General features: G+C 33.3%; 2 protein-coding genes across 4 annotated transcripts; both read left to right on the forward strand.

Moving 5' to 3' along the window:
* The first annotated feature begins 4,353 nt into the window (after window positions 1-4,353).
* On the forward strand, window positions 4,354-7,450 carry LOC114759746 (pentatricopeptide repeat-containing protein At3g29290). Of its 3 annotated transcripts, XM_028948985.1 has the most exons (3): window positions 4,354-4,640; window positions 5,037-6,758; window positions 6,962-7,450. In XM_028948985.1, exons 2-3 carry the CDS (start codon window positions 5,484-5,486, stop codon window positions 7,139-7,141), a joined length of 1,455 nt encoding a protein of 484 aa, XP_028804818.1. In that variant the 5' UTR covers window positions 4,354-4,640; window positions 5,037-5,483; the 3' UTR covers window positions 7,142-7,450. The 3 variants fall into 3 exon arrangements, with proteins under 3 accessions (XP_028804818.1, XP_028804817.1, XP_028804819.1); XM_028948984.1 differs by having other exon boundaries at window positions 4,354-6,758; XM_028948986.1 differs by having other exon boundaries at window positions 4,354-6,762; window positions 6,962-7,044.
* A 4,055-nt stretch (window positions 7,451-11,505) lies between these two features.
* LOC114759733 (early nodulin-55-2-like) lies at window positions 11,506-21,877 on the forward strand. Its single transcript, XM_028948966.1, has 4 exons — window positions 11,506-11,698; window positions 12,678-12,851; window positions 20,469-20,729; window positions 21,645-21,877. Exons 1-4 carry the CDS (start codon window positions 11,506-11,508, stop codon window positions 21,875-21,877), a joined length of 861 nt encoding a protein of 286 aa, XP_028804799.1.
* The last annotated feature ends 50,212 nt before the right edge of the window (window positions 21,878-72,089 follow it).

Here is a 72,089-nt window from a genome sequence, read left to right on the forward strand (position 1 = left end):
ATAAACACTTTATAACAAGTTTAGTTAGGCAAATAACAATTTTAGTAAGGCAAATGACAACTTCTGATAAGCATTTCATCCAAATTTAATTTTCTCTGTTCAAATGACAGAATTTTCAGATTTCTTTAGTGGATGACAAGTTCAGTAAGGCAAATGATAGAAATTTTGTGTTTATGTCACTGCATTTCTGTCACCACGTTTTTAATTAAGTAGACAACATTAAATAGCTCTACATTATTACAATATAGAACTGATTAACAAAAAATGTTAACATTTCTCTACACAATATAAAAAGACCATCATTATTAGATTGTCATGTGTTTCTATCACTGCATTATTGTCATAATAGTTAAAAGTTTGCATTAACAACACTAGCAAGCAAAATTACAACAATAGTGATCATTATACTCCGTCCAATATATTTAACTCCCCCTTCATCACTTGTTTTAGAATGTCCACCAAGGTGGACTTAATGTAACAAATTCTGTGTTTTTGTCACTGCAATTCTATCATCACAAGATGATTGTTTTTGACTTTAGAAAATCACAATTTAAGTATAATATATGACAAGTTAAGTATATCAAATTATAACTTCATTTATTTCTAGATTTCTTTGGCGAATGACAAGTTGAGTAAGACGAATGACAAGTTTAGTAAGGCGAATAACAACTTCTGATAAACAATTCATAAAAATTTAATTTTCTCTTTTCAAATGACAAAATTTTTAAATTTTTTTAGCAGATGACAAGTTCTAATATGTAATCTATGACAAGTTGAGTAAGACGAATGACAAGTTATGAAAATCAATTGACAAGAGTGGAAAGTCAAATAACAACTGTGGTAAATGAAATTATAAGTCAATGAGGAGTTCAGTCATGAATTTCAAAATATTAAATGGATCTACATTGATACTGTTTACAACTACAAATACTAATGTTAACATTGCTCTGCCCATAAACAAAATACCAACATTTTCAAATTGTCATGCCATGTTGCTGTGATCAAACTAACCAATCTGTAGTTACAATACTACTAAGTAAAATTACAACAATAGTAAATTAAATAACAAAAAACCAGAGGTGTTTTGACAGCAACCAGCAACTCTAAATCAAATGAGGAGATTATCGATTCCCAGATATAAGTAAACAAAAAGAAGATAGTATTCAACCAGACCATCTTCAAAATATTCAAACCAGCGAACCCTGTAGCTTCTATCAACAGCTTAAAGAACTCAACCTTCTTCTTCTTTGCTAACAGAGAAAACAATCCATAAGGCTGACCACCATTGTTCAACAAAAAGGTCGTAATCACTCCCCGTTTCAGAATTGCAGAAAACCGTCCCCAGTCTTCCATTCCTCCATCACTGACCACCTTCCTGTCTCCACCAGCCGATATCCTATGCAAGGAGTTGCGAAAGCCCTCTTCGCCCCTCACAAGACGATTCGCCATGGAGGAGACCCAACGAAGACGTTGCTTCGACCCAAGGAAGAAAGAGAAAGAAGAAGAGAGGGAGAGGAAGTCCGCAGAGAAGAAGGAAAGAAGAGGTCTCCTGCTAGTGTCAGCCTTCGTTATTGAATCTGAGTAACTGAAGGGTGTTTTAGTCTTTTAGGTGTGATTTGCTAATTGCAATTTGAGACCACGTCCCTCTTAGTAATTTGACTTATTCAGGTGACTTCCTTGTAATTTTGGTAATTCAAGGGTCTTTATTTGTCATTTTTCCTATTATTTATCTATAGAAAAAATTATAAAATAATGTAATAAAAAAGGGAAAATGACAGCAAAATACCATGTGAATTTCAAAAAGACAAATAAGGCACCTGAATAAGCAAAATGACAAATAGGGCACTGGGTACCAATTTGGAATTTAGATTTTTGGCCTAATTACCAAATTGACCTGTCTGAAAGTGAGAGAAAGCAAAGAGGAAGACGCTGATGAAACACGGGAAAAAGAAAAAAAGAGTGTTGGAAATGCTATTATCTTACTCCTCCGCATCACCATTCTGTAGACATTGTTGATTTGGTGGGTTTTGGTTGTGGGAAAGAGGATTTGTAGTAAGAGATGGAGTGAACCTGTGGGAAAGAAGTTGATGGCGGGATTTGGATTATTCATTTTTGTGGCTGCTTCATGGTGAAATAGGAACAAGATTATCGCATTTGAGGGTTTATATTCAGTATTTGGTAAATAATGAAGCAGAAATCAGAAAATAGTGGCAAGCAATTACGTTATGTAACTGCTGTCATATACCTGTTGGTTTTTGGTAAATCCCATTACGTGAATGGTAGATTTTATTATACATGTAGTTAATTATGAAAGTTAATATATCGCCCTGTCTGAAAGAACTCGTACTCCCTGATATTGTCGCCGTCGAAGAGGTCACTGAAGTAACATCAATTGTGATAAACAAGTAGGAAGCTTAAATATTATTCTTCATAGAGCATTTTTGATGGGTTCCCACAGCTTAAAATGTTATTGCCCAGCATTCCTCTTTTTGGTTCTGTCTCTGTTCTTCGCATAAAACCATTTTCAGAGAATGTGAAGATGTCTGGTTTTCTAGTATTATTAAACCATTTGTCCTGAATTTTACAAAACACATATTGTGATTTACAACTTTCGTAGTGAAAGTAACCACTTTGTTAATGGGTTTTGCAACTTGTTTTCAGGAGATAAATAACTTGTTTGTAAAAACTAATAAAATTCCACGCTAAATTTGACAAAACATATAGTGTGATCTACAACTTCCATAGTGAAAATGACCACTTATTCAATGGGTTTTGCAACTTGTTTTCAGGGGATGGGCAGCTTGTTTCTAAAAACTAATAAAATTTTATGCTAAATTTGACAAAACACATAGTGAAATTTACAACTTTCGTAGTAAAAATGATCACTTCTTCAATGAGTTTTGCGACGTGTTTTCAAGGGATTAGCAACTTGTTTCTAAAAACCAATAAAATTCCATGCTGAATTTTACAAAACATATAGTGATATTTACAACTTTTGTAGTGAAAATCACCACTTCTTAAATGGGTTTTGCAACATCTTTTCAGGAGATGAGCAACTTGTTTCTAAAAATCAATAAAATTTCACGCTGAATTTTACAAAACACATAATGAGATTTACAACTTTTATAGTGAAAATGACCACTTCTTAAATGGCTTTTGCAACCAGTTTTCAGGGGATAGGCAACTTGTTTCTAAAAACCAATAAAATTTCATGTTGAATTTTACAAAACATATACTGGAATTTATAACTTTTGTAGTAAAAGTAACCGCTTTCTTAATAGGTTTTGCAACATATTTTTGGGAGATGAGTAACTTACTTTTCACTATCAATAAAATTTCACGCTGAATTTTACAAAACACATAATGTGATTTACAACTTTTATAGTGAAAGTGACCACTTCTTCAATGTGTTTTGTAAACCTGTTTTCACTGGAAAGGCAACTTGTAAGCATAAATAAATCATTCAGTGAACATGCACCTGAAGTACGTCACAATAAATATTGAATTATTAACTTTCATAATTAATCACATGTATAATAAAATCTACCATTCACGTAATGAAATTTACTAAAAACCAGCAGGCATATGACAACAGTTACATTATGTAATTGCTTGCCATTGTTTTCTAATTTTTGCTTCATCATTCACCGAATACTGAATATAAACCCTCAAATGCAATAATTCTGTTACTATTTCATCATGAAGCAGTCACAAAAATGAATAATCCAAATCCCACCATCAACTTCTTTCCCACAGGTTCACTCCCTTTCTTACTACAAATCTTTTTTCCCACAACCAAAACCCACCAAATCAACAATGTCTACAGAATAGTGATGCAAAGGAGTAAGATAATAGCATTTCCAACACTCTTTTTTCCTTCTTCCCGTATTTCATCAGCGTCTTCCTCTTTGCTTTCTCTCACTTTCAGACAGAGCAATTTGGTCATTAGGCCAAAAATCTAAATTCCAAATTGGTACCTAGTGCCCTATTTGTCCTTTTGCTTATTCAGGTGCCTTATTTATCTTTTTGAAATTCACATGGTATTTTGCTATCATTTTCCCTAAAAAAATCTCATATAAAGACACATAAAATTTTAAAAAAATCTTAACTAAGGCTGTCGAATTCAACAAACATTTAATTTTTTTGGCCAATTTTTTTTCTCTACGAAGAGACTCTTGATATATATATATATATATTGGCTTAAAGCAAAAAACCGTTAATTTGCAATTTTTTTTTTCTACGAAGAGTTTCTTAAAAAAAAAAAAAAAAAAGAAAAAGAAAAAGCAGGGCTTATCTCGTATGATGCAAAAAAAGAAGAAAAAAAGAACAAGGTTTGACGGTTAGGCCTGGCGATGAAATTGGGTGCAGTAAGTGTAGCCGGCGAGTGGGAGGTTGATGGAGAAAAGGTAGTCTTGGCCGGCGGTGTCAGTGGTGCTGGAGGTGAACGAAAATAGTGCGTACGGTCATTTAGGCGAGAACGACTAGGCAAGCCAGGGGTGGGGGAGCTCGGTGCATCAACCTTGCTGGTGGCTGAGAATTACGGAGAAGAGGGAATCGGCGGCGGAAGTGACCGCGGTAGCAGAGTCGATAAATAGCTGGTGGTTTAGGCTGCGTTGGAGGGCGAAATTTTTTCCTTCAAGGTTCAGATTCCACTCTCCCATATCTCCCTTCTCAACCATTCTTTCAATAATGCGATTATAGTTATTCCCTTTGGCTATTACATTCATGTGTAGCAAAGATTTTCGTTTGAGTTAGACTGGACAAGTTTGCCACTGTTTGGCTGTGCAAATGTGTTATGCTTCTTCTTTGCAAATAATTTTAATCTTTGAAAATGCCGAGAATATTAAGTTCTCTTTGTCAATCTATGGAAATATTTTATGTTCAATGTGCAAATAAATTTTCAACCTATTCCCCCTCTTTTGGGCAAATCCGGTAACAATGCCTCTTTATCAGTCTCTTAATGCTTCTTAATGGGTAGTTCCGTAAATTTGTATTCTTTTCCACACCCGTGGAGGCAAACATCTCTCCGTTTGCAGGAAGCGTTCTTCCCTAGCTGCTGATGTGTTCTTTCCCTTTGAGCAACCAAACGGAACGAGAAGGTGGAAAGGAGGTTGATTTCAATTTCTCGTGCTAAATTTTCGCCCGGCCAAATGTTTCTGATATGTTGAGTTCTCAACTTCAGTTACACAAGCCTATTTGTTGTCCGCACGGGGTCAGTAGGCCCTTTTGCCCTGGCCCTAACGTTGGGTTAGTAGCTCAAACGAACAGACACTATGCAATGGCATATCACAGTGGCACTGTTTCGGTAGCAGAGTCAAAATTGCAGCAACTTAATCCACTCTTAATTGGATCAACAAGTCAAGAACCAAGATTTGATAAATCCCCAAAACTGGGTGAAGGTTGTTCCTAGTGCTGATACTCTTTATTGTGTGAAACAAGAAGAAGATGGATATATTCAAGGAAGAGAATTTGATGCATCTTTTATGCATCAAAAGGAATTTCCGCCCTGTGAAGAAGAAAATAAAGAGCACCAAAAGGATTGTAGACCCACGGAGACTCCTTTGACAGCTTCAATTGATATGGGTCTTATTAATGAGCCTGAAGTGCATCTTTTGGAGGAAGTGGATCAGACTGTGCTATCTAATCGGATTTTGGTTCTTAGCAGACGTAATAAGATCAGAAGTGCTCTAGAATATTTCAGGTCAATGGAATTGTCGGGTCTTTGTCCCACCATTCATGCCTGTAATTCTCTTATATCTTCACTTTTGAGAAATGGACGGTTTGATGATTGCTTAAAAGTTTTTGATTTCACTAGAAGAAGAAAGATAACTACTGGGCATACTTATAGCTTGATGCTTACTGGACTTGCAAATGCTCAAGGCTTCCATTCAGCTCTTAAATCCTTCAAAGAATCAGGAAGTGAACATGACATTGAGAAAATTTTTGATGCTGTTGTCTACAACACCATGATTTCAATCTGTGGAAAATTTCATGAATGGATTGAAATTGAGAGAATTTGGAGGAGTATGAAGGTAAAAGGGTGCGCTCCTAGTCAAGTCACTTACCACTTGTTGGTTAGCAGTTTTGTGCGGTGTGGTCAGGTTGAGCTAGCTCTTGATGCTTATTTTGAGATGGTTCAGAATGGCTTTGAACCCAGAACTGGTACAATGGATGCTATCATTAGCGCATGTGCTAAGGAGGGAAAATGGGATGCTGCCCTTGGTGTGTTTCAGAAAATGGTGATTGAAGGACTTCATCCAAACTTAGTTGCATGCAATGCATTAATTAACTCACTGGGGAAAGCAGGGAAGCTCAAACTAGCATTTCAGGCTCATGATGTCATGAAATCGTTTGGCCATAAACCGGATGCATATACATTCAATGCTTTATTAAGTGCTCTTAACAAGGCTAACAGGCATTTTGACTCTCTTCAACTTTTTGAAAAGATTGAAGAGAACGAATTATGTCAGTTGAATGTACATGTGTACAACACTGTTTTAGCATCATGCTCTAAGCTTGGGTTGTGGGATAGAGCTTTACAGATTATATATCAGATGGAAGCTCGGCTCTCTGCTGTGACAGTGTCATATAATCTTGTTATCAGAGCCTGTGAACGTGCAAGGAAGCCAAAAATTGCATTGCAGGTATACACGCGTATGGTTCATCAGAAGTGCAAGCCAGATGTATTTACATATCTGTCTCTGATTAGATGTTGCATCTGGGGAGATCTCTGGCAAGAAGTGGAGGAAATCCTGAAGGTGGGTGATAATATTTTCAAATAGCTGAGAAATAACTTGTTTGGGTCTACTAAGCTAAACAAACTAATAATGATATTTATTGCTCTGCTAAAAAGAGTTTGCTGGATAAATATCAGTCACGTTCTTTTAACACCACAATCATCTCCTTTTGTTCTATATCTGACTCAAATATCTGACCTTTCTGTTATTTGTTCCTTTTGCAGGTGGCCACACCAAATGTCTCTCTCTATAATACTGCCGTTCAAGGGATGTGCTTGCGGGGCAAGATTAATTTGGCTAATAAGATCTACGATAAAATGCGTGAGAATGGTCTTCAACCTGATGGCAAAACTAGAGCGTTGATGCTTCAAAACTTACCCAAGGGTGCTGTAGTAAATAGATAGTCTCTTTTGATGATGAACAACTTGTATATATTGGAGGATTTTTTTTTTTGGTATGTTTTTTTTTTTTTTTTTGGTTGCTGTGAGTATTATGGGAGTATCATAGGCAACTGAACCTGGTCTACTCAAATGCATAATTCTTTTCGTCCTGCATATAAGTTATTGACAACTATTACTTTACAGGAACTTGTGGGAAGCTTCTATAGTCTTTTCTGAGTTCAATCCTCACAGTTGATAATGCTAATAGTTGTTATTATAAAATTGTTTTGTAAATGTTGTAAAGGATGGAGTCTCATAGTATTATTTTTGGCAGACACATCTGTTGATTTCTCTCTCATGACTAGTATCATTAATATCAATATCAATCAATCATCAATATATATCTAATAACTAATCCTGCAAGCCACATCCTTAGATGGCTTATCGTAGGCTCTGGGGATATTTTACTGTTCATAAGCTGTAGTTAATAAAAAAACTTATGCCTTGGGTTTCTTTCAAGCTGTCTGAGTCATTGTTATGCATTCGGCTTTATGTTGGCTGATGGTTACATTAATTTTCCTTCCATGGTTCACCATTCAAAAAAGTCAGCTTCTTATCTTTTTGAGACAACTTTTTCTTCACAATTTTAAAAAATAAACTTGTTGGCTCCCTAATTCATTAATTGTGCAGCAGCTTTCCTTCTTCCTTTCCCTTCCCTTGCCGTCTCCTCTCTCAAATTTCTTTATCTCACCTCAAGATCAAAATTAAAAAAATCCCCTTATCTCGTCTCTCTCAATCTCCGTCCGTCAATTTCTTCACCCTCCTCTCCTTTTCATGTTTTCCTTTTCCCTTCCTCGTACGTCTCAATCCCCTATAGTCTTCATCTTCACCTCTCACCCAGATTTAAAAGTTGAAATTCAAAGTCTTTCTTCCCCAAGCACTAGAGGGTGGTATAAATTGTTACTCTGAAAGTGTGAAAAGGTGTGGAAGATGGCGACCATGGCAGTGGCGAAGAAGCAGCGACGAGGATAATAGAGGTGAACTAATCCCATCGTCATGCCTGGCTCATGCGATTTTGGTTTTTAGGTTCTTCCATTTTTTGTTTTTTAAAAACTATTCAGAAATACCCAACTGCGGAGTTTCTTGATTTTTAGAGAAGGTAATTTGGTCATCTTCTCCATCACAAGTTACGGAGTTCACTGGGAAGAACAAGAGGCAAGGTCATATTTTTGGCTTACATTTTCTTGACTTTCATGGGTTTTCATCGTTCTCTTTCTGTTGATGATGTTAATTGCATATTTTGCTTCTGAGATGGATATCTGAGAGGGAACCAGCCTTTATATCGCTTCATTCTTCTTCTCCTTTCTATTATGCTTTTCGATGAGATTAATTTTTTGGTTGCCCAAGTTTCAAAACATCAATAAGATTCATTTGATGGTTGCTCAGATTTTTACCACACCAATGAGATTCAACTTTTATTTTTATGGCTGAAATTATGATCATGCAGTACTTACATTTCACATCTGCATATGAACCGTACTGCAATCATATATTACATTATATCTACAGCTTGGCTGGAGTTTCAATTTTGTGGCCGAAATTATTTGACAAGGTATTAGCTGGGTTTTGGAGATCTTAGTTGAAGAACATGTTAAGAACAAATAATGGAGGCGGGGGAATGGCTGAGTAGTAGATCATTGAAATTAATTACTGCCTTGTCAATCCATCTACCTGAACCATTCTTCTTTTTTTTTTAATTTTCTTATTTAGTTTATATTTGCTTCTCTCCTTTCTTTCCATTCATTGTTTCTTTTGGTTTAGATTGAATATTGAGAAGAAAATATAGCTATTAGATCAACAAATACACCAATACTCATATCAGTAACTACACATACACAATAATAGATAATTTTTATTTGAGTTTTTTCGAGAGATTCCTCTCTTTTCTTTTTCCAAAAATTATTGTTGTATAACAGTTAGCATTTCATATTTTTAAAATGTAAAGCCACCTAGAGGCTTTAATTATGTTGGGGTCTATCTTTCTTTTGAGTGGTTTGCATATCTTCCACGGAATATGGCTGTCTTGGTACGTCTCCCAATTTAGGCACTAACATGTCCAAGAGCATCTTACATTTGATGATTGAGAAAATCTTATATTGCAATAGTGATTACGCTAAACTCTGCTGAGCTTGGGAAAAAAAAAAAAAAAAAAGGAGTACCAATTCTCTAGTGCATAGATTCAAAAAGAGAGCCCTCATTGGAAGCATCTGTAATAGTTCGCGTTTATACTTTTATTTCAAAGATGCTTTTTATGTATTATACATACATACATATACAGCAGCCTCTTTGAAATCAATCAGATTTTGTATTCTATATGTTTCTAAACTTCAAACAATACATTTGATATATTTTAAATCTCAAGTTATATATACATACGTACGTACACACACATGAGGGAAGATCCCTTAAAAAGATGGTTAAATATACCAAATTTTTATTTGGGTTATTAAATTTTTCAAATCCGTAATTAGGTCATATGGCCCAAATAAGGATTTTAATTTTTTTTTAAATGACTCTAATGCCACTTTCATTAGAAACATAGAGAGATGAGTATTTTCTATAATTTTCACATTGCCTAAGAGCTCTGAACGAGGGAAAATTGGCACCTATCATTCCAAAGTTAGAAAATCCAACAAAGATGCAACAGTGAGTTAGTTTTTTATATTAAATCTTCCTCTCTTAATCCAAATAGTTTGATCATGTAATATTGGTTCTTTATTTTCTTTGCATGGATTGTGGATTTGTGTGTGATGGGGGCTTTTTTTGGGAGGGAGGGAAAGTTGCCGCATGATGAAAAGTGTGTATCATGAAAATAGGTAAATGATAGTGCAGAGTATTGCTTTTAGGGTGAGCAGAAAGGTTGATCTATATGTGTGATCTAGGGTTTATAATGAATAGTTATGTGCAATAATTGATTGTGTTTACTTGATCATGAGCGTTCAATATGAAAAATGCTATCAGGATTGCGTTTGTAGTTAATAGCTAAGTATAAAATGTTAAAACATGATTTGAAATTGTTAAAATTTGAAGGTAGATTTTGTTATGCTTATTATAAGAACTGATTATGATCATGGCTATGAGGGTCACATTTTTTGTTATAGTAGCTAAATGAAACGCATTAAAACCTAATTTGAGATTGTTAATGTTTGAAGTTTGCCTCCCTCTTGCCTTCTCTCTTGCTTTCAAGTGAAAGGGGCACTAAAATTATTTTAAGAAATTTTAAAATTTATATTTGGGTTATGTGACCTAATTAGAGAATTGAAAAATTTAATGACCCAACTAAGAATTTAGGTTATTTAACCCTTTTTTAAGAAATTTTTCCTATATATAATATAGCAACCTCTTTGAAATCAATCAGATTTTGGATTCTATATGTTTCTAAACTTTTTTCCCCCCCGAACTTCAAACAATACATTTGATATAGTTTAAATCTCAAGTTCATAATAAATATAATCCTAATGTTACTTTTAAGAATAAAATTTGAGACGTTACAAATAAGCGAATGATGATTAGGTTTTCTTAATATGACATTTTCACTCAACATGGCATTATTTTTTATAGGTTAAAATATACATTTATTTTTTTATCCTTATACTAAATTTCAGTTTAGTCTTTTAACTTTAAAAAGTATTTTTTTAGTTACTTAAATATAATCGTTAGTCTTACATAATAAATTTTTTAAAATAATCATTGTTGTTTTGAAAATTAAACTTAATATGTTAGTATTTGAGAATATTTAAACAACAACATTTAAAATTTTAATATTATTGTTTTTTAATTTGTTAACAGTTTAAGGGTGAAAGGATTAAAGATATATTTTTTAAAGTTAAGGGACCAAATTAAAACATTATATAAAGTTAAAGGAATAAAAGCATGCTTTAACCTTTTTGATAATCTCCTACTAAAATTTTTTATTTAATTAAATAAAAAGTAAAATAGAGGATAAGATCAAGAAACTCCTCAGTAAAGATATGATATGAGAGTAGGAAACTCTCATACGATATAATTTAAGTTTCCTGCAACCTCGTTTTCAATTTTTTTAGTAAAAAAAACAAGAAACTAGAAAAATAAAGCATGCCTATTAAATATAAACTTTATATCCTTGTTTGTGAAACAAATAGTTAATATTTATATAAATGAGAATAGGATACTAAAAACACTCCCATCCCTTGGATTTAATTTGAGGTAAAAAAAAAAAAAACAGAGAGAAGTGCCTTGAATGAATTGACCAGGTCAAGAAAAATTGGGAATTTTCTAAGAAAAGTAAGAATGGACTTGTATTGAAGGATTGCTTGAAGGAGACAATAACGGAGGTTGAGGAACAAACAATGGGGGAGAAAATGAACATTCCTAATGTCGTCGTGCTGGGCATGATTGCCTCTCTTGTGTTGGTATCTGTAACCTCAGCCTCACCCACCGCTCACATTGTGGGAGGCGATTTTGGTTGGAATTTGCCCTCCCACCCAACATTCTATGATGATTGGGTAAAAAGTAGAACCTTCGCTGTTGGGGACACTCTTGGTACGATTCTTTCCTTCTTAATTATGTTCATTTTTTCCTAAAAGTCATTTGATTATTTGATATTGAATTGGGCTCCCAAAGGAAAATATAATGCTCTTAACAATGTTTTTCCCCTCCTTTTTCGTAGACTTATTTTCTAACTCGTCATATGCCTATCCATAACCTATAAATTTTAAATAATTCAAACTCTATAACGTGCTGAACATGTTGAATAAGTTTTATGGATTTTCTGAAATAACAAGGTAATGAATCCCCACCGTATATGCTGGTATAAGCTTATTGAACATCCCAATCAAAAAAATTCATAATAATCCACTTTATGCTGATCATATTATACACACATTATCTCCCATTTATAATATAAGAGCTAGTTGAAAATTCAATTTCTTTGGTAATATAAAACTGTAATCTATTTTGTTTTTAATATTTATTCATTTTGCCTCTAAGTAATCCCTATGATGATTGCACAAGTTAAAAAGTTTCAATCGAGAAGTATTTTCAATATACATAATTAATAAGGATATTTTAAGGGAGATAATATCCATTTATTATAAATAACTAACTTAATTAATTTTCTTAATATTGGTAAATTGGTTATTTAGCTTTTCTGTGAAGGAATGGAGGTATTATTGGTCTCATTATTGTGATGAGTACTAAAATTGATTTTCCTATTACATTTTGAAGGCCCAAGGTATTGGTCTTAATAAATCCCCATTTCTTATTTTCTTCCACTAGAAAATGCCTCTACACTCAATTCCTTATTATTATTATTTTTTTGCCAGCAAACTCAACTCCTTATTAAAACAATAGGATTTGGCATAACTTCCAAACTTATTGATTAAAAATTTTCAATTCTTTCTTGACTTGATCATTATTAGTTTTTGTTTAGGTCTTTTTCATTCATTTTTTTGCTTGAGTCTTTTGCATTCACAACTTAGTGAGACAATTTCACGTAATCTACTATGTTTGTTAACTACAGCTTTTCATTATAAGCCCGAGTTGAGCACAGTAGTGGAGGTTAACAAAGAGGACTATGAAAAGTGCACCTCTCTGAATACCTTGTTCACATATTTTCAAGGGGACGCCGTTATTAAGTTGGACAAACCAGGAGACTATTACTTCTTTTGTAATGTCGGCAAGCATTGTGAGGCAGGTCAAAAGCTTCATGTCACTGTCCATTAAACTACCTTCACTTCCCTTTTAATCACTTCTCTTGATCATGTTATGCAATTCAGTTCTTAATATAAGACCCCTTTTTGGAGTGTAATAAATTGCATTACAAAGCAGGTTTTATATTAAGTATCGAAGGAGTACATGTTTTATTTTTATCACACCAAAACCACTGTTATATTGTAATATTGTAATATACTCTTCTTTAGAGTTGGAGTAGTTTGATTAGGTGATTAGTCTCCATCCCTAATCACAACCAAAATGTTGCCTTCAATGCAATTTTTGTGTTCATTGCCACGTCCCCTTTCCACACAAGCAATTAAATGAAAATCAAATCAAATCGAACCTTTATGTCAAAGTTCGCATGATGATAGCCACTAGTGTCCTCTCTCCCTCTCTCTCTCTCTACACACACACACACACATATTGTCCTCCTTGTCGTTGTCCTTATGATCGATACTGTAAGAAACAGAACAAGATTCTGAATAATTTACGATGCATTTTAAACTAGTTCCTTAAATGTTTTAACATAGCTTAGCATAACTTTAATTAGATGTAATTTCAGCTTGGGTTCTTTAAGTTGCATTACCAATATATGTTTGTTAATCAAACATTTTTGTAAATTTAATCGGGTAGGTTACAAAAGTGACTTAAAACCTATAATAAAAGAGGAGTTTATTCCACCAAAAAATAGTTCTCGATGTTCTTCAACCTTCGTCATTTTCTTTGAAAATGTTCAATGTTTTTGCTGTAGGCGAATAGTGATATGAAGGTAAAGAGATTAAGAAATATTCTTTTAACATCAAGTTGTGTTTAAGATTGGCAGTTTCTTTTTCAAGTTTTATATCTATGATTAATCATTTTAGTGTTCATTAATCATGAGATGAAATTTATCATAAATGGGTTCATTATTTTAATTAGAATAAAACTCACCAATGCATAACCAAACAAAGAACAATATCAAAAACTCATTTTCCTAAATCTGTGCACGTTCATTCTGGTGAACGTGTCCACGCGCTGCGATGAAAGGCATAGTGAACGAAGAAAATGAAAAATTTGCAAGAATTCACGAAGTTATGCAATATAATATTGAACTAGTCTTAAAAACACATAAAACAAACACCAAAGTCAAGGGCTTTTTTATGAATTTAAAATCAAGAAAACCAAGGCAAAAATTACAATAATTTTAACCCGAATGGATCAATGCAAAATGTTTTTTAAGCTTTCCAAAATTTTGAACATGTTATTGTAACATCCCAAACTTGGGTCTAGAAGTACCAGAATTAACTTAAAATAGACAGTCTATAAACATTTTTTGGCAGGAGTTTCAAAAGTTTCCTGAAAGGACAAGAAGATTCCTAAGGACTAAATGGTTTTGTAAGAATTTTCTGGAATCACAGGATAGGCAAGCTAGAGACTCTGATGAAGTCTTGAGAGCTTGAGTATGGAAATTGAAGATGATTAAGGATTAAAGGTTGTGTTGGGAACTTCAGTGAGATGTCTCAAGGCTAAATCCCAATAGGGACCTAATCGCAAATTCAAAATGTTTGATGCTGAAAAAGGGCAATGATGGAAACTAAGCTGGTAAATTCTAGAAAAATTCTAGAAAAATGGTAAATAAGGTTTTGATGGGGTTAAAAATAATGAAAATATCCTTGAAGCAAATTGATGAAATTCTCAGGGTTTCGGCTAATTATGAATAGCTGAAATTGAATCATTTAAAATATCAGGAGGCCTTAGATAATTAGAGATAAATGGGAATTAAATGCTTAGAAAATTATCATAGGTTTTAAAAATGATTACTTCCCAAAAAACAGAGAGGTTGGCTTTAACAGAATTTAAAGCCTATTTATACACTATTCGGAAAGGCAAAATAAACCGTTTATGGGTTGACTTTTAACTTGAGAAAAATTAGAGAAATTTTTCATAATAAAAATACAGCATTGGTACCCAGAGATAGTCTTAGGGTGTGTTTGGGTGACACCCCAAACCATTCAATCACCTAAACACCCCCTCTAAAAACCAAAACCATGGTTTTGGGTCAAAACCATGGTTTTGACTCCAAAACCATGGTTTTGGAAAAAGCAAAATTTTTTTGCTTTTGGAGAAAAAAGGGAGAGTGTGAGAGCCTATATGATATGTATCTTGTTATTTTTTTTATAAACATATTTTTTGATAAACATATTTAATCTTATATTTTATAAATATATATACACATTAATTATTTATTAATTATATTATCTTATGTATTATTAATTATGTTGGTAAAAAATATATTATTAACAATTTTATTCCTTCAAATTAAAATATATCATAAAATCTATTTTTCTGTAATTATCATATTAACTTATGTCTTTTTTTTAGTAATTTGTATATATAAAAAGTGCTTCTGATAACAACTATCCAAACACTCTCACTTCTCAAAATCACTTTTTTACAAAATCTATTCTCCCTAGAATCTATTCTCCAGAATCACTTTTCCAAACCACGGTTTGGTTTCATCCAAACACACCCTAAGTTATTGTTAGAGTTATGGAGAGAGAATTTGGTCAAGTTTACTCCAAAATAAATATTGTTAAGTATTTTAATGAAGGAACAAATGGAAGTGTATTACTTTCTCTTTAGGAATATTATATAATACCATATGAGGTTAATTGTGATGAATAAAAGGTACTAGAACATGTTTCAAGGTTACCGAGTAAGTGAGGACCTGAAAAAGTACCCAATATGACATAAAATCATAAATAGGAGGAGAAATAGCCAAAGGTAAGGCTTTGCATGAATTTTTCTTTATTTTCCTCTCTATTTCAAAGTAAAATTGATGAAGGGATATGGATGAAATTATACAAGTTGTTAAAGGGCAAGTTTAGAATAATAGAATTTTATAATAAAATATTATGTTTCCACATATGTATGATAGATGGCATATGAAGTGTCCCATAAGGTGGCTTTAGCATTGAATAATGAGGACACCTGAGAGGTTTTATGTTGCAAGAATCAATAAGGAATGAGGCTTGATGCAAGACAAGTATATATGGTTAAAGTAAATGGTGAATTTGAAGGATCAACATAAGGTAACCTTGGCTTGCATTATAAATACCCCTTCCCCTCCTACATGGCCAAGATTTTCGGCTAACACAATAGAAGAGCGAGGGAGGCCGAAAATGTGAAGGGAGAAAGGAGAAGAGAAAGAGCAAAGGAAGCCATACAAGATCAAGCTCCATGACAAGGTATGTTTATGATTTTTGATGTAGTTTATCTTTGATGTAGTTTATCTTGCTATTTGTCTTGTTGAGCTTAGCCATGGATTTGATGGATTTTGAAAGCTTGAAACCTAGGATGAGATGCTATTCAATTATGTTTAGTTAGAATCATGTTTAAAAGTCTAAAATGAATGAGAATCAAGTGATTTTAAGATGATTTGTGAAAGATTTCATGGTTATGTACCCAAGGATATATTTTGGCCAGGCCAATTCTTGAGACTATGCTTCAAATAAATTTAGAATGAAAAATTGTGTAGAGTACAATTGAGGCAACAAGTTTGGAAGCATTAGAATTGAAAATGAAAATTTTTCATTCCAAGAACTAACCTCTCGGCCAATGAGAATTCAAAGGAAAGAAGTTAGATTTTGTTAAATCCAAGCTTCTATTTGGATTCCTCATGAAAACTTGAGTAGGAAATGGCCAAGAGAACGATTTTAGAAGTTAAGAATAAGAAAGGGAAAGTTTAAGTTAAAGAGGAATCAAGTTTGAAAGTAAGGGTTCTTAGTGATTTCCATGGCCTTTATGGATTGGTTATTAATGTGCAATGTGAATTGAAGGCCATGAGACACCAAGAAATATGAATGGCAAGGTTGAGCAAGCAACCTAGTTGGTTGGAGGCAAAGGGAGTAAGAGAAAGTTTAATGTTGCAAGATAGTGAACTTATCCTCATTGTGTGCTTGATATGTATGCTTGAGTGTTGATGCTGCTTGATGATGATTTAGAATATGAAACATTGAATGTTGCTCTATTTCTTGTATGTTCCATGGCCATGTATGAATGAAATATTGAGTATTAAGGCATGTCATTTTATAAGCATGAAAGCATGAAAGTATGAGACCAAGCATGTCATTCACTTAGCATTTGTCTTGCATACATATTGGGTAATGTTTGCTACTAAAATTCTCCCAAATCTCACACTCCCTTAACCAACCCTAATGGGTGTTAATAAGTAAGCAAGAGGATGCATAAAGAAGAAGAACAAAGAAAGAAGAGAAGAAAGTGATAATTCTGTCTATGTATTTAATGTAATCTTTATGTTAATGTATATATGAACATGCCTCTCAATGTTATGTGATATTAAATGATGATGATGGCATGTAAGATTGAATATAATGATGCATGAGAATAAATTATGTAATATTGGCATGATTATGAAACAAGAAATAAATGAATATGAATTATTAATGCAAGGGGGATAAATTGTCCCTAAATGAGCCACAGATTTTTGATAGAGTGGAAGTGAGGCAAACGATGTTATGTGCCCATGAAATTTGGTATGCTTAAAGTATACATCCTTAAATTTAAAACAAGGAGTAGATCACTTAAAATAGATATGTGTGCTAAGAGTCATGACTGTTCAAGTTAGGATAGAAAAACTGAACATTATAGTTGTTACCAAATAAATAGTAAATTTGCAAGAATTAACTGTACAAATTGAGAATGTCTAGGCCTAGATTTATATTTTTCCTTGTAGATAATTAAAATATATTTAAATAGAGACTTGAATCACCTCAATATGATTTTTCTATAATTAGTTGTGAATTCTCAAAATTAGACTAAATCTGAAATTCTAGTGAATAGTAACCTGAGAATCAAATTTTAATCTATGGATTTATTTTATGATCTGCTTGAATTATAATACTTCCAAAAACATACTAAAACGGGTATTAGGATGGATGTTTCAGTTGTCACCTGCCATGGGGGTTAAATTAAAAAAAAATTTATTCTCTAAGGATTACACTAAATACAACCCCAAGTCATTCACTTAGTGAGGAGACTTGTTTACTGAATCCTAGTAACTAAATACCAATACAAACAAAAGCATAATATTTGATAAGAAATTCATTTTATATAAGGATTAAAGTACAATTTGCCCTGAAAGTTTTCACTCAAGAGTACTGGGTAACCAGAAGTTTTTTGAGAAGCAATATTACCCTAGAAGTATAAAAAATGTAACAATGTCACCCTTCTCAAATAGTACCCCCTAATGTTAACTATTTGATCTTCCAAAAATGCCACCTTATCTTTATTCTAACCAACAATCAATATATTCCAACTCAACAAATAGTCCACCTCATCCTTCTCTCTTCTCTCTCTTTCTCTTTACTCTTTCTCTCTTCGTTTGTCTTTTCTGATGGTGTCTCCCTTCCTCTCAAACTCTTTAGACGTGTCTAGCTTTCTTTCCCTCTATCTTCAAGGTTGATGACAATGAAAAATCCAGAAGAAGAACCCTCTAAGGTGTCGATGGTGAACAATAACCACACAGATGAGAAAGATGATGAACAATAACCACATAGCTCTCCTCATTCTTAGTCGATGATGCTAATATTGCCTTTGTCAAAATTGAATAATCTAAAAGAACATTAATATATATACTTTGACAAGTACGTATTTGGATCACACAAGCTCTTAGAGCTTGGTACGAACGACTTAGCAATTTTCTGATAGAAAAAGGATTTGAAAGAGACAAAGTGGATGCTACTCTTTTCATTAAAAGAAATAGGAAAGATCTTTTGATTGTTCAAATTTATGTGGATGATATTATTTTTGGAGCTACTAATGAAGATGTTTGTCAAGAGTTTGCTAAGCTAATGCAGGGAGAGTTCGAAATGTCGATCATGGGAGAATTGAATTTCTTTCTGGAATTACAAATCAAGCAGAAGAAAAATGGCATATTTATATCCCAAACAAAGTATCTGAAGGAGCTACTAAAGAAATATGGATTAGAAAATGCCAAAAGTGTAAAAACTCCTATGAGTTCAACCATCTCGCTAGATGCAGATGAAAAGGGCAAGGACGTGAATCTGACCAGATATAGAGGAATGATTAGTTCATTACTCTATCTCACTATTAGCAGGTTAGATATTCAATTCAGTGTGGGAATTTGCGCAAGATATCAATCAACCCCAAAAGAATCACATGAAGAAGCCGTCAAGAGAATTCTTAGATACCTTGTTGGAACTCAGAATTCGAGGATTTGGTATCCAAAGAAGGGAGCAGAATATCTAATGGGATACTCAGATGCAGATCATGGAGGATATAAGACTGACAAAAAAAGCACCGGTGGACAATGCCAATTTTTCGAAGGGTGCGTTGTCTCGTGGTCAAGCAAAAAGCAGAATACTGTGGCAATTTCCTCAACAGAATCAGAATATGTTGCCACTGCCAGCTATTGTGCTCAGATTCTATGGCTAAGACAACAACTACAGGATCTAGGAATCAGCTTGAAAGAGATTCCAATCCTATGTGATAACACGAGTACGATAAGCTTGTCCAAGAATCCAGTTCATCATGCCCGAACTAAGCATATCGACATTCGACATCATTTCATTCGGGATCATGTTCAAAAGAAAGATGTAAAAGTAGAATTCATTCCACCGAATATCAAATAGCAGACATTTTCACGAAGCCTCTAGATCAACAGAAATTCAACTACTTTAGAAGAGAATTGGGAATGGTAAATCCCAATGAGTTGTAAGAAATCTCATATTATCTCTCAAATTTGAATCTTTAGATTTAATGTTTTGATGATTAAATGACTAATTTAATCATCGGAGTGGATAGAAATTTGTTTTGCAGGAAGCTCTGTTTTGTCGAAGAAAAACAGAGGTAAACAGAGTATGGAATAATCGAACAAGACATCGATAATCATGATGCCATAAAGGGAAAATTTATCGATCACCTGATCGATAAAAGCAGCATGTGAGGAGAAAGAAGAAATTTAGAACGATGATTATTGATAAGTGGATTATCGATCAGAACATCGATTAGGAGTGACAAGTTTTTGAGACACTTCGTTCAATTCTGGTAAGCATTAATCGATAAGCTGATTGATAAGTGGATTATCAATCAAATGATCGATAAAACAGACCATGTACGCATTCCCTCTATCAATTTTATCGATAACATGTTTGATAATTGCTTGTTCGATAACTTGATCGATAATTGTCTCCAGTGTTCTTGTGTGTTCTTCATATTTATCGAGCACGTGATCAATCATCCGTTGATCGATAACATGATCGATCATTCTGAAGTTTACAATGTTTAATTTTTGAAAACCCCCCGTCAGTTATCGAACCCTAGCTTAAACAAAACCGTTCCCCTGTTTCACGTAACAATCCAAAATCACTATTCCATTAAATTTCTGACTCCCTTCCACTCGAATCCATCTTTGCCACTTACTCGACCTCCATCGAACTTGAAATACACTCCTTCAACTGATTAATTCCTCAGAAATCCTTCGGTACCTCAAAAATGGTGAGACTGGAGTAGTTGAACGTTGAGCGGGAAGAAAGTACTGAGAAACAATCTCAACCAAGTGACACTACTCCCTTAGGTACTAAGAAGAGGTATAGACCGAAAGTAAGGGAAGAATCATCCAAGAAGAGAGGAGTCCTTAAAATCCGAGAGAGTCGGGCCGAAAAGCAACCCACTCCTCCAAGAAAATCTCTCCGGTCCAAATCCAAGCTACTAGTAGTCACTGAGGAATCAGAAACTGAGTCAGATGAAGAAGCCTCAGTTCAGAAAGCTATGGAGACCGCCTTGAGAGTTCCCATCCCCAGGCAACCAAGACAAAAAAAGCAGAGAGCCAGTAAAGGTGTGTCATGATAGATTCCTACTAAAGGTATTCCATCTGATTTTTCTGAGCTATTAATTGGAAACCTAGATAAAGATGTGAATTCATCTAAGTTTAAGGTAGATTTTGCAAATTGAAGATTTTGTCCTGTGGTGTCTGTGGATATTGAGAGTCTAAAGAAAAATAAACAAATTAATTTGGACTTGAGTAACCTCCTGGAATACTATTCGAATTGGCTGATAATTGGTGGAGAATATTGTCCTGAAGTAATTAAGAGATTCTACTGTAATATGGAATCAGTAGAAGAATATGATGAGTAGGAAAATTTGATAGAAGATTACTTAAGGGTCAAACTTAGAGGCCGAACCTTCCACATTACTAGTACTAAGCTAAATGAGTGGCTGGCAACCCAAGAATCTGTGAGAGGGGGAGATATGAATGATATAAAAGCTTATAAGATTTTGATGCAGAGTGATGACTACCTCGAAGAGCTAAACTTTCCACCTAAGCAGATGTGTGATTATTATGGAATAATCCACTACATCTATTCAAGGAGCATGATCAACAAATTCGGGAGTTTTTCACATTTAACACAGGATGATTATTTATTGCTGGCTAGAATAATCAGCGGTGAAAAGATCAACATAAGGGCCTTGATCTATCATAAAATGAAGGATTTTGTTCTTAAAAAAAAATCCAAGTCTACACCAATCCCCTATCTTCAGTTGGCCACATATATCCTACAAGCAAATAACATTGCCCCCTTTGAGCCTGGAGAATCCAAGACAAAAGTTCCTGCTTTTGGTATCACCCAGCTAAACAAGATGAGGATTCCTGTACCCTTCAAACCTTTACAGAAGAAAATTCAGTAAGACAAGGGGAAGCAACTAGCTGCCAGTACTTCTAGAACTTAGGATGAGGCTGAATCCATTGCAGCTCCCTCTCATATCCCTGGACCATCATTTGTGGAGAGATCCATTAGGGACATGTTTCAAACTGAACTTCAAGAGTTTGAGAGGAGAGTCTATGCCACTGCCAGAGATTATAGGGAAGTCTCAGACAGAAAATTTGAGGGCATTTCCAAAATCCTAAATCTTTACTGCCAAGCAATGATAGTTTTGGAAAAGGAGGTTTCTCAGAGATTCGACCATGTTGACAAAGAAATCTGAGAGCTCAAAGGGATAGTGGCCTCTCTTTGCAATAACTTCTCTGCCCCCAGCACCACCTTTAGCTTTGAGGACTTACTATCTCATCCACCATCTCCTCCTCACCATGAGCCTGCACCATCTACCTGTCCTATACCCACTTCTCCTATTTTCACTTCACACTCAGTACCCCCTATCTCTCCCACTCCTTCTACTACTTTATATCTCATCACTACTCCCCAGCCGGTCCCTTCTCTACATATTCCACCATTCTCTGTACTTTCTCACCTTCCACCTCTTCCTATTCCACTGCCCATGCCCACTGCTTCTACTCCTTCCCCTTCTTCTTCTAATGCTAAAAAAAAGGGGGAGAAGGATTCTGCTGTTTAATTCTGTTGTTTAAGTTTTTTTTCAGTTTCTGTTATGTATGTTTCTCACAGTTGTTGCTTACTAATATGACAGTTGTGTAATTTTGTTTCTTATCAGTTAAAGTTTCTTTTATGCTGCCTTTCTGTCTCATTTTGATATGATTTTATTTGATTTTATTTGATTTTACTATTATCTGATGCTACTTAGTTAATATCACTCACCTATGTTTTGTTATCATCAAAAAGGAGGAGAATGTTAGGATTAAGGTTTTGATGATAACAAAGTAAGAAATTTGTGTTTCAGTATGTTGATCGATCATCTGATCGATCAAGGACTTATCGATAAGCTGATAGATCATATCTCTGTACAATCAAGTAACTTAGCAGAAACTTTGATTGATAACTTGTTAGATAATATGTTGATCGATCATTTGATCGATTATTGTTAACTTAGTTGTGTATGAAAGTCTGGAGTAAATTATCGATGACTTGATCGATAATCAGGATGATCGAACATCTGTCGAATAAAAGGATATAAATCTGATAGGAAATTATCGATCATATGATCGATAAACAGATTATCGATAAGAAGACAGATAAATGGTAATGCGCTCTACTCATTCTATGTTATGCTTTAGTCACCATTTTTCAATCACCTTATCGATCAGTCATTTATCGATAATATGATCGAACATTGGTTCATAACACTCTCTGTGCAGGTACTTATTTCAACAGTTTATCGATCACCTGATCGATCAGCAAATTATCGATCACATGATTGATCATCGGTACATCGCTCCTATTTTATTGTTCTTCAATCACCGGATCGATCATCAGATTATCGATAATATGATCGATTATCACACTTACATGTCTACCTTGTTTTTCACATAACATGATCGATAAATCAGTTCTTTGACTTTACAGCATTAAACCACTTTATCGATAACTTGATCGATCATTCATTAATCGATCACCTATTCAATCAACCTACATAGTCTGTGTTTTCATTGAATATACTTTTAGTTATTGTTTATCGATAAGGTTATCCATAATCTATTTATCGATAATGTGTTCGAAAATTATTGTTTTTAAAATCTATTTCTATAACACCGTGTTTATCGATAACCTGATCGATCAACAAGTGTTCGATCATAGAGCGATTTCAGTTTAAACTTCAACCAGCCACGATGTTTCTCAAAATTTATCATCTATTTCATTCGAGCTTTTCTCAGCCTTCATTATTGTCTTAATTCTCTATTTAAAAAGATTCAAAATCAAAAGTGACCTTGATCTTCTTTTTCTCTGCATACCAGTATGATGTCACTATTTCCTTTTATCGATCACTTGATCGATAAATCATTCATCTATCACTTGATCGATAAACTTAGTTATCTGTTTCAAAAGCTCTTACTCTGAATAATCGATAACCTGATCGGTCAATCAGTAATTGATCACTACTTCGATCAAGCATGATCAGTTATTGCTCAACACATTTAACAACTGATTGATTCTACTTGTAAACTATGAATGTTCATTTTATCATTTGTTCGATTCTGTTTTTGATCTTACTCTGCAAAGAAAAACTTATTGAATCAATGTATTATTGCAGATTATGAAGAAAAACCCAATGGCTCTTTAACGGTTGTCTAAGTAGCCTGTAACCTACCTTGTCAGAAGCATTTATGGCAGAAACCGTTGCAATTGGGAAAACACGCAACCGGACTCTCAACGGCTAGAAGCTCTTCTATCTAACAGTTACTAAACTACCTCAACTATAAAAAGCGTGAAGAAGCATTAAATGAACAGATTGAATACGTGACCTACCCTCTGTTGATTATTTACTGTTACATTCAATACTCTATTCTTCCATTTACTAAGCTTTAGTGATTATCATTTATTCACTCTGTGAGAGAGTTTATATTTCTCATCATTAATCACGTCTTGTGTGAAACTCAAGAGTGTGGACTCTTGAGTGGGATTGTAACCTTATGGGCAGTAAGAGGGAGTGATTGAGAGTATCGATTACTGTACTGAGGCACCAAGAGCCCAATCAATCTTGCAACATAGTGGAATACTCAGAGGTATTTTGAGGACTGGATGTAGGTCAAGTGGTTGAGACCGAACCAATATAAATTCTGTGTCCACTTTTCTACGGTGAAATCTTTCTAACTCACACTCTCTGTTTCTGTTAGTTCATTATTTTAATTTCGTAAAATTTTTATAACTCACCCAATTCACCCCCCTCTTGGGTGAGACTGCCACTAACACATCCTTCTCTCTTCTCTCTCTTTCTCTTTACTCTTTCTCTCTTTGTTTGTCTTGTCTGACGGTGTCTCCCTTCCTCTCAAACTCTTTGGACTTGTCTAGCTTTCTTTCCCTCAATCTTCAAGAACAAATGGTAATTCATTAAATTTGGAGTTTTGTACAGAAAGTTATGTCCTTCCAAAGTTGGGCATAAATCCTAAAAAGTTAAAAAATGACCAAATGAACAGTATCACTTTGAACAAAATCTAAGAATGATGTATGAGATCTGTATACTAATGTATTTTTTCTCTAAATATCATGTCAAGAGCTTTCTATAGACCTTGGAACCACCCCATTTCGATTTTTCTGCAATTAGTTATGAATTTTCAAAATTGGCCTAAATTGCTGTGAATAGTGTACAGAAATCTGAAAATGGGAATTGTGAAATTGAAATTTTCTCATACTTAAGACTTGAATAATAGTTCCTAATGGTTCTAATTGATGTATAATGTGATAATAAAGGAGGTGTGACATTTATAATGCAAGCCAAATTTACCTTTTGGTAATTCCTTTAATTTACTATTCACCTTTGTCATGGACACTTGTTTTAACCTTGCTTCACTTTCCTTGTGATTTTGCCACATAAATCCATTAAGTGTCCTCCTCATTCAATTCCATTGCAACCTCAAAGGACACCTAATATGCCACTATTACACATGTACAAAAATAGTGATTTTTTATTAAATAATTTCATTCTCTCGAACTTAACCCTTAACAAAATGTACAATTTCATACATGTCCCTTCATCAAATTTGTATTAAAATAGGGAGGCAAAATAAAATAAAATTCATAAATAATTATACTCTTGGCTATTCCTCCACCTGTTTTACGATTTTATGTCGTATCATTTTTTTTCAGCTCCTAACTTACTCAATAACACTGCGACATGTTCTAGCACCCTTTTTTTTTTTTTTTATCACAATTAACCTTACATGACATTATATAACATGCCTAAAAAGGGAATGATACTCTTTGTCACATCCCACTAATTTTAATCTTGGGAGTGTGAATAACAAATTAGATAGATGGCCAAGTAGTAAAGTAGATTTAGAGCCACACTAACTTTTGAATTGAGATCTTACCCCTAACCAGATTGACATTTTTGAAATTATTAGTCTATGAAGGGCAAAATGGGAAAGTTAGATAAAAATTTCAAAAAATTTTCAAAAAATATAGAAAAATAAAATAGAGAGTTTAGAACCATATTTAAGGTGTTGGAGGTGAGAATAGTATGAAAATGATTTATTGCATAATTTTCTGTAAATTGAGGTTTTTCTTGTTAAACAGTGAAAAATTGGCTGGAAACAATTATTTAAAATATATAGAGGCCTCAATAATTTTGAAAAAAAATGAGAAAATTGTTTGAAGGTTTATTTTAGATTCTAAAATTATTTCTAGGCTCTAGAAGTGAAAGAATTAATTTCAAAATAATTATGAGAAAATTGCAAATAAAGACCCCCAATATATAAAATAGCAATTAGGGACACTGAATTTAGAAAATAGCTGCAAAGGACCCGGTCCCGAATTACAAATATAAAATGTGGGTTAAATGTTTGAAATGCCCTCAGCCATCCTGACCCTTAATGAAGGTAGAGACAATGAATTTTATGTGGTGGGAGAGCTGCTAGAGAAGGAAGACCCAACGTGTGTGTGATATTGGGATAGAAGATCTTCCAACATTGGCAATGAAGCGAGTAACTTACTGACTAAACTCTTCTTCTATTCTTCCCTATAAGAGTTGTGCATTGTGATATTCTTCATCTTCATCTTTACTGTATGGGTGGGTAGGCTGGAGGAAGGGAGGGAATAGGAGGTATAGTTAAAGATGAAAGATATCACAATATAGGAGGTTGTGGTTAGTTGGAGGTGGGATATTTTTGTTTTTCTAGTGTGATTGGCCATCACTCATTTGCAGTGCATGGTGTTGGTAGCAATAGGGAAGGGTTAGCAGTGCAGTGGTTTGGCAAAGTGTGGGTGGGATAATGGCCGTTAATTTGAGTGTGAAGGTTCAGGTGTTGTCGCGGAAGGAGGGAATGAGGATGTCATGATTTTAGGTATTGAAGTTGTCAAGCCCTAAAGTGATGTTGGGAAGACAGGAGGTCGCGGGTTTTTATTTTCATATGTAAATAATTGAGTTGATGAAATAAATGAGTAAATATTTATTAGTGAAGCTAATGTAATGAAAAATGAATTTCAATAATGAAAGAAGCTGTGGGAAGGAGTTGTTTTATTATGTGCACATTAGTGGACATTTTGAAGCAAATTGTGAAGGGGTAGTTAAATATATTAGATGGAATGTAAGGATAACCAGTATAAAAGAATAGATAATAGTAGACGAGTTGTGTAGAATAATATCATAGTGGATAGGAAATGATAGTAGTGGATATGAGATTAAGTATAAAGTTAAATTTGATGAGAGTACATTGATTGATCTTTGTGATGATAGTGATATTTGCAACTTGTTTAGATATAATGATAATAGTGCTCATGTGTATATAGGGGGAAAAGGGAATGACAGGGAACCTAGAGCGAGGAATGATCCAGACATGTAAGTGGTTTTGTTTTGGAATTGAATCTTATTATTTGCTAATATATTGTTGCTAATTCGTATAGAAATGTTGTAACCAAGCTAATGGTATTGCAGTCCTAAGTTGTAATTTGTAAATGCAAACTTATTATTCAATATAGTTGATATGTCATTTCCATTTGTAAACTTGTCTTTTAGAAATGCAGACTTGTTATTAGACATAAGTAGTGGTTTCCATATGTAGACTTGTTATTTGCGTACTAAAGTTGTAATTATCATATACGAACTTGTTATTTAGATTTGCAAACGTTATTTTACTAACCAGTAGTTTCTATATGGAGACTTGATATGTGGGTAACTCAAGTTGTAATTACCACATGTAGACCTGTTATTTTAGCAACCATTAGTTTGTAGATGTAAACTTGTTATTTTAGTTATTAAAGTTGTAATAACCATATATAACTTGTTACTTAGATATGCAGACATGTTATTTTATAAAAGAGGAGTTTTCATATTGAGAGCTGTCATTTCACTTGCTAATATTGTAATTACTATATACGGAGGAGTTATATTCGTAACTGAAGTTGTCATGTTTATTAACATAGTTGTTGTTATGATAATCAAACCTGTTATCTAAATATAGGCGTCCTAACTTGGTATTATGGTGGGAGGAGTGAGAATTTATTGGGACTTTCACAAGACATGAAGGCATTTGAAACAACCATTAGTGATGAACATAAGCCAATGAATGTTAAGAATGGAGTTGAATGCTTGACTTTTGAAGGTGGTGGATCAAGTCAGAGAAGCAAGTGTAGTGGTTTAGAGAGTCAAGGAACACTGATAGGTGAGATGAATTGTATGAAATAGGCAGGAGTGTTTGTAAGAGTGGGCCAATATGTTCCACATGTTTTTGCCTTTAGGGAAGCTGTGTACATGTTTAGTATTGCAGAGAAGTTTACAGTGAGATATGTCAGGAATAGTAAGGAGAAGATGAATGTGAGGTGTAAAATAGAAGGGTGTTCTTGGAAGATATGTGCAAATGCTGCTGGAAAGAACAGTCATCTATTACGTGTGACTACATTTTGTAATGAGCACATTCATTCAGTGCAAGACAACCTGATTGTGATTTATGGTGGGAGTGCTACGTTGACATTATCAATAATAATTGAAGAGATAAGAGACCATGCTGAAAAATGGCCCACTGAAATAAGAAAGATGTTAGAGAGGGAGTATGTTGTAAGGCTTACATATTGTTAGGCCTATAGAGTAAAGGAAAAGGCAATGGAAGAAATACATGGGAAACCGGAATAGTCCTACATGTTAATACCATGGTTATGTGAAAGATTGAAGGAAACTGATGACAAAACAGTTACTGAATGGGCCTTCGTTAGTAATAGATTTGAGCATGTGTTCATTGCATACAATGTATGCATTGAGGGTTTTTTGAATGGTGCAAGGCCTATATTATACGTTGATGGTACTCATTTAAATGCCATATAAGGGGACATTACTGTTAGCTTCGGTATATGATGTGGATAAAAAGAGAGAATCTTGAGACTGGACATGGTTTTTTCATAAGATTAAATAAATAGTTGGTTCAATACAATTGACTATTATGTCAGACAAACATAATTCCATAATTTGAGTTGTGTAAGCAATATTTCAGGGTGAAAGGCATGCATACTGTTATAAGCATATCAAGGAGAAACTTTAGCTCTGAATATATGAAATTAAACAAAGATCAAAGAAGGACAAGTGAAAATTCAAAGGAAGATGCATTGAAGGTACTAGATAAAGTGGCTTATGTAAGACTTGCGGTTGAGTTTGATCACGTCTTGGTTGATCTCAAAACCATGTCTTATGAGTTATATGAGTGGTTTATCAATAAAGGTGATGTGGATAGGTGGGTATTGAGCAAGTTCCCATATAGAAGGTGAGACAACATAACAACTAATTTAGCTGAATCTTTTAATGCTTGGATGGTAAGGGAGAGAAAGCATAATGTGGCCCAAATGATCCATGAGCATCAAGAGAAAGCAGCAAGGAAGATGCATGCATCATATACGGCAATGACTAAGTGGAGTAATTGTGTTGGGCAAAAAATAGAGGCAAAAGTGTAGGAGCATGTGCATTTCAACAGGTACATGTACTATGAGAATTATGGAGGGGGAAGAATATGCATGCACACATCACGTGGAGACTAAAGAGTGGACCTTAGCCTATACCAATATAGCTGTGGAGCTTGGCAAATGTCAGGGATTCCATACTCACTTGCTTGTGCAGCTATTAATACCATAGGGGGAAATGTTTATGATTATGTTGAAGAGTGTTACAAACATTCATCCTAAGAGAAAATCTATGCTTGGAGTATGGTTCCAGCAGTGACAATTGATATGCCTGACTTGAATGACTATAGGTTTGAGAATCTTGCTGCCCAAACCTTGTTTTTAACCCCAATCACTACTAGGCCTCCTAGAAGACCAAGAAGAAACAGAAAGGAATCATAATGTTAGAACAAAAAAATATATCATTGCACTAGATGTCTTCATCCTGGACATACAAAGAGGACATGCAAAAATCCTAACCCAAGTTGATTTCAACTTACAAATAGGACAACTTATTTTTTTGGCACATATAGGGTCCACCTTTCTTATTTTTTTTGGAGCAAGGTGTTGGTGGACGTGCACATATATTTTTTGTTAGTTCTATGTTTGGTGACAAGGGGACATTAAGTAGAAGATGCAAGTTAATGTGCAATTGTTATTAAATGTTGTCAAAAATTTGTTGTTGTCAAAGAAATTTGAACTTGTCATTTACTGTTTATCAGAAGTGGTTGTATCAAAATTGTATGACAACATTATGGGATCTTGTTATTTTGCATATTTAAGTTATCACTTGCTATTGTGGACTTGTAATTTCATGATTATTAAGAGTGGTTGCTGTCAGAAATGTGCAAAGTGTAATTCCAGCAAGAAAAGTATGAAATTGTATGAAAACCTTTTGGGAACTTGTCATTTGGCATAGTGAACTTGTCATTTTTTGTTGTCAAGTTGTAATTTCATGTTTATCAGAAGTAGTTATTGTCAGAAATGTGCAAAGTGTAATTCCAGCAAGAAAAGTATGAAATTGTATGAAAACCTTTTGGGAACTTGTCATTTGGCATAGTAAAACTTGTCAATTTTCATTGTCAAGTTGTAATTTTATGTTTATCAAAAGTGGTTGCTGTCAGAAATGTACAAAGTGTAATTCTAGTAGAGAAAGTATGAAAATGTATGAAAACCTAATGGGAACTTGTCATTTGCCATTGTGAACTTGTCATTTACCATTATGAAGTTGTAATTTTGTGTTTGTCAGAAGTGGAAATCTAGTCATTTCAACAGAAATTTATGAAAATGTATGAAAACCTTATGGGAACCTGTCATTTGCTATAGTGAACTTATCATTTGCCTTTGTGAAGTTGTAATTTGGTGTTTGTCAAAAGTGGAAATCCAATCATTCCAATAGAAATTTACTGTTTCATAAAAACCTTATGGGAACTTGTCATTTTCCTTCATAAAGTTGTCACTTTTCTTAGTGGAGTTGTAATTTCATGTTTATCAGAAGTGAAAATCCAGTCATTTCAACACAAATTTACTGTTTCATGAAAACCTTATGGGAACTTGTCATTTTTCTTTGTAAACTTGTCATTTTCCTTAGTGGAGTTGTGATTTTGTAACGTCCTGAGTTTTATTGCGTTTTAATAGCCTCTTTTTGGTTGATTTTGAGGATAGATTAGTGATTTAACCTTGATCTTGGTGTTTGGCTTGGGATTGAGGTAGGTTGAAGGAATAGGTGAACAATCCCTCTCAGGAAAACTTTACCGCGGAAAACCGGGAGTTCCAGGGGGAGTGTCCTTTCGTGAAGGTTTCGCCGCGACGAAATTAAGGGTATGTCATGGCGAAGGTTTTCTGGGCAAGCGAGAGTTTCCTCTCGGGAAGCTTTCGCCGCGGCGAAGATTGGAGTTCGCCGCGGCGAAGTCAGGTTTTCAGGCGAGTAATCCCTCTCGAGATTAGTTTGTCGCGGCGAAGGGGGTCGAATCTATATAGTCGTGGGAAGGCTCAGATGTGCGAAAAATAGAAAATCTGAAGGAAGAGAGAGAGGCTCTGCTAGGATTTTGAATTTTTGGCTTGGAGGGGACATTTCTAAGGATCCATTACCTCAAGTAAGTGATTTTAACCTCTAATCTACTTTCTTTCTTGGAATTTCTGAGGATTTATGGTGAAACCCTAGAGTTCTCTAGGTTGTGATGGAATTGAGGTTTTTGACCGATTGTTTTGAGTTTAATTGATTGCTTTGGGTTAGTCTAAGTATTTAATCAGTGTAGTTTTCTTGGATTTAAAGAACTTTGAGTTTTTGAAGTTAGGGTTTATGAAAATGGGAGATTTGTGATTGAGGATGATAATGTGGAGGTTGATTTTGAGTTTTGTGATTTGGGTTATGTTAAGGAGGGTTAAATTGGATGTTTAATCGGTTTAGAATGTTGTTAAAACTTCAATTGTTCAAATGGGATGTTTGGGTGTTGAATTCCTATAGTGGGTCCTTGAGATTATGAATTTTAATTGATGTTTGGAAAGGAATTAAGGTTTTAATGGATTTTTATGACCTTGGAGTGTTGCCTTGATGGTTATACCCTTTTTAGTTGGGTAGAGTTTTGGTTGGAGCTAGGAATTTTGTGTCCCCAAGTGTTGTTTTGGCCACATTATTAGTTGAAAGCTAATACATGATGGTTGTGTGCTTGTGTAGACCGGTTGTGAGCCTTGTGGGTGCACGCGACCGTATTGTTAGTGTCACACCTTACTATAATATTGACTTAGGTTCCTTTTCAAAATCATTTTTGACCACATTGGATGGTCTTGGGCTCACTTTTACCATAAAAACGCTAATTTTCGGATTTTCACTGTTCATCGGGTAAAAATCCAGTTTTTCTGGCCCAACTTCAAAAATTCATAACTTATTCTACAAAACTCCAATTGGGGTGATTCAAAATTATAATTAAATCTCTTTAAGTCCTCTTTCAAGGAAAAATAATCTCATTGTCCAATTCTTTATGAGAAAGCGTCAGGTTTTTAAGAAAACAACACTGTCCATTTGCCAAAAACCCTGATGTCCAGATTCTGACCATTAAATTTGAAAAATCATTATAAATTGTATACTGGGTCATTTTTAACATATTAGCTATCAATTTGAAGCTCAGGATGTCATCTTTCATCATGCCAAAATAAGCTCCAGCAAAAAGTCGCGTGAACCGGTCAGGGTCAGTGTGCTTCCAGCACTGTTAGTTTAATATTTACATAACCAAAATAAGCTCACGAATTTTGTGGCTAAACTCCACAAATCAACCTTCAATCTGCAGCTTCCCTTTTGAAGATTCAGGCCCTAAAATGTTACATGATTCTTGGGGGATGAGATTTTTGGAAATCCCAGTAGTAAATTAACCAACTATATCACCAAGCAAGCATCATTATTATGCATGATCACATTAGCTACTATGGATGAACTAACATGCTTATCATTTGGCAAACTCAATCATGCAAAGGCCAAAGCAAAATACTATAAAGAGCAGCCACATAACAATCAAGAGAGCTCAATCACAATAATAGCAATTAACCATACAATAATCAACAATGCTAGTTAGTGGTAGTAGCTAGGTTTAACTTACTACCTTGCTTCAAAAGTCTTAGCCTTTCTTTCTTCTCCTCTTTCCCTTGGCAAATATCAAACCCTAACCATGTGATTCAACAAAAATGGCAGCAAGAATCATTATCCAACCATGAAAAAGCAGGAACATACATCAAAATGATTCTTGAACCATAAAGTTCCCTCCTTTGTTCACTAGTTTTAGATTTGGTTCTCTTTAACCCTAAAAATCACTCCTTGACTTGATCCTACATGGATTTTCATGTAGATTCAAAAAATAGGCTTAGATTTGTGAAAATAAAACTGATTCTTCCATCCACAAACCGACCAAACCACTAGAGGTTTTGACCCAAAATTTTCAGCTTTGCTTTTAGGCTTCCAACACTTGTTTCTTTTAGTCTACCCTACACCATTCCTCATTTTAAGCATCATGGAAGCCTTAAAACAATGAAAAGCTCATCCTAGGGTCCAGTTCTTCACTTGGCCGAAAATAACTCTCACAACAACAACCATGAAAAATGCTTTAAAATCACTTAAACTCACTTGCCAACACTAGGATCTAGCTTGTGTTGTTGTGTCTTAGCAAGTGTTATGATCAAAACTTCTTTCCCCTTTTTATTAATCAGTTTGGTCCACATTAAGAGAGGGAAGAGACAGATTTTAAACCATAAAAATGAAAGAAACCAAAGCAAGAACACTTCTAGGACCAAGATCTAACCTTGAAACCTTGCTAGGATGATCAAAAGTGCTCCCTTTCTCCTTGTTTCCCCTCAAACTCTCTCTTTTTCTCTATTTTTCTCCCTTGCACGAAATGAACATCTGAAAATGGGGAGAGAAGAGCTTGATTAAGGCTTCAAAATATCCCAACCACCTTCTTTAATGATAGTCCAAGTGTCATTACCCTACTAAGTCTTGATTCCTCTCTCTTAATTAACATAATTCCAAATGAAATTATTTACTAAAGTCAAAATCCTCTCCATTCATGGAATGACACTTGGCTAATTCAAATCTTCTCCTTCAAGAGCTTGACACATGGCTCAATAGGATCCCTTGGATTTGCAAGACGCCAATCTTGCTTTATCGGTATACTTTAGGCTTTGAGTTTAACTTCTTTTTTATAATTACAGTAACTTAGTCTCTGTAATTATTTTCTATCAGATCCTTAATTTATTCTCCTCATTATTGTCTTCCCAAATTGTCCTCTTTGTCTCAAAATTAATTTCCTAATATTTAAATAAAAAGGAAAATTAATTTCCTTCTCTTTAGGGATTTTTCCACTTTTCACATTTATTTGGAAAAATCTTGGACACTTGAGGGTTTCCATTTAATTCCATAATTCCTTATAATTCCTTGGGATCTCATAGGAATTTTCTTGGAATTTTATTCCTCTTAAAATATTTATTTGGAATTTTCCAAACAAAATCCCTCAATTAGCCTAAATCACCCTTAAATTCTCCTATAATTTCTCTAAGGGTAATTTGGTCATAAAACCAACTTTATAATTTCATATAACTCTCAAAGGATATTATCCCTATTTTTCCTTAATTTTCCATGGCTCGAAAATATTTTTCCTTATTTACATTTGACCAATTTTCTTTAATTAGTCAATTTCCTATAATTGGCTTGGAAAATTACTGTAATTATTTTCCACCAAAATTCTTTGACTTTTCCTTATTACTTTTAATCCTCAATAATTTGAGAATATTTCTTGTCTCCAATTATCATAATACTGGATGTGACAGTTAGTTTGTTATTCCTTGCTCAGGCGAGAGGTAACCACTTTCCAATCCTTTGTACATGCTTTTGTGGTATTGTGAGTGGATTTATGTTTTGTGCTCCAAGTAACAATTGTGTTCAAAGTGTATGTTGTATTTGAAAAGGAAAACCGTCTTGTGGGGTTTCAATTGATATTGAATGAATCTGTAATTTGTGAAAGATAGGCCACTAAAAGAAGTTAATTGTGAAATGATCATTTACTCTTTGATTACGGTTTGAGCATGATGCATGAATTGAAAATTGTTGAGAGTTTTGATTGTTACTACCACGTGGTAAGGCCTCCATTAATGCATGATGGTTGGCTCTTTACATCCCCCAGAGTGAGGGATAGGCCTTTTTGGCTCCTTACGTCCCCCATAGTGAGGGATAGGCCGGATTCGGCTTTTGAAAATCCTCCAAAGTGAGGGATATGGTTGATGGGATTGCACCATTGCACTTGCATGACTTGTTGTGGCTATCATTTATCATATTACTTGTGAACTGCCCCACTTGACACCTTACGAGCACCTATTTAGTTGTACCTTGAATTGGAAAGGTTGGTTACTAGGATGTTGTCTCACCTCGTGGTTTATAATATTTTTAGGTGAAGGTTCTAGGCGTGTGCCATCCGGAAGAGACGTAGAGGCTTGAGCTTGGTTAGCTTTAGGCCTCTAGCCCTTGTATATGTATGGCTAGTTGTATATTACCACATTTAGGGCCCCTTTTGAAATATTTTGATTGTTGGTCTTATTGTAAACTAGAGGAAATGTTATCTCCTTATTTTTGGTTGGCCTGAGGCCATTTCTCATGTTTGTGAAACTTTGATATGCATTGTTGGAAACCAATCGTATGGGTTGATGTTAATGTCTTTTGTTACCTGGGACGGAGGCTCAGAGGCCCAGTGGATGTTAATGAATGATTTTAGTTGCATGCAACGGAGTTTGAGTTTGAACCGAGTTTAAATGTTAATTTCTAAAATGATGCAAATTTCTTTCCATTATGGTAGTTTGTTGTAACATCTTTTCTTTTCTACCATAGTTGTGATTTTATGACGAGTTTATAATATTTTGAGGTTAAGGGTTTTACAAATTTCGTGTTTATCAGAAGTGGAAATTTAGTCATTTCAACACAAATTTACCGTTTCATGAAAACCTTATGGAAACTTGTCATTTTTCTTTGTGAACTTGTCATTTCCCTTAGTGGACTAGTAATTTCGTGTTTATCAGAAGTGGAAATCCAATCATTTTAACAGAAATTTACCATTGCATGAAAACATTTTAGGCACTAGTCATTTGCCATTGTGAACTTGTCATTTTCCTTTGTCAACCTGTTATTTAGTGAATCAATGTGCAAGTTGAGCCATTTTTAATAAAGAATCTCAAGTTTGTATGAAAACCTCATCACAAGTTGTCATAGCCCATAGTGAACTTGTCGTTGGACCTGGTGAACTTGTGATTGGCCTGACTAAAGGGAAATTTGTTATTCTAAATGTAAGTACTATTATGGTAGCAATCCAACCATATCACAACCATTACAATAATTGGCATACAATTTCAACAAATGAATCCATTGACAAAGTTAGTAAAAGTCACATAGCCTAATTTAAATGCTCTCTACAAAGATGTTCTCCTTTTCTTAGTCATTCGGCCCTTCTCTGGTTGTGAGATAAGATCGTATGCATTCTAATGGCATTCATTGTCATTATGGTTCACCAGCCACCACATCAGCTCATACTAAAAAGAGGACACATCAGCCTGCACAGCAAGTTTACCACCCAACAAGTCATAGATGGTCACTATTGATTGCATAATAAATAAGGTCATGTCATTACCTCATTATATTGAAGGGGGACATCAGGCTCCCATTTCCTGAGCCATATGAGTATCTACATGCCACAGTCTCTCCTGCCCACAACACACCTTAACAGTTTCAGTTCCTCAAACCAATACAGCCAAACAACATATCACATGAGTAGGGTGTATACGCTCATAAATTATTCTGCTGTGGTACATCAGGCCAAACAATTTCAAACTTATCAATCAAATCTAGTTTAACCATCTGAAGTATGTCTTCAAACCGATCTCTCTTCACATATGCCATATTCATCAAAAGGATAATAATATAAAAACTGTCATTTTCCTATCTAACATGCACAAGTGAGGAACATCTTACATAGCCTGTGATGGCCGATTCTTGAGGGTCATATATGGATGCCTTCTTCTGCTTAAAGGTGGTCTTCTTATGCTCTAAACCTACTGGCATAGAATCAAGGACATTGAACTTTGGGGTCTTTGGTTCAAAAGCAAAATAGAACTAAAGCTCCCTAACTAGAGTAGGATCCAGAATCAAGTCGCAGTCACCTATGTTGTAGCCAACATAATGCGGAAGTATTTGTCGTGCATACTGGTTAGGATCCCAATGAGCTAGATCACGGATCATTATGGCCTATTAAATGCACAAAACCAAGTTGTTATTCACTCTAACACACTTTATTTTGTCATTTCCATTTGCAAACTTGTAAATGAACAAAGTACATTGGTAATACAGAAACCTCACTATGAAGTCTGCATCAAATATATGCCTCCTAACTCGCCCTTCAACTGCCTACTGCTCTTACACCAAAGCCTTACAGACCAATGACATCACCCAGTTACTCACCCAGTTATTTTCACCAAGTGAATGCAGCAATCGTCGGAGGGTGTCTTCATCGAACATTTTGGTCAAAGGACTGAAACATATTCAAGTGAGTTACCAGATGTGTTATGTTAACATATAGTCAACAAATAACATCACATAAGCTAAGATTTTTGCTTACATCTCATCCTCATCACCTTTGACAGCTCAACTGACTAAGTTAGAAAAATATCCTTAGGCTCTATAGGTCTCTTCACTCTCGATTGTGCCATCAACTCTAACCAAGGAGACTTGATCTTACTGAACCGAACCCTAGTAGATCTCCTTAGTTGTTGTGGCTCCACAGATACAGGTTATAGATTAGGCTCAACATATTTAACAATGGCCAAGGGGGATATCTCCATCGATATACCCTCTACATCATCACCTTTAATGCTAGGTGACACTTCCCTGGGGGAATTGGTTGCAGGTATGTCACCCTCTGCATCATCACCTACAACGCCGCCTGGTACTTTCATGGGGAAACTAGTTACGGGTATTGTACTCTCCATTATAAGTGGTTGCTTATCTTTACCCTCCCCATTACCCTTATGTTCCCTGTCCCCTTCACTCATGTCATCACCATCCCTTTGACCCTCTTCGTCCTTCTCTTCATTCTCGTTGTGATCCTCCATGTCACCCTTCCCATGACTATCTCCATCTTCACTGCCTTCTTCATCCTTCTCCTTTTCCTCAGTTGTGTCATCATTGTTGCCCTTGTCCTCCTCATCATTTTCGGACTCATTGATATTTGTAGGCACTATCTCAACCTAAGCCTTTCCTCTTGATTTACCCTTCCCACCATCTCCCTGTCTTGGGATTTGCACCTTCACCAGATCCTCGTCCACCATTTTCATCAGCATATTTTGCCCCTCCTCTATCCTCTTCATTAGTTGCTCGCATAACTTCTTCAGCTCCTGCATACAAGAGACATTTATCAATTAAGTATATAGAATACCAAGTTCATTATGGGAAATGACACGTTTAATATGGTAGATGACAAGTTCATTATACAGAATGACAACTTCAGTAAACCGAATCAAAACTCACATATGGCAAATGACAAGTTCACTATAGGGAATGACAACTTTAGTTAACCAAATAACAAGTGAGGTATGGCAAATGATAGGTTCACTATGGCAGATGACAAATTCATTATACCAAATGACAAGTTCAGTAAACCAAATCACAACTCACGTATGGTAGATGACAAGTTCACTATAGGTAATGACATCTTCAGTATACAAAATCACAACTCAGGTATGCCAAATGACAAGTTCACTATGGAAAATCACAAGTTCACTTTGGTAAATGACAAGTTAGTAAACCAAATCACAACTTAGGTTTGGCAACTGGCAGGTTCACAATGGCAAATGATAGGTTCATAATTTCAGTATATTGAATGACAAATACAATATGGCGAATCACAACATAAGTATAGTGAATAACAACTTGAGTTTGCCAAATTACAACTTAACAATGACAAAGCTCTATTTCACTATAGTAAATCACAATTTCAATGTAGAAAATGACAACATAACTATAGCAAATATGAAGTTCAGGTTACCAAATAAAAACTTCAGTTTATTAATTATACCACATACAGGGTCTAAAAACTCTACAATCATCCTCTCTTCTTTCCCTGTCACAGCTTCACTGCCTTTTTCTTCATACATAATTCCCCTAACACTCTTCCTCTCCTTGCTAGCCAATTCTTTTATCTTCTCATCAATTCAATATCTAATTGCAGTAGTGGACTCTCGGCCAACAGGTGTGTTGAGGTTAAAATGCTCACACAAAAAAAAGCTGCAAGCTGGGCACATATATACAACATTAATGTTATGCATATCGGTAATCAAATGCAAACACAATGAGAAACAAAATAGTAATACCAGAAGCAAGTATATGCAACCACCAACAGTGCTGATCCCCTGCCCTTTATTGCCCTACCTCTACGCTTTGACATAATCTTCTATTTCTTTCCAGAGGTCCTTTATAATATAGGTAGCTCAATTATACTTTTCAAAGTCATCCATTGTGCAACACATGACTCTAACTAACTTCTCACTCACTTCTGAGCCTGATTTTGGACATAAAAAAGTACCCAGCGTGTTTGTGATCCTTCTCCCCTGAAACAATGTCTTTTAGTATTTTGCTGAATGACACTTTCTGATATTCATTTCTCAACTCCTTATACATAGTATTACCATCATCAACTTCAGTTTTCACCCCCTCCCCACCGTGACAGATTCCTAGGAGCTGCTCAACATCTTGTGCTCCTATTTCCTTTGATTTACCCTTGATTGTAAATTGATGCGTTGGCGGGTCATATGATCTTAGCATGGTCATAATGAGATCACAAGGTAGTCTCTTTAATCCAACCTTTAACAGCCTCCTAAAGCCTATCCTCTCAACCCTCTCCCTTAAGTCTTCATTATTATTCACAAAGTGCAGTAATTTTCTTAAACTGTTCAAGGACACTTAGGTTAGAAATGATGGAACATGTTATTTTTCCTCCTCTTCTCCCTTTTGTGGCCTTGTTTTCTTTGCCTCCTTGGTGTACCTCATCTTCTCTTCAGTAGATAGAGCTTTCCATGCATTTGACGCAGCATCTCTTTTTTGTTTGGTTGTCATATTAGGGTCAGTTATTGTGCCTATATACTCACTTCTGAATAACAACCAACCATTGTATGCCTTTTTTGATCCAGAGGTTCCTTCTAATGCCATCTTCCTTTTCCTATAAAACATTCAACATACAATTTGTCACAACCACATTTACTAACTAACTATCACCTCTGTTAACAATCTATTCTTTAACCAACAGCCTTCTTACATCACCACCATTGACTTCTTATTTCAAAACATGAACTTGTAATTTCATATAAGCAAGTTGTTAATTTCTCAAACTAAACTTGTCATTCTCAACTACTTCTCATGCTTGTTGTTTCTCATCATTAACTTTTTTATTTACAATTATCAACTAGTTATTTTAGATTATAAAGTTCTCCAGTTGTCGTACTTGCCTTTGTTATTCCCAACTTGTTATTGTCAATTTTAAACTTGTCATTTCCTATTGTTAACTTGTTATGACCCCATGGCAACCTTCTTATTCCCAACTACTCGATAACTTGTTATTCACTATATTAAACTAGTTATTTCCTATTAGCAGCTTGTCAATTACACAATTGTTATTTTACATTATCAACTTGTCAATCCCCGTACTTCCATGTTGTCATTTTAAACCAAACTAACACTTTAACATCTCTTCAAATCTTTATAGTTGACCAGTTCAATTTGCAATTTACCCATTCCCATGTCGTCATTTCCTAGGCTAATCTTGTCATCCTCCTAACTGATCTTCTTATTCCCTTCCTACCCAAACACATTCACACATCTTCTTTCATAGATAAGCATTTTTTCCAATCAATCACAACTTATTCGACAAAAAAACATATGCATACTTTCCTACCCTAAATGCATTCCCTCTCCTTAATGTATCACATATGCAACAACCAACATAAACAAACCAAAGCTTTAAACTTACCACCAGATTTTGTCGTTGAATGCCGCTGTTAACTCTGACAGCCACACACGACTGTAACGATGCCTCTACCTCCTCCCTTGCCTTCAACAATGCTGACAGATCACTACTCCAGCACCACTCCATTCTCCTCTCCCATAGCAAATACTCTCTTCTCTCACACAATATTCCTCTCACCAAAAATGTTACTACAAAATAGAAGCAACCTCCTACGTGAAAATGGATGGATTGTAGAGAATGGGGATAATGGATAGAGCGGAGGGAAGTTATCACGCGTTGGAGGGGGAGAGCGCGGACAAGTTTTTTTCTTTTTTAAATGAGTGAGGGGCATTTCAGACATTTAACTCACAATTCATATTTGCAATCTGGGATTGGGTCTTCTGCAGCTATTTTCCAAATTCAGGGTCCCTAAATGCTATTTTATATGTTGGGGGTCTTTATTTGCAATTTTCCCAATAACAATTACTGAAATTGTATCAGTAAAACCCGATTTTGAGAAAATTCAATACAGGTAGTTAGAGGGTGAGATAAATTCTAGAAACATTTAGGGGACCTTCCTATATTGAAAGAAGATTTGTGATGGGTAGAAATGAAATTTTAAAGGTCCAGAGCTATTATTGAAAATTAGACAGGAATTTTAGCTGATATTGTGAAATCAGATTGAAAAATATTGTGAATTGAAAGATAACATTTGTTCCTTCTTTTTCTAGACTGTTAGGCATGAATTTAGGTTAGAAAAGCTTAGAAATTTCGTGGCCCACGTAACCCATGTGATTAAGGTCATCACATGGTTAGCTAAATACATGATTACCTTAGGATACTTGGCTTGCCCAAAATTTTTACGGCTTACGAAGGTGGACACATGGACTTTTGGCAGCAGATTTTTGTGGGACACATGGAGCTCAAAGAGGTTGAAAATGAGTCCTATATATACCCCCCATGCCCTTCAATTTGGTCATTTTGGCACTTTAAAGGGAGAAGGTTTTGCTGCTAAAAAAATCATCTTAAAGGGAAAAAAGAACATGTAGGAAATAGCAAGGAATTATCAAGCAAGGGTCAAAAAATAATCAAGGAATGTAAGAGCTTCCATTTAACTATAGTTTTAGCCTATTTCAAGTAGAGCTCGGTGACAAAAATCTTGAGGTAACATGCTGTCTAGATTTCAAAATTAATAAGGGATAATTAGGGAAGGATAGAAACCATGATTTAAGGCTCGAGCTAGCTTGTTTGGTTAATGTTTTGATTGATTTTCAAAGAAACTCCAAATTCCTTAAGTTAGGTAACCTATTCAGCCAAGCTAGGTTCAAAGGTTTAAGAGTTGTTTCAAATTAATTTAATAATTCCAATGAGTTTAGAATGTTATTTTGTGTGGGAAAACACCAAGAGAAAGTGTTTGAAAACATTAGAATCAAAAATAAAAATTTGAACCCTAATAGTGATTCCTCTCAGTTGAGGATAGAACAATAAGGAGGAGTTTGATTTTGATAAAACTAGGTTGATATTTAAATTCTATATAAAAAAATTATGCAAGAATGGCCCTATAAATTTGTCAAAACAAAAGTGGAAAATTAAAGTCAAAAGTCAAAGAAAAAAGGTTTATGGAATTGTTGGTAACGTGGCATATATTTATGCATACATTGGCACGCATTAATAAAAAAACAAAGAGGAGCAAGAAGAAGTAAAGGAGGCTGAAAGCTTTGAACATGAAAGAGGTAGCAATGGACTTGTAATTTAAATGCTAACTTGCTTTGCTTGTTTTGTCATGTGTTGCTTGATTTTTCTATGCCATGATGTGGTGGAGATCGATGGATAATGATGTGTTAACTCCACGCATAATGTGCCTTGGCTTTATGCAATGTTGAGTAGATTGAATGGTATGTTTAATTGCTCCCTTTTCATGGCATAAGAACGTGTTAGTATGCATGATTTTAGTTAGTGATATATACCATTCTTGCATTGAATGTTTAGCATGATTATTATAATTCTTGCTACTGAGATTTTCATGAAATCTCACTCTTTTTATGTCTAAATAATCAATGTTTAGGAGTTAGATCATCCAAGGAGAGGGGTAAAGAGATCATGTTGGGATGAAGATGGCTATGCTTGTCATGTTTATGATTTTATGTAAACTCTTGTTTATGCAAGTTTGTAATAATTTATGTGTGAAGTTTGGATACTTGTATCAATGACTTTAGTGACTATAAAGGGCTAGAAATATTGTACTTGAACTTGTATTATGTGAATGGAGTAATTATATGATACCAAGAAAGAGAATAATAAAAAAAAAGCATGAAAACGTATGAAATTGTCCTAACAATAGTCAATTTTCATGCCAATGTGATTCTGGTCAAATGAATGAGTTTTGAATTAGAACTTGGCAGATTTATAGATCATATTTTTAGATTTAAAAAAAGTGGTAATTCATCAAAATTGGAGTTCTGTACAAAAAGTTATGACTAACCAACATTAGGCATAAATTCTAAAAAATTAAAATTTTACCAAATGAATAGTGCTTCTTTGAGTGAACTCTAGGAATGATTAATAAAGGCTTGATACTATAGAGCATTTTTCCTCTGAAGAACATCTTAAGAGCTTCAAGTAAAACTTGGAACTACTTTATTTTGATTTTTTTACAATTAGTTATGATTTTTAAAATTTGGCCTTAGTTTAGTGTTACATAAATAGTAACCTGAATTTAAAGAATTTTGAAACTTAAATTTTTTTAACTTAAGACGATGAGAAGTAGTTCCAATTGGTTCTATTTGAAAGGTTATATGGTCTGAAAGGAAGGTTACACTCTTCCTTTTGTTCTTTCATTAAAATATTTAATAGTATTTATTTCAGAGCAGCTTGACTGAATTCTTTCTGCCCGTCCATAACTCCAAGAATTTTTCTTTGGATACCGATACTACTTTTTCATCATAAGGAATTTTTTTTAATTTTTCTTAGGTTAAAAGTCAACTCGTAAATGGTTTATTTTGACTTTTCCCAAATAGTGTATAAATACACTTTAAATTCTGTTAAAGCCAAATATTCATAATTAACCAAAATATTTGAGGAAGAAATTATTTTTAAAACCTGTAATAATTTCTCAAATATTTATTTCCCATTTATTGCTAATTATCTGAGGCCTTCTCATATTTTAAATAATTCAATTTTGGCCAATATTCATAATTAGCCAAAACCTTGGGAATTTTATCAATTTACTTTAGGGGTATTTTTATCATTTTTAACCCCTTACGAGCCTCAGAACCTCATTTCCCATTTTTTTGAAATTTTTAGAAGCTTTTTCAGAATTTTTTGGTGTATTTTTTGTCACTGCCCTCTCCGGCCTGAAAATTTTCAAATTGACAATTAGGTCCCTGCTTGGATTTAGCCTCAAGAATCATCTTACTAAGGTTCTCAGCACAACCTTTGGCTCTTAATCAACTTTAATTCTCATACTCAGGCTCTCAATACTTCATTAGAGTCTTTACCTTACTTATCTCGTGGTTCTAAAAAACTCTGTGATTTTATCCTTAAGAATCCTCTCGTCCTTCCAAGGAACTTCTAGAACTCCTACTAAAAGGGTTCTGATAGCCTGTTCATTTTAGACTAATTTTGTCACTTCTAGGCCTAAAATTTGAAATTTTACAGAGTGCGCATGTTCAAGCAAGGTTAATACCATGGCTAAGGCATACTTCAAGTACAAAAACATACAAACATACAACCATCATGCCTCTTGTTATGGCAAGCCAAACATAATCACCATAGTTAAGCTATAGTTGAATGCACAAGATTTAAAGTACTACCTTGAGGCCTTTGGAACTTGGTTCAAACAAGTTGATCCCTTGGAGATCTACCACTAGAATAAGATCCTAAAAGTAAACATTATAACCCTACTATTAGTCATAAGCTCAAAACCTACCCTTTCTTGTAAAGATTTTGTTTTAGGGTAAGTGGGAGATAGAGTTTTTTTTTTTTCATGCTTGAACTTGATTTTAAGCTTCTATAATCTCTAAATCTTTATTCTTTCTCTTAGATTTGTTTTAGAGCCAAAACATTTCTTAGGAAAAAGAGAAGAAATAGTTGTTAGAGAGCTTAATTGAAGATTTTGGGACTCCTTTACCTTCTAGGTGACTTTAACTCTGCCAAAAGACCTTAGAACACTAAAAGACACTCAAAAACACTCACTTCTTTCTATCTTCTAAGTGATGCATGAAACTGTATGTGTTAAAGTGAGAGGAAATTAGTTATTTATAGAGTAGTTAAGGGAGTTTGGTGCAAGGGAGGCTATACCTCCCTATGACAATGCTTTTCTTACAAGTTTCTCCATGTATGCTTTTTCTTACATAAGACCACACTTGTTCTATTCTTTTTCCCACAACTTTTTCCAGGACTTGACAAAAAGGTGGTGTTTGGCATTTAGAGTGCCTTGCGATAAGATGAAGAGCATGGCTTGATGGGATAATTCCTATTTACTTTTGGCTTGTCATCTTTTTCTTGTCTCATGGGGCATGACATGATAAGACTCTTGCTTCCACGAGTATATTTTCAAAGTATTAAGTGTTGAGACCTTTACTTGTTCCAGGTTTTTTGATGATCTTAGGTTCTTTTTAAAGTTCCATGTTCTTTGTTTGTGTCATCTACTTAGATCTCAACTAGATAGTTCCTTGCATACTTAAAGTTATTATATCAAGTAAATAATCATTCCTTTTTTCCTTGAATTTCAGCTAAGATTAAATATTAATATTTTATTACTTTATGCACTTTTCCTATGGACATAATTTAGTTCTCCTTATCTTGAATAATTAAATTCAACATTTCATCTTTCCAAAAACTCCTTTATAGGGTGCTCAGTAAGAGAGAAGAAAAGGGTAGAGAGGTCTTTTCATGCAACTCTTAAAAGGCATGTCAAAAAGCATGACAAAAAGTTGAAAAGTTCACACCTACTACCTTTTCATTATAATATAATATTATTAATTAAAATGCGCCTTAAATGCTTCATCTTTTTGGGTAACAAAAGCCCATTCTTCATTATTAACTTTAACTCAAAAGCTGAATCTTTGATTAGCCCAATCTCTAACTATGAGAACCCAAAGACACTTCTCCCTTTTTAGGGGCTTTCTTGAGCCATATAACATAATCCCTAGGGTTAGAAAATCGCCTTTAGGTTGATAAAAATTGGGATGTTACATTTCTACCCCCTAAAGAAATTTCGTCCTTAAAACTTACTACATACCTCAGTTAAATAATTTTGGATATTTCTTCCTTATGATATTTTCTATTTCTTAAGTAGCTTCACTAGGAGATAGACCTTTCTAGATCACCTTGATAAGTGGAATGTTTTTGTTTCTAAGTTTCTTGACTTTGTAATTGATGATCCGTTATGGTCCTAACTCATTAGATAAATTATCTTGTAGTATAATGCTTTCATATTCTATAACATGCAATAGGTTTGGTTGATATTTCTTAATTTAGGCAACATGGAAGACATTATGGATTTTGCTCAAATTTGGGGGTAAGGCTATATTTTAGGCAATAGGTTTGACTTTTGAAAGGATATAAGATAGTCCTATATACTTAGGGCTAAGTTTCTTTGTTTTAAAAGCCCTACCATTCCCAGTTGTGGGAGATATTTTTAAGAAAACATGATCACCGACTTCAAATTCCAACGACCTCCTTCCTTTATCTACTCCTACTTTAAGCCATTTGAAGCTTTTGCTTGATCATCTTTATCTTTCAGGAAGTAATATCTACCAGTTCAGGACCTAACAAACTCCTTTCCTTCAACTCTATCCTATATAGAGGTTATAACACCTTCCTTTTAGACCATATAACCTTTCAAATAAAACCAATTGGAACCATTTCTCATGGCATTAAGTTAGAAAAATTCAAACTTAAAAATCCTTTAAATTCGGATTACTATTCATGTAACCCTAAACTAAAGCCAAACCTTGAAAAATCATAACTAATTCTAGAAAAATCAAAATGAGGTGGTTTCAAGTTCTACTTAAAGCTCTTAACATGGTCTTCGGTGAAAAAAATGCTCTCTAGTATCAAGTCTTTATCAACCATTCCTAGAATTCACACAAAGTGGCACTGTTCACATGATAAATTTTCAATTTTTCAAAATTTTTGCCTAACTTTGGATAGGCATAACTTTTTGTACAAAACTCCAATTTTGATTAAATACCATTTTCATGCCTTTTCTTGACTATTCGTTTTCCTTAGCATCATATATCACTTCCATATATATAAAACATATTCAACCACAATATTGTCCATATTTTTATAGTCATCAAAGTCACAATTACAAGTATCCAAAATTCATAATTATTACAAACTTGCATTAACATAAGTTCACATAAAATCATGAACATTTCAAGCATTGACACGTTCATCCCAACACAATCTCTTTGTCCTTCTCCTTAGATGGTCCAACTCCTAGATTTTTGATTATTTAAACATGGAAAGAGTGAGATTTCATAAAATCTCATTAGCAAGAACCATAATAATCATGATAAACATGCAATGCAAGAATGATATATGTTACTAACTAAATATCATGCATACTATCATGCTCTTATGCGATAGAAAGAGAGCAATTAAACATACCATTCAATCACTCAAGATTACATAAAGCCAATGCACATTATGCATGGAGTTAATCACATTATCGTCCATCTAGCTCTAACATATAATGGCATAGAAAAATCAATCAACACATAGCAACACAAGCAAAGCAAGTTAGCATTCAAATTGCAGGTTCATTGCTACCTCTTTGGTATTCAAAGCTTTCGGCCTCTTTTACTTCTTCTTGTTCCTCTTTGTTTCTTTGATTAATGTCTACCAATTCATGCAAAATGTATGCCACATTACGAATAATATCACATAAAATACCATTAGTTATCAAAACAATTCCATAATGCCCTTTTTCTTTGACTTTTGACTTCAATATTTCTCTTTTGTTATGACAAATATTTAGGGCCATTCCTATATAAGTTTTCGTGTAGAATTCAAATATCAATTTGGTTTTATCAAAATCAAACTCCTCCTTATTGCATTAAGCTTGGCTGAGAGGTATATAACTTAGGATTCAAAATTTCATTTTTTATTCTAATGCTTTCAAACACTTTCTCTTGGTGTTTTCTTACACAAAATCATATTTTAAACTCATTGGAATTATCAAAGTAATCTAAAATAACTTCTAACCATTAGAACTATGCTTGGCTGAATAGGTTCCCTAACTTAGGGAATTTGGAGTTTCTTCTAAAATTAATCAAAACAACAACCAAACAAGCTAATCCAAGCTTTTAATCATGGTTTCTATCCTTTCCTAATCATTCCTCATTATTTCAAAAATTGGACAACATCTTTCTCTTGATTTTTTACCATAAAACTCTACTTGCAACTAGCTAGAAACATAATCAAATAGAAGCTCTTACATACCTTAATTAATCATTGATCCTTACTTGTCCTTGGTAATTTCAGTGTGTTCCTCCCTCTTTAAGATTAGTTTTTGCTAGAGCAAAGCCTTTCCCCTTTAATGTGCCAAAATGACCAAAATTGAAGGCTTAGGAGGGGGTATATATAGGCACAATTTTAGCCTCTCTTGCCCTCCATGTGTCTGTCACACCTTCCTTTTAAACCTCATTATATGTCATCTAGGACCATTTGGAACCATTTTGTAAGGCTCAAGATAGGAAAAATCCAAGTTTGAAAATTTTTGGATTCGGGTTGTTATTCACATAATCCTGAAATTTGAGCTAACTTTAAAAAATTCATAACTAAATGTAGAAAAATCAAAACGAGGTGGTTCCAAGTTCTACTTGAAGCTTGTAATAAGATCTTTAAAAAAAATGCTCATTAGTACTGATCCTCTACAAGACAAAACCAAGATTCACGTGAAAAAGTACTATTTATTTGGTAAATTTTTTAATTTCTAGTATGTTAGCCTAACTTTGGAAGGGCATAACTCCTTGCACAAAACTCCAATTTCAACATTCTACCACTTGATTTAAAGCTAAAAATGTGATCTATAAGTCTGCCAAGTTTCAGGTCCAAGCTCAGAGAAATTCTTATTATTTTATGTGTCCTTAGTTTAGCCATTTTTAGGGACATTTTATCTCCTAGTTAGGTCTAACCTTACCTTTTCTTTACCTTTTACCCATCCTTGTCTTTTGGGACTTATAACATGCTTGCACATATGTTCTAACATGCTTGGATATATACATGCTTAATCATACATATTCACTTCCATATAGGAGCTATTATCCAACAAATGCATAAATGTTCATAATATTACATAATATAGCATAGGTCCATTAGTAATATTACTAAGCATTTGCATGCCTTCAGTCACCACTTCCTGGCCCTTGCTCTTGCTTGATCCTCTCCTAGGGGTTAGTTTAAACAGAAGGGGACGAGATTTCAAAGAAATCCCAGTAGCAAAGAATCATAATTATCACGCATTCATGCAAATACAATATGACATGTTTTTGTACACATAACTACATCATACATAGATAGTGAAATGCCATGGAAAGTAAGCCAATTCATGCATATTCACATAACATAGTGCCAAGACATACTTAACATCAATATTGCAATCATAACTTTGCAACATAGCTTAATCACATCATGGCATTCATAGCACATATACACATGCAAATAAATGTAAGCAAGAAAGCACTTTAATCATAATTTAATGCTACCTCTTGTGTACTTAGTGACTTGTTCCCTTTAGATTTAGAGTGTCTCCTTGATGATTGGGCAAAGCACCTAACAAACCAATATCAATGACAATTATTTACCAACCATTCAAACACATTACACAATACTTGAACATTAACCCCTTTTTCTTAGATTTTTTACCTAATCATTTCCTTTTTGTTTCAATCAATCTCTTAGGTCATTCCCGAAATAGGCAAGCTACTAGACTACTTTTGGAAAAAGTCCTAGCAGTTCCCTGAAAGGATAAGAAATGTCACATCCCGCCAAATGTAGCATTAATAGAAGGGATGAAAATTTTGGTTAAGATTAAATAGGAAAAGAAGATTAGCTAAGAAAACTAGGCATGTTGTGAGACCCAAAAAGGGTTCAGATCGGCATTTTCAAATTTATTGGTTCGGGAAGGGCAAAATAAAAAAATTTGAGAAAAATTCTAGAAAATTCTCTAAAAATATAAAATTCATGAATTAGAGGCTTTGGAACCTCAATGAAGGCCCTAGGGGTGAAATTAGTATGAAAATGAATTATTATGGAATTTCCTGAACACGAAGGTTTTTTAGAAAAACAGTGAAAAATAATTATTTTAAATAGCTAGAGGCCTCAATAATTCTAGGCGAAATATGGATCAATTATTTAAATATTTATGAGAATTTATAAAATTAGTTTCAGGCCTTGGACGTGCAAAAAATTATTTTTGGGAATTTATTTCCAGCAGAACTACCGATAAAGGCCAAGTCGAGAAAAATTCAAAATAAATAGTTGAAGGTGGAGAAAATTCATAAAAATTTTCAGATCATATTTTTATATTAAAATAATATTTTTCATGGAGAGAAATAAAATTTTGGAGGCCTAGAAAAATTACGATAAGTTTCCAATGAATAGTAACCGATAAACTGCATTTTTGTTTGGACTTAATAATTATGAGTGGGCCCTACCTTTTCTTTCTTTTTGGGCTATAATTGGGCTTCATTTTAGGCCAAGGAGGGACCAAAATTTTGTGCAAATGAGTGACCCAACAATTAATTGGATTTAAGCCCAATTTCAATCACAATATCAATAGGAAAGTTCTGGAGACTGGACACTTGTTATAACCTAAAAATTTGAAGGTTGGATGGCAGCCACATGGCCAGTTTTGCTGGCTAAATTTTGGCCATTAGTGGGGAGAAAAGGTCAGATTTTTTTTTGTCTATAAACACCCCCTCAAATTGTAATATTTTGGCCAAAATAGAGAACCTAAGGGGAGGTGCTGCCAAACTAAATTCTTAACCTTGGAAGAGAGCTTATAATTGTGCAATTGAGAGAGAAAACATCAAGCTTTGATCAAGGGTTAATTGAGGTAAGTTTAAGCTTTATTTTGGTTGAGTTTAAAGCTTGTTTTGGTTAAAAATTCAAGTTGTCTTTGAAGGGTAAAATGCTGTCCAATTTCAGTTGACATTAAGAATGATTAGGAAAGGATAAAAACCATAATTTAAGGCTTGAGATTACATGTTTAATTGATGTTTGGATTGAATTTTTGGAAGAAAACCCGGATAGGGTCCTTAATGGTTCAATTTGGCCATGACTTGTTCTTGGGGTAGGAGCTTATTTTGATGTGTTTTGATGATTCCAGTGAGTTTAAAAGGTGCTTTTATGTAGGGAAACACTAAGGAAAAGTGTTTGAAATCATTGAAATCAAAAATGAAATTTTTAGAACATATACTACCCTATTTGGGCAGGTCTAATTGGAGGGAAAGAAATGTGGTTTTGTAAAATCTGATTTGGTATTTGAATTCTACATAAAAAATTGTGTAGAAATGAGTCAAGAGATGATTGGAATCAATGGAGGATCAATTATGTCAAAAATAAGAAAAAAGGGGTTTAATTAAGCTTAATGTCAAGCCTTAGTATCTATGCTTGATATTATTGATAAATTAGAATGTGTTTTTATATTTGTGGAGAAGATTCAAGGAGGACATTGACCCCTTGAAGAGGCCGAATTATATTAAGTGAACAAGATAGCATTGAACTTATAATTTGATTGTTTATGTTGCTTGCTTAATGTGTTTTTGTTTATTGCCTTAAAGTAATGAATTTATGACACCTGAATTGCTTTGGCCAAATGCAAAATGTTATGCTAATGGGAATATGTTCTTGCTTCTTTTCTTAGCATAATGGATGACATGATTTTATGTGACTTGAGGATGTCTTGAAGTTTTATGACATATCACATTATGCATAGCTTGATTGGCATGATAATTATAGTTCATTGCTACTGAGATTTTAATAAAATCTCATTCTCCTCAATGTATACATAAACAATAGGAACCTCAAAGGATATGTTCAAGAACATAGAGATGGTATATCGATGGAAGGAACCAAGTTATAGAAGTATATGGAGGCTACTTACCATCTTTGTATATGTATTATTTGTTATGTAATATTATGCAAATGTATGGATTATACTGAAATATGCATCATTGACAAGGATGCTTCACAGTTGAACAAATGGTCAAGGAACCATGTTAAATATGTGTTGTGTGATTTGGAAAAAGCTAGATGAAAGGAAAAAGAAAAGAAAAAGCAAGAATGGTATGATAAAGGGATAAAAGTTGACCTTTTAGGGATCAAGTTTGACGCGTGATTTTGAACATTTGGAAGACTCTAGAGCTGAAATTTAGCATGCTTATAGATCTCATTTTTAGTTTTAAAACAAGATTTAAGTCACTAAATTTGGAGTTTTGTACAGCAAGATATGCTCTTTCAAAGTTGGGCTAAAATACTGAAAAATTGGAAATTTACTGTATAAATAATGCAACTTGACAAATTTCTTGGCTCTGTTTTGGACTGAAATAGTGCCAATGAATATTATTCCCTTAAAGAACTCATGAAAAGCTTCAAATAGAAATTAGAACCACCTCATTTTAATTTTTTGTATAATTAGTTATGAATTTTCAAAGTTAGCAAAAATTTTAATGAATAGTGAATAATAACTCAGAACCTAAGTTAAAATTTTGAAATTTTCTCATACCCAAAGCTTATATAATGGTTCTGAATGGTTCCAATTGTTATATAATGAGGTAATAAAGGATGTGTGACAAGATTCTCAATGACCAAATTGCAAAGATAAAGCTTTCTAGGACCAAGGGACAAAGAAGTTAAAGGTTATGGTAAAGCTTTAGAGGCTAAGAAAGAGGAATGAGGATGAATACAGGCTAAAGTGCATGCTAGAAACCTCACAGGAATGATTCTTAAGGCTAATCCTAGTAGGAACCTAATTGTAATTTTGAAAAGTTTTTTGCTAGAACAAGTAACAACAGAAAGTATGCTCGAAAATTCCAAAAAAAAATTCAAAAATTTTTCAAAAAATGGAAAATGAGATTCTAAGGCCTATATGAGGTTTAAAATAATGAAAATATCCCTAGAGTAAATTATGAAATTGTTAAGGTTTTGGCTAACTTTAGGTTATTAGTTGAAAGTGAATCATTTCAAATATCAAGAGGCCTAAGAGGATTGGGAGAAAGAAAAAAAAGAGGAATAAATAGTTGAGAAATTATTATAGGTTTTAAAAATGATCATGTTCCTATAATACCAAAGGTTGGCTTTAACAGAATTTAAAACCTATTTATACTTTATCTAGAGAAAGTCAAAATAAACTGCTTACAGGTCAAAGTTTGGCTTAAGAAAACTTACAAAAATTTCTTGTGATAAAAAGGAGTTAGTGATACCTAGAGATAGATTCTTGGACTCATGGACCGATAGAAAGAATTCAGTCAACTTTATTCTGAAATAATTAAATATTATTAAATGTTTAATGGGAGATAAAGGGAAAATGTTTATTTCTCTATGTGCATGCATATATAATGCCTATGAAGTTAATTATGATAAGAAAAGGGTCCAGAACATGTACCAGTAATATTGGGTAAGTCAAGACCAGAAAAAATACCTGACACGGTATAAAATTGTGAAATAGATGGAGAAATAGCTAAGGGTATAATTATGCACAAATTTTTTTTTATTTTTCTCCCAATTTTAATGATAATTTGATGAAGGTGACAATGTTGAAATTATGCCATTTATTAATAGCAAAACTTGGAAAAAGATTAAAATAACATTTTCTAATCACATGTTAAATATGCAAAGACACTTGCCAAGAAGAGGATTGTGCCACCTAACTTAATGATGTAAGGGAGATGATGTAATGCAAGATGATGTAAGAAAAATAATGCATGTAATATCCTAAATTTTATTTTAAGGTTAAAAAAAAAGAGAAAAAATAGTTAAAAAATATATAATATAATAATATTTTATTATAATAATATAATAATATTTTAGTAAATTTAAAAAAACATACCTCCTTTTCCACCAAATTCGGTGGAAAACGAGGTAGCATTAAAGATGAAGAAGGAAATTTGGGAGAGAAGAAGTCAACGAAAGAAGAAAATTGGAGATGGGGTGGTTGGAGGATGGAATAAGATGGAAAATAAAAGAGAATGGGAGGCAGAAAATGTGGGTGTGCGAGAGAGAAAGAGGGAAAGATAGAAAGAGAGAGAGAGAGATAGCAAGAGCGGAACTGTGGTCTTTGTGAAGGAGAGGGCAAACTTTGGAGATAATTTAGGTACATAAAATTACTTCTTTTCATCAAACTTTCTTTATAAATATTTTCTATATATTTTAAGCTTTCTAATGAAAGTATTATTATAATAATTAGAGAAAATTTTGAGACTTATATATGGTATAAGTTTTGAGTTTTGACGAGCATTAACCATAATATTGTAACTTTATTATAGTAGATCATTTCTATTGGTTTAGATTTGTCCATTTGTCAGTTTTTAGTATTTAAATTAATTTATTTAGTTGAAAAATCTGTTATTTATGAGATATATCATATTTGTACTGATCAAAATTATGTTAAATAATTTATTTGAGTTGTTTGACATATTATTAAGATTTTAATTAGTTTAATTTTATTTATTGGATGACTGGAGGTTTTAAAATAATTATTTTAGCTAAGAGATTTTATTATTTATGAAGAAAAAGAAATATAATAGTTATACTATTAGAATTTTGAGTAGATTATTTATTTATAAATATTTGAATTACTATTGAATTTTTGCTGATTTTATTTTGAGGTTTAAAATTTAAATAGAGTTTTTTTGAATTTAAAATATAATAATTTCATATTTGAGAATTTTGGAGAATTCTTTTTTATTAAAGTGAATAATCCAGAGGATGGAAATGAATATTTTAGCCTATTAGGAAAATTTATAAGTTAATTCTAAAATACTTAATTTTGGATTATGAGAGTTGTGGGATTTTAGAATAAAAATTATTAAATTAGAAATTTAACTATATATATAAGCTTAATTAATTAGCTTATATTAATATGTGATTATATTAATTTGTGGCCATATTAATTGTGTAGATTAATTATTGAATTATTGGTTTGAGCATGGGGTTGACCTTGTGCTAATTCTTTTTATAGCCTTGGCAAAAGGTAACCACTTTCGATTTGTTATGTATGCTTGTATGATGTTTATGAATGATTTTGAATTATATGAGATTCTTGAAATGCCATTGGATTATAATTTGAGCAATGAAAGGCATTATTGTTGAAATTGCTTTGAGATACTTTATGTTATTGGAAAAAAAATAGTTATGAAATTATAAATTTATAAAAGTTGTCATGTGGAACAAGAATTTATTGAAAAATAACTTTGAGGATTGATGTTGATTATTGAAAATTTGAAATCTCGATTTTGGTAAATGTGAAAGTTATGATGTTATTGGTAAATGATTATTTTATAAATCTCATGAGTATAAACATGAAAGGGGATGGTGAACGTTGATTGGTGGGAGACATATTTTAGGGAGAATAAGGGAGTGAATTTTGTACATATTATAGAGGTAATAAGGTGGGAGGATGCCAGATGTACACTGGTTGATCCTTTGGCCCTTTTATGTGTTGTAGGGCATATGACAACCTGCTAGTAGACTAGAGGGGGAACCCATCGTCTGATCTTGTACTCTGTGGATTTTGGCTTGTTCACATCACTTGATCGATGAGTTTATTATGTTAAACTACCAGTCACATGAGACAGTAATAGCCCATAGGTTCAGTCAGAGGAAATAAGGTGGAATTGAGAGTAAGATATTGTATTTTGATATGTATATATATAACCATGTGACAATTGTGAATGTTATGATTTTAGTAACTATTCCACTTGACACCTCTTAAGCACTTACTCGTATACCTAATTAGTAGGATTGTTGGTTACTGATGGTTTTGTCTCACCCCGTGGTTTAACATTTTCAGATAATAGCTCTAGGGATGGTCCCTCAGGGAAGGCAGCAAAGGCTTAGCTATCAAGTTTATCTTGTATAGCCTCCTTTTTGTCATGTGATGAGTATTGTATATTGCCACATATAGCTCTTTTTGCATACTCTGATTTATTTGAGACTTATGGTCTTAGTTACTTTTGTTGCTGGGTTGCTTGGGTCTGTAAGTTGTGAACACACAATGACTTTTGAAAGTAGTTGATTACTGTTGGTTTGGACAAATTTTATTCAGAAAATATCATGTTATGGGCTTGGAGATGAATTGTGACGTGTTGGGCTTTGCAAAGCCCAAGGCCCAGTTATCGTGAAATATTATTAATTATGGTTTTCATACAATTTGCTTAGTAAAACTCTTATAATCATGATAGACATTTTGAATAATTAGTTCAAGTCTTTTCTATCATGATTAACGTTTTTGGTGAATCAAATTTCTTTTTATAACTATGGTAACCTTTTCAAATATTATACTAAGATTATTTTCTACCATAGTTAGTGTTATTAAATTTGGAGTTTAAAAAGGTTACTAACAAGTTGGAGACAACCGATGTTACAATGCAAGCCAAGACACTTGGCTAGATCAAGAAGAACCAAAGCCTGATCAAGAATTATGTGTCATGGTGAGTAAGCATTTGTGTGTTTGGATGACCAAGAGAAGAAGACCAAGAGGAGTACAAAATTTTAGAAAGAAAAAGGAGAAGAATAAGAGCTTCAAGTCTTAGACAAATCCAAGCTTTTTAAGACAAGGTAAGCCTATAGTTTTTAATGTAGTTTAAGTTGCTCTATGTATTGCCAACCTTGGCTATGGTTTTAATGAGATTTAGAAGCATAAAACCCTAAGATGATATCCTGTCCAATTGTGTTTAAATCATAGAAAGGATTGATTGATGTTCAATTAACGATTAAGATAAAGAAAAGGATAAGAATTAAGTGGTTTGGTGATGAAATTGGAAAGAATCCAACTTCTCCTAATTTCATAAGAATTTGGCCCAGACTTAAGGATGATGCTAGGGTTAGATTTTGGTGATTTTGATGCATCTAATTTGTTTAGAATGAAAATTTGTGTGAGATAAAGATGAGAAAGAAAATTTGGAAGCATTGGAATTTAAAATAGAATTTTGAACCTTAACTCTATGCATTTAGCCAATTTCAGTTCTAAGGGAAGGAGTTGGATTTGTTGAATTTGATCTTGGAAATGAATTCTATATGCAAAATTATACAGGAATAGCATGTGAAATTAATTTTAAGAAGATCAGAATTAAATTTCAAAAGTTAGAGGTTAAAGTATATTAAAAAGCAAAGTATGAATATCATTGAATTCACGACTCTAATAAATAAATAGAAACAATGTGTTGATATACTTAGAGCTATGAGATATTATGGAATATGAATGGGAAAATTTGATCAAGCAACCTTGATAATTGGAAGCAAAGGAGCAAGAAGAAAGATTGAATGTAAAAGGCTAAAGGTAAAAACTTTACCCTACTCTTATGCGCTTAGTATTTACTTACATGCATGGCATGTTTGTATGTTTATGTGATTTTATGAACTCATGCATTATGAATATGAATATGTTTAAAGTATGTTATAGACCTATGTGTTTTATGATAAATGCATAATGATTTCCAAACATGTTATTATGTTATAAAAATGTGAAGTTTGCAAGCATATTATGAATACCAAGCTATGCCTTTAACTAGTCATAATAGGTTTCAAGAACAAGGAAGAAGATTGGCAAGGCATCAAATCAAGAAGAAGAGAATAATTTAGGAAATGTTACGTTGTATTATGTTATTTTATGTTATTTAATTTCTTATAATGATGTATGTAATGAATATGCCTATGATGTTATGTAAAGATGAATGATGATATTAGCATGTATAAATGAGTTTAATGATATGTGAGAATGATTTATGAAATACTGGAATTGTTGCATGTATGCAAAAAAAAAAAAAAAGAGTTTGGGAGGTTGATTTCAAATGAGGGGATAAACATTCCTACATAAAGCCATGAATTTGAGAAAAAGTAAAAGTGGTGAAAATGAATGAATTTGCCTGTGTAATTTTATATGTCTAAAGTACACATCTTGAACTTTAAAACAAGTAGTAGATCACTTTAAATAGATATGTGTGCTCAGAGATATAATTGATCAAAGTTAGGGTAGAGAGAGAATATGAAAATGTACTTATTGACCAAATGAATAGTAAAGTTTGGCAAATTGACGATATGAATTGAGAAGGTTTAAGTCTATATTTATATTTTTTTCCTATAGAGAATTAAAAGATCTTTAAATAAAGACTTGAGTTACTTCAATACGATTTTTCTATAATTAGTCATGAATTTTTAGAGTTGGACCAAAAATCTAGAATTTACTAGAGAATAGTAACATGAAACTCAAATTTTAGGTTTTCAATCCATAGGCTTATTTAGTGATCTGCTTGAATCATAACATTTCTAGAAGCATACTAAAAGGGATAAATAGAAGGATGTTTTAGAAAGTCCTCATGACTGAGCTTCGATCAGTTCTTGATGTTTTGAACTAATAGCATTATTTCATCACTAGATATTCTTGGAAGTCTATTCACAGACACTTTAAAGAATGCCTTGGGATTGATTTTAAGTAAAAGGGATAGGGCAAGTGTTAGCACCCAGTGGGCTTGTGAGGACCTGAAGAGGGCCGTGACGGAGGAACCTACATTGAGGTTGCCAAACTATACTATACCTTTCAAAGTGCACACTGAAGCATCAGACTATGCCATTGGAAGAGGGACACCCAATAGCATATGAGAGCTAGAAGCTCAAGGAGACGAAAAGGCATAGTCTGAGTCCTAAAGAAAGAGACAGCATTTGTGGCGTATTACCTAAGCATGTGGAGGCACTACGAGCCTGGTTCATATAACATCCTAAAAATTAGGTTTAAGAGTATAAAAAATAGCCTGAAATTAGAAGGCTACCATAACCCTTTGAACAATACTCCTAAAAATTTCCTGAAAAGATAGAAAGATTCTCAGGGGCTAAATTGTAAAATAAAAGTTTTCTAGGACCAAGAAAGAAAGGAAGTTTGAAAGTCCAATAAAGTTGGGCTAGGATGTTTGGCAAATCAGGTAAAAGTGCTTTTGGAGCCCAAACCATAGTTTAAGCCCAAAATCACCCAAAAACCCTAACATTTTCAAAAACCATGGTTTGGGCTGAAACCATGGTTTGAGCTTCCAAAACCATGATCCTGTGAAAAGCAAAAACATTTCGCTTATGAGGTTCAAATTGTGGTAACTGGTGTAATTATTATGAGTGTCAGAAGAAAGGCAGCGGTATCTAGACAAGAATGACCCTCTATTGAAATCAAATCCTCAATTTTTTTTTTCTCTTTCTCCTTGCTCGTTCAATAGATGTCGTCCTTGGTGGTACAATTTATATCCTCGCCTCGCAAGAAGAGGTGCTGGTGAGGTGTTTTTCTATTAGCAAAAAGATAATTATTTTTATAAAAAACATATTTAATCTTATGTTTTATAAATATGTATACATATTAATTATTTTTTAATTATATTTTCTTATATATTATTCATTATGTTGGTAAAAAAAATATATTATTAACAAATTTATTTCTTGAAATTAAATTATATTATAAAATTTATCTTTTATGTAATTATCATATTAACTTATATCTTTTTTAGTAATTTGCACATATAAAAAATACTTCTGATAACAACTATCCAAACACTCTCATTCTATTAAAATCACTTTTTCACAAAATTTATTCTTTATAAAATCTATTCTCTAGGAGCTATTCTCCAAACCATGGTTTGGTTTTATCCAAACACCCCCTTAGTATGAGAAATGAGGATAATCGTTGGTCAAAGGTTATGATAAAAACCTCAATAAGATAATTTTTTAGGTTAAACCCCAAAGGGGCAAAATCGTAATTAGAAAAGTTTTGGGCCCATAGAGGTAATGATAGAAAATATGCCCAAAAACTCCAAAAAAAATTTTGAAAATGGGAAATGGTGTTTTAAGGCTTATTTGATATTTAAAATAATGTAAATACCTCAAAAGGTGAATTTATGATATTTTTAGAATTCTGGCTAATTAAATGATCTTTAGATAAATCCCAAAAATGTGAAGAGGTTGGCTCTAAAAATATTTAAAGCCTAATTATTCTAAAAAGAGGCAATTTTTGAGAAATTCTAGAAGAAATGCTTCCAATCTGTGTTTTGGCTTGGAAAAAGTTAAAGATTTTCCCTATAATAAAAGAGAATTAATGGAACCAAGGGTTGAATTTTTGGACTTAGGAAGCATAAAAAAGAATTTGGTCAAAATTATGTTGATAGGACAAATCTTTAAATGTTATTTCCTCTATATTCTCCTCATCATCGAGCCACGTGTGGTTATTAATAATGAGAGATGATTGTAGACTACAAGAAGAGATTTTTTGGATAAATGTCTGCGTCACCAAGTAATATAGGACCCAAAAATTTATCAACATGGTTTAATTTTGCAGTATGGTTCAATGTGATGACTTAGAGTTCAAGAATGGTCTTTTTCCTTCTCTTTTTCCCTCCATTTTGGCACCACATATGCAAGGATAGTATTGGAATTTTTATTTCAAGAAGGGCATGAGATGGAATAATATTATGGATTTCAAATGACCTTCCAATTTAGTTATGGATTTCAAATCACATTTCAATATAGTTAAAGAGACATGGGTGGTTAAGAAGATGACACCACATCTATTTAATTTTATGCAACTTTAAGGGGCAACGATCAAGGGATAAGTAATTACAAAGGATGGAATTGAAATTGCATTTCAATGTAGTTGATTTTTAGGAGCATTATAAATACCCCTCCTCCCCCATTTTATAAAGAGTTTTGGCTAGGCTTAAGGGAGGAGGAGAGGCTGAAATGGAGAAGGGAAAAAGGAAAAGGAGAAGGAAAGGAAGGGAAAGAACCACCAAGAAGTCATACGCAGCCTTGAGGTAAGTTATAAGTTTTATTGTTGTTAGTGTTATAGTTTATGTTGCTAAGTTTGATTATGATTTTAATAAGCTTTGGAAGTATGAAATCTAAGAAAGAGATGCTATCCAATTTTAATTAAGCCATGAAAAGGGTTGATTGAAGTTCGATTAAAGATGAAGATGTAGAAAAGTATGTTAATCAAGTGGTTTGGTATGAAAATAGAAAGAATCCAACTTTTCCTTATGTTTCATGAATTTAGGCAATAATTAAAGTTGAGATTTTGATGATTTTGATACGTTTAGAATGAAAATTTGTATAGGGAAAAGATAAGAAAGTGATTTTGGAAGCATTAAAATCGAAAATAAAATTTTTGTCCTAAACCCTAAGGGTTCAGCCTAAGCTAAATGAAGGGAAAGGAAACTAGATTTTGTTAATTTTGAGCTTAAAAATAGATTGTACATGCAAAATTATATGAGAATAGCATGTGGAATCAATTTTGAAAATATTAGATTTAAAATCCAAAAGTTTGAGCTAGGGATTATATAAGAGAGCAAGTCATGTATGTCACTTGCTTTTATGGCTCTAATAAGTGAATGCTATGATGTGTTAATGTAATTAAGACCATGTAACATCAAGAAATATGAATGGAAAGGTTAAGGTAGCAAACTTTACCTCACTCTTATATGCTTGGTGCTTACTTGCATGTTCGTTATGTTTATGTGACCATATGAAATCATGCATTTTTGTATGTGATTATGTTTGAGATATGTCGTAGCCTATGTATTTTATAACTGATGCATGATAGTTTTCAAACATATCATTGTGTTATAAAAATGGTAAATTTTACAAGCATGTTATGCAATGTTAAATTGTATATTATATGTTTGAGTGGTATGTTTGCTGCTGAGATTCTCTTGAATTTCACCCTCCCTTATCCACCCACAATAGGTATGGTAAGCATGAAAAGAAGACGTATAAGATGAAGTAAGGAGATTAAAGTGGATAATTAAACATTTATGTATTATGTTATGTTATGTAATAATTTTTGATATATGTATAAACATGCCTATTAATAATATGTAATGATGAATGATGATGTTGGTATGTAAATATGAGTATAATAAAGCATAAAAATGATTTATGAAATGTTGGAATGGTTACATGCATGTAAAAGGATGTTTATAATATGTTAATTCAAAATAAGAGGATGAACAATCCAACATAAAATAAAAAACTTGAGACAAGGTAAAAGCAAAGCAAATAATTGACTCTGCCTATAAAATTTTATAAGTAACTAGAACACATCTTGAGCTTTAATTCAATTGGTAGATCATCTCAAATAGATTGTGAGCTAAAAGTTATGATTTTTTTAAAGATAAAGCATAAATTCTAGAAGTTACAAATTTTATTAAATAAACAGTAAAATTTTGAATAATATTAGGAATGTATAACTAAGGAAATGATCCAATGAGTTTTATTTTTCTATAGAGAATTAAAAGATCTTTAAATAGAGATATGAATAATCTCCATACAGTTTTTCTATATTTAATTATGAATTTTAAAATTATACCATAAAAGTAGAATTACTAAATGAACTAGACGTTGTATCACGTGCGATGCACGGATTATTGAATTGAAACTTTTCACATAAAAAGACAAAATCAAGAAAACATATAACAGATACCAATAAGACACATCATCTAACATAGGAAAGTGCAAAATAATAATAAATAAATAAGTATTGCAAACACACTCCGCATATATCAAAACTCTCGATCTCACATATGTGATTGTTATAATTCAACTACCACCGTTAGTTACCACAAAATCCTCCTCAAAGATTGAAATATGATGATTGTACATTATTCAAGGCACAAACTCACCAATAAGTGTTGATTCAAGTGGAAGGAACTTGGATACCTTAAACATCATGTCCCAAGTTTGATCCTTGTTAGGAGGGGTCCCCCTATGGTGCGTGGTGGTACACCTCTGGTCCTATTTGTAGGGCAAAAGGAGAAGATTTTTTGGTCCTATTTATAGGGCACTGAGAAAATTTTTTATGTAAATGTACAATTTTACCCTTCATTTATTATTGTGTTGATTTTGTTTACACGTGGTATAATAGATATTAAAAAGAGATAAAATTAAAAAATTGTTGAATTTTAAATGAGAATTAATGAAGTTTAAAGTTTTTTTTTTGTCTGTGTGAAATATATTAGAAATGGCTAGAGCTGTCAAAACGGGCCAAGCCCATCGGGCCAGCCATTTTAAGCCCTTTTAAGTGGAGGGCCGGTCTTGTATTTTAGGTGGTTCAAAAAGAAATTGGGCTTAAAAAGGCTAGCCCTATAGGGCTCAAAAATAAAAAGGCCAGCCCGTTAGGGCCAAGGGTTAGCCTTTTTAAGCCCGCCTATTTTTTTATTATTATTATCAATATATTTATAAAGTTATGAATTAGTCTTTTATGAATAAGTTTGAATTAGAAAAATATTTAGAAGAACCAATACTCAAACCAGATAATTGAAAAGAATTAGATGTCTTGAACTTGTGAAAGAATAATTAAAATCAATTTTTAATTCTTTCAAGAATAGCAACTGATATTCTTAACATTCTAATCATTACAATAGCTAGTAAATCTTCATTTACCATCGGTTTACATATATTAACAAAGTGTAAAAATTTTCTTATTCGAACAAATATTCAAGCTCTTATTTGTACTTATAATTACTGCATGATTTTATTTTAGATAAAGTAAATGAAGACAAAAACCTTAATATTTTTATCACTGAAGAAGAGCTCACTTGTAGTAAAGAACAATCAAATATTACTAATCTTGATGATACTGATGAAAATGAAGATAAAGATAGTAATGATGTTGATGTTGTTAATCTTTAGCTGCTAGGTTTTTATCTTTCTGTTTTTTGTGTTTTGTTAGATTTTGATTTTTTTTATATTTTGGACAATAGTTTATTGGTATTTAATTTTTTTTCTATACACCATTAGTTTATTTTAGTTATATTTATAATTTGAATAAAAAATCTTAGAAGTTTTGTTATTTTTTAAATTTTAAAATAATTAAAAAGAATTTAAATTTTAAAAAATAAGATAAAAGGGCCAGCCCTTTTAAGCCCTGAGCCCGCATGTCCAAGGGCCGAGTTTTAATAATTAAATAATTTTAAGGTATGTGGGCTTTAAAGGACCAGCTCTTTTAGGCCCTGGCCCTTCAAGGGCTGGCCCTTTAGGGTCGGGCTGGCCCTTATTGATAGCTCTAGAAATGGCTTATAAATAGGATTAGGGTAGTAACCCTTATTAGGTTAGTTTTATTTTAAACTCCTTTTTTGAAGAAATGAAGAGTGATCTTCAAGACTTCTTTTTTTTTTGGGAGAGATCTTCCAGACTTTTAAATCTTTTTTAAAATTTTAAAGTGGAAATTCCATATGATTTGGGGAAGATAAAATAAAATCTTATCTGTTATGTATGGAATCAAATTCCTTAACCTTATGAAATTGAAATCCATTTAAGATATACTCCCTCTAGTTCTTATTATAAGTTTTAAATAACTAATTTACGGATTATAAATAATTAGCTAAAATTAGTTTACAATAATAAATATATTAGAAATATACTTTTATCTCCAAATGTACCCTTATAATAAATTAGAAAAAAGATTAAAAAAATATGTGGGGAAATTTGATAAAGTGAAGTGGAAGTTCCATATGATTTGGGAAAAATAAAATAAAATCTCATTTGTTATGCATGGAATCAAGTTCCTTAACCCTATGGTTAAATTGAAATCCATTTAAGATATATTCCTTCTAGTTCTTATTATAAGTTCCAATAACTAATTTGTGGATCATGAATAATTAGTTAAAATTATTTTGCAACAATAAATAGGTTAGAAATACACTTTTGTCTCTAAATGTACCTTTATAATACTCCTCCGATCCTTAATATAGGACCCAATTCTTGAGTTGGTTTTGGTCCTAAATATAAGACCCATTTTTCATATTTATCAGTTTTCTCTAAATTATCCCTATGGATACTCCTTCAACCATAATTAAGTAGAAGAAGGGGATGAGGTATTAAGAAAGATGATTATGGTATTTTAGGAAAAATGTGTCACTTTTCTTATAATTAACTAACTTACCTAACTTCCTTAATCTAATCAAATTAGTTAAATAAGTTTTATATTAAGGATCGGAGGAGTAAATGAGAAAAAAGATTAAAAAAATGTCTGGAAAAATGTGATAAAAGAGAATATAACAAATGTAAAATAGATCACAGCTCTCCCTAAATTTAAAGCTTATAAATAGAACTACCCTCCTCTACAAATTTTGTGCTTCAAAACTTCTAAATAAAGTATAACTTTTTCTACTGGCTTATAAGGACACTCACCATTCTGTTTTCGACCAATATTGTAGAATATCAAGATAGCGAAAGAAAAGCCAATAGAATATCAAATAATAGATTACATAAAACCTAAAAAAAGAAAACCCATAATTCCCCCCATCAGCATCCTACATAAATATTAATCTAACCCCTCCAATTTTGTTTAATTTAATTTACTTATTGTTATTAATTTAATGTTTTTAGATTTCCGATAATTTAACTACTACAATTTCCAAAAGAAAATTATGTTTTAAAAATAAAATATTTTTTCAAATAAGATACGGTTTATTTAAGCACTTTAACAATTGCATTGAAGCAAACTGTATACAATATAAAAATATGCAACTTTTAATTTTGAATTAAGGAAGGAAGGAAAGACAAGGCCTAATTAAATGCTGACAACCAAACATGAATGCTGGTTAAATAAAAAATCTGATAAAAAAATAAAAAATTTAGAAAATCAAAATAGATAAACAAATGCAATATGTTACTACCTCTTGTTGTATTTATAAGTCACTTCTAATATGTTTTATATAGACCTATTTATAACTCTCATTTAAAATTCAACTCTCATTTATAACTCTTATTTAATATGCATTATGCTCCTCTAGTCTTATTTATAAGGCAGAGAGAGACGATATTTTTTATCCTATTTATAAGACACTGAGAAATTTTTTTATATATATTTACACTTTATTTATTATTGTGTTGATTTTGTTTATATGAAATACTTCTTTAGTCTTATTTATAAGTGACTTTCATACAAACCAGGAAAAACTTTAAACTTCATTAATTCTCATTTAAAATTCAACAACTTTTTAATTTTATCCTTATTTAATATACATTATATTTTATATAAACGAAGTCAACACAATAATAAATGAAGGGTAAAATTGTACATCCATATAAAAAATTTCTCTTAATGTCCTATATTTAGGACTAAAAAATATCTTCTTTCTCTATCCTATAAATAAGAGCAGAGGAATAAATTGCAATGACCATGCGCCTGGCACATAATTTATTTTCCTTGTACTCATTTATTATCTCTCCCACTAATAACTCATTAAAAAATTTGTTCCCCCAAAGCATTTATTTTGTTTTCCTCCAAACCCTTCATTATTTTTTTCTACATATTCCGTTATTATGTTTCAATCAGATAGAATCTAATTCAATGGATGCAAAATTAAAAAAAATAATTGAAATAGAATCTTCTTATGCTTTTCAAATAATCAAGTCAAGAGCATAGAGAAGAATAAATAATAAAACCACTAAATTCTTCTCAACAAACCAACCAACAGCGAGAGATCAAAAAAGATCAGAATGACTATTTTTCTTTTATTTCGCACCATAAAACATATTAAAATAGATACTCTACTATTTTTATTATTTACTGGACACTCAGTAAAAAATTTCACAAAATCAAAATAGATATTATCCGATTTCATTGTATATTAACTCGAAAAAAAAAAGAAAGGAATTGAACACTGCTGTCCCTCAGATACCATTATCTAATCTAATGATTTAAACAATAGTTGGCAAAAAATCATTTAAATAGCAAATGAAAAAGATATTGAAATAGATAATTTTCTGATTTCACACTATAATAATTCATAAAAATATCAGAATATGTAAATTTTTCTTTTGTGTTGTGAAAAAGTTGGATTATTTTGTATTTTGATCATTTAAGAGATGAAACAATTAATATTCAGTACACAAAATAATCCAGACATGTACAGGAAATTAACCAAAACTGATACGGATCATCCCCATAGCAAAATACAAGAAATGAATATGTAGAAGCTCCATAGGCATAAACACCAAAGGGATAGCGAAATCATTAAGTCCCTTCCCTATACATTGTAGCTGCAACATGTTGAAGGCAATTAGATGACACACATACAAATTGTCAAGAATGTGAAAATTAAATTCCTTGATCCATTCACGGTCAATATAGACTTGTTGAATGATGATCTGAATCCTATCGAAGCCTTCCCCACAGCCACTGCCGAGAACCAAAAAAAAAAATGGATATGTTTATAACCTAGCATGTGAAAGAATGACAACGAAAAAAACAGAATAAGAAAATTGAGAAATCAAGTATGCTCCAGTTAATCCAAATCATTTAGCCAAGCAAGCATATTACTTGGCCCAATCCCACAAATCAACCGTTTGCCTCAAGTTTTAACCCAAACCGCTACAATCTTGATATAGCTATCAGATGATTCAGCCACTAATCAAATCATCAAACCCATCCCAAGCAGGAGGGCTTCATATGACTATTAACTAAAATCAGTACAAATATCAGTAATGAAAGAGGAGGAGGAGACGCAGAAGAGTTATGTTGGTGAATGAGATTCATAGTAGTCTTACTAGCGATACTTACAGGGTACTTGGTTACATAGAAAATACTCGATTTTTCTTCACTTGCCACCTCCCTCCTTAATTAGTTTCTCCAGTAAAACTCCTCTTGAGATCAGAGCCCAAAAGGAAGTAAAACTACGCAAGTGTAAAAGTCAAAACAGAACCATGATGATGAGAAAGTTGGTACGCCAAAACACACAATAAACAATTTACAGCATGGTTGAGAGAGCAGGTGCATGGCAAGTATAATAGTGATCCTAATTCTATTTCGAAAAAAATTAAAGTTGTTGGCAGATAGACCGAGCAAACATGTGATTTCTTTTACAAGCTACCTTATCAACGGGTTCACTTTCTATACTCAAGAGCAAGATGATCGGAGTAAACAGCAAAATAGTGGCATAACTCTTATAACTAATATCATACATATATCGAGTGCCAAAGATAAAAATCCTATCTATGCACGTATGTCATACTTTGGAGTGATTGAGGATATTTGAGAGTTGGATTACATTGAATTCAGAGTTCTGGTATTTGGTTGCAAGTGGGTGGACAATAATAATGAATTGAGAATTGATGACTTAGGATTCATACAATTGAATTTGAATAAGGAAGGATACAAGGAAGAGCTATTCATTTTGGCTTCTTAGGCTACACAAGTGTTTTATGTCCCTGACCCGGCTACTAAAGGATGGTCTATTGTTTTGTTGACTAATAAAATGAACATTGAAGAGACGGGGTATGAAGACAATGTAGTTGAAAATGATCCATTTCAAGGGACATCACTTGAATCTTATTTAAATTAAGATCAATCCATGTACGTCAGGCACGATCACAATGATGGAATTAGATTTCGAAGAGGGGGAAAGTGTTTCGTAAGAAGATCAAAACAATTCAAACCAAGAAGAATATACAAAACCTAAGAGTAGAAAAAGAAAAAGATCTACTTAAACATGCATGTAAATTCTCTTATTATTTTCTTTAATTCTTTTATTTGTTTTAATTTTGTTTAAGTCAATTTCGTCATTAATGACTTTATTTTCATCTAATGGGTTCTAATTCATTTTGTTTAATCGAATTTCATAGATGGTAGATGATAGTGGATCTAGCACCGATAATCCATCTCAGTTGAGAGATGCCTCTGACCAGGAGAGACAATTGCAAGATGAGGCAGCACGCATACAGAGGGGTCTTTGTGTCACGCAAGAGGTTGTGAAAGCTCGAATGGAAGGAAAGAAATTTTCTGTACAGTGGAATAAGAAAGGACAAGCTGTACGGTCAAATAAATTTATCAGCTACATTGGGGCAGTGGCATGAAGCACCTTGCCCATTATAGTGCAGTACTAGAAGAGGGTTGATCGTTCAATGCGAGACGCTATTTGGACAGATGTATCGGTAATATATTATAACAACTCAAATTTCATTTTCTTACAAGCTGCCTGACACTAATGTGTTGTTTTATATGTTTTGCAGTCTGTATTTGATATAGATGAGAGCAAGAAGAAGTTTGTGGAGGGGAAGGCTGGGAGGGCACTACGCTCTTTTCAATACTTTATGACACACAAGTACTTGAAGGATCTTTCCACAGCCGACGAGTCCGAGGTTCCTAACTTGATACGGGACTTGGTCAAACTAGAGGATTGGGCTGCTTTTGTGACGTCACGTCATGATAGTCAATTTCGAGTAATAATCCTTACTCTTTTTAATATTAAATAGTCCATTTTATTTAATCTATATACTGTTTAATTGTGAATCTACTTTGTTTTTGCAAGAATTAAATGCCCAAAATAAGGAAAGGGTAAAGAAGAATGAATATCCCTACTGAAAGGGGCACTTGGGTTATGCGGGCCTAGAGCAAGAGGTGACTCAGATGGAGGGATAAGATGTCACTATATCCCGTCAGATGCTGTGGGCATTGGCCAGGCAAAATAAAGATGGCCAACTTGATAATCCTCGCATTAAGGAGGTCGTGGACAGGATAGTGAGTATTATTCTAAATTAAATAATCCTCACATTATTGTCAAATATCTTTAACTATGAATAACTATGTCAATGTTTGTTGCATAGGAGAGTTTGCCCCAGGAAGTTTCTCAGGGGACATATTCTGTAGATGACCAGGATATATTGAGGAGGGCATTGGGGACTCTTGACCATCCTGGTCTTCTTAGAGGTGTCGGTCATGGAGTCACCAAGAGGGATTACTTCGGGTACCAAAAAAAGCCCTCTTCATCGTAAACACCTTCCTTTGCTGAGTTCATAGAGCTGAAGGAAGAAACATTCTAGTTAAAGGAGCAAGTTAAAGTGCAAGCACTCCTAATCAAGCAGTTGATCAAGAATCGAGCACCACAGCCAGCTCCGAATCTCAACCCAAGTGGCAAAGACAGCTGCACATTCCCCTTGCTACCTGAGGTATAATACTTGTGTTTATCATTCAAATATTTATATATCTAGCTAACTGGTCTCCCATGTTAAATCAGGGTGAAGCGGACGTTCAGTGTATGGTGGATAGCCCTAAACATCACACTGTTGCAACGGGCCGCATGTTCAATTTACCAGGGGAGAGTATGATTCATAATGTGCCTCTCCCTGCTAATCATGTGACGGTGCAGTTGAATACTGCTATTGATGCTAATTATGCCCTCCTGATGCCCACCCCAGATGCAAAGACAGTGGCTCAAGCAGTGGGTAGCATTGTCGCTTAGCCTGGCCGTCTTCTTACGTTAGGACATTCTTCAAAGGTATATATGTATAGGTCTACACATTCAGTTGCTTTAAAATAAACTCTGTTTTAATTACTAACAGTATGTTTGTGAGTCTAAGGGGAAGAAAAGCCTATTGGGCAATCACTCATTATCATCGCCAGAGAAGCAGCCCTCTGAGCCCGTTCAAGTGGTATCATCAAGATTCTGAATATGTCTTGAGGAATATGCAATTTGGGCAAGGATTTCATGATTCCCCTAGAGTTTGAGCTAGAGGTCTACGATTGACCCTCGTCAGAGTACGTCACAAATGAAGTATTGAAAGAAATTCTGACACATGGAATGGCCAGCACAAATGCCTGTAACTTTATATCAGGCATTTGTTAAAACCTTAACTAAATACTTAAGTACTTGAGCATTTATCCTATTGATATCTTTGTTTGTTAATTTAGGTATCTTTTCAAGAACTTTATAGTCCCTAGTGGCCTTAATGACAAGTTCAAGATTATCAGCCCCCATACTTTTACTGGCCACGGACTTGATATAAAGAAGAAAGACTTATCCAGAGACTTGGTGGATATCTTTATTTCTATGGCAGCAATGCCTGAGACTTTGTCTTTAGCGTCTTATTGTCAAGGGTACGTAGTATACTGAACTTTCCTAAATTCTTTCATTTTCAAAATATTTTGTAATTGTTCTAATTGTCTTTCTTATACTTAGGGGACACTGGATGCTGATTGTGGTCAATCCCACAAAGCCAAGAATTTGGTATCTCAATTCTCTTTATAGGGATCCAACCAATCGACCATTTATGGTGTCATTGCTCAATAAGTAACATTTATATCTATTAATTTAATTTAATTTCTTGCTTCAATCTAATTTTTGACAATCATTAATATTCAATTTTATTGTCTTCTCAGGGCTTTATGGCTATACCACACAAATCAAGCCTTACCCTGCCCCTGGTAAAAAACGGCCAATTTGACGATATCTTCTGGTGGAAGAAAGTGAAGGTATTCATTACCATTATTTACTATTCTACTAAATATGGTTTATTTATATGATTGACTAATATTATTTCCTTTTCCATTCTTTACAATGCCCATGTCAGCCCAAAAAAGGCTCCGATTGTGGATATTGCGTGATGAAATTCATGAAGAAGATAATTATGCACAATGCTGACACAATCCCTACGCAGGTAATATGTATTTGTTAAAGTTCAATTTATATATTTAAGAATTGTACTTACTGTAGCTTTACATTTATATCTAACTTATGTCATAATTTGTGGTTGCATACAGTACTTTGCCGACACATATTGCACAATGTATTCATCCACTCAGATGGAAGAAATCATTGAAGAGTTGGCGATGGCCTTATTCCATCAGTGGGCACAAAATAGATAGAGAAGTATAAGACATTGCATGTACAGCTTTGGTTTCAATTTTGGTTTTGGTTCATTTTTTGCTGTTGGTTAGTTTTTGGCATTGAACAACTTTGGCAATTAGCTAATTTTGGAATTGGTTCACATTTTGTACTTGTCCAAAACTTTTACTTGCCTTAAACACAAGTTTTTTTAATATGATAGTTGGTTTTGGTTCATTAAGATGCATATAACAATGTAAATTTTTGGTTTTGGTTACATTCATATGGCTGAATTGGTTTGAATGATGGCCTGCATAGTTCTGTTAAATATGCTCCTTTGTATAAGGTTTCAAAGTTGTAGGAATGTTGCTAGCACAGCAGAATCGGTATTAAAAAAAAATTCCCATAATACTTTCTAGAACCGTCAAGTATTATAACAATACTTGACGGTTTTAAGTAATAACTGTCAAGTATTGTTCGCTACTATTGCACCATACTTGACGGTAACTGTCAAGTATTGATTACCTATACTGGACAGTTTGTAATTAAAACTGTCAATTTTTGTTCTCCAATAATTGACGGTTTTGATGTTAACCGTCAAGTACTT

The sequence above is a fragment of the Neltuma alba genome, unplaced genomic scaffold, assembly GCF_004799145.2.
Source record: "Neltuma alba isolate B1F8T4 unplaced genomic scaffold, ASM479914v2 tig00010887_pilon, whole genome shotgun sequence".
Taxonomy (NCBI): domain Eukaryota; kingdom Viridiplantae; phylum Streptophyta; class Magnoliopsida; order Fabales; family Fabaceae; genus Neltuma; species Neltuma alba.

Coding starts and splice junctions, on each gene's coding strand:
- LOC114759733 (XM_028948966.1), top strand. CDS start 11,506: ATGGGGGAGAAAATGAACATTCCTAATGTCGTCGTGCTGGGCATGATT. Junction 11,699..12,677: donor CGCTGTTGGGGACACTCTTG/GTACGATTCTTT, acceptor TGTTAACTACAG/CTTTTCATTATAAGCCCGAG. Junction 12,852..20,468: donor CGGCAAGCATTGTGAGGCAG/GTCAAAAGCTTC, acceptor CTACTCCCTTAG/GTACTAAGAAGAGGTATAGA.
- LOC114759746 (XM_028948984.1), top strand. CDS start 5,484: ATGCATCAAAAGGAATTTCCGCCCTGTGAAGAAGAAAATAAAGAGCAC. Junction 6,759..6,961: donor AAGTGGAGGAAATCCTGAAG/GTGGGTGATAAT, acceptor TTCCTTTTGCAG/GTGGCCACACCAAATGTCTC.